Source organism: Telmatherina bonti (genome assembly GCF_933228915.1).
Source record: "Telmatherina bonti genome assembly, chromosome: 13".
In the NCBI taxonomy this organism is placed as follows: Eukaryota; Metazoa; Chordata; class Actinopteri; order Atheriniformes; family Telmatherinidae; genus Telmatherina; species Telmatherina bonti.
In genome coordinates this window covers 10,245,352-10,317,083 of record NC_136611.1, presented here as the reverse complement: position 1 = coordinate 10,317,083, position 71,732 = coordinate 10,245,352, and the positions used below count along the sequence as shown (strand labels likewise).

At 40.2% G+C, this 71,732-nt stretch overlaps 3 protein-coding genes and 1 pseudogene across 6 annotated transcripts in view; 3 read left to right on the top strand and 1 right to left on the bottom strand.

Moving 5' to 3' along the window:
- notch1b (notch receptor 1b) overlaps window positions 1-5,551 on the top strand; it is a 45,632-nt gene extending 40,081 nt beyond the window's left edge. The window contains exons 29-34 of the mRNA XM_079251079.1: window positions 83-173; window positions 414-579; window positions 1,751-2,049; window positions 2,283-2,430; window positions 2,525-2,622; window positions 2,716-5,551. Of these exons, the coding sequence (XP_079107205.1) occupies window positions 83-173; window positions 414-579; window positions 1,751-2,049; window positions 2,283-2,430; window positions 2,525-2,622; window positions 2,716-4,092 (2,179 nt within the window). The 3' untranslated portion in view covers window positions 4,093-5,551. The remainder of the gene's footprint in view (window positions 1-82; window positions 174-413; window positions 580-1,750; window positions 2,050-2,282; window positions 2,431-2,524; window positions 2,623-2,715) is intronic.
- A 13,241-nt stretch (window positions 5,552-18,792) lies between these two features.
- LOC306764183 (cilia- and flagella-associated protein 161-like) lies at window positions 18,793-21,518 on the bottom strand (annotated as a pseudogene). Its single transcript has 2 exons — window positions 20,751-21,518; window positions 18,793-18,865 (listed from the first exon to the last, which is right to left on the bottom strand). The product of its transcript is annotated as a cilia- and flagella-associated protein 161-like (transcript).
- Window positions 21,519-26,850: 5,332 nt separating this feature from the next.
- ubac1 (UBA domain containing 1) lies at window positions 26,851-35,680 on the top strand. Its single transcript, XM_079251380.1, has 10 exons — window positions 26,851-27,271; window positions 30,014-30,134; window positions 30,220-30,293; window positions 30,387-30,494; window positions 30,634-30,736; window positions 31,606-31,714; window positions 31,839-32,115; window positions 32,269-32,355; window positions 32,895-33,033; window positions 33,519-35,680. The coding sequence occupies exons 1-10, from the start codon at window positions 27,134-27,136 to the stop codon at window positions 33,632-33,634; spliced, it is 1,272 nt and encodes a 423-aa protein (XP_079107506.1). The 5' UTR covers window positions 26,851-27,133; the 3' UTR covers window positions 33,635-35,680.
- A 2,947-nt stretch (window positions 35,681-38,627) lies between these two features.
- On the top strand, window positions 38,628-67,525 carry camsap1b (calmodulin regulated spectrin-associated protein 1b). Of its 3 annotated transcripts, none has more exons than XM_079252059.1 (19): window positions 38,628-38,993; window positions 40,789-40,955; window positions 46,078-46,340; window positions 51,502-51,663; window positions 53,135-53,215; window positions 53,501-53,533; window positions 55,995-56,136; window positions 56,381-56,520; window positions 56,657-56,753; window positions 58,171-58,294; window positions 58,672-58,757; window positions 58,840-58,924; window positions 59,023-61,267; window positions 62,331-62,467; window positions 62,555-62,769; window positions 62,900-63,002; window positions 63,141-63,253; window positions 64,173-64,291; window positions 65,623-67,525. In XM_079252059.1, exons 2-19 carry the CDS (start codon window positions 40,790-40,792, stop codon window positions 65,917-65,919), a joined length of 4,608 nt encoding a protein of 1,535 aa, XP_079108185.1. In that variant the 5' UTR covers window positions 38,628-38,993; window position 40,789; the 3' UTR covers window positions 65,920-67,525. The 3 variants fall into 3 exon arrangements, with proteins under 3 accessions (XP_079108185.1, XP_079108184.1, XP_079108186.1); XM_079252058.1 differs by having other exon boundaries at window positions 58,171-58,327; XM_079252060.1 differs by lacking the exon at window positions 53,501-53,533 and having other exon boundaries at window positions 58,171-58,327.
- The last annotated feature ends 4,207 nt before the right edge of the window (window positions 67,526-71,732 follow it).

The window sequence follows — 71,732 nt, the reverse complement described above, 5'->3', positions numbered from 1 at the left end:
GCAGCATTAACGGTGAGTTGTTGGGAGGAGATGGAAGCAGTAGAGAAGACGGATTTTCACTGAGTTCTCTGCTTTATCGCAGGCCACTGAAAAACACCTCAGACATTTCACTCATGGACGACGCCCCGAACGAATGGGGAGAGGACGAACCTACGGATGCAAAACGCTTTAGGGTGAGAAAATACATTTAATCTGCTTTAATTCAGTTTTAATTCAAGATTAAAGTTGTATTTTCAATTAACATTTTTAACTTCCTAATAGATAGAAAAGCTGCCAATATGAAGCTTTTCTTCTTTCTTTTTTTTTTTTGCAAATTCTTTTTATAAGAGTTTAAATGTTTTTCTTGAAATTTTTTTTAAAAGGATTTGAATGGAAGTTTCTTCTTGCATAACCATTCGCTGTCTGTGTTTTAGCAGTATGATGAGCAGGCTGTGTTGGACATGGACGACCAGACAGACCACCGCCAGTGGACCCAGCAGCACCTCGATGCCGCTGACTTGCGCATCCCCTCCATCGCTCCCACACCCCCTCAGGGCGAGATTGAGAATGACTGCATGGATGTCAACGTGCGGGGGCCAGGTGAGGGACCCGTTTATATGAAGGAAATTAAAGGGATTTTATGTACATCTTCACCTAATTGCTGTTAATATTTATTCTAGATTATTTACATGTCTGTTGATCTTACTAAATGTATGTCAGGGAGAAAATAAGAGAAAATAAATTAGGACCAAATCAAAATAATTGAAGTCAGATTAAATTAACTTTATTTTTTGCTGTTAAATATAGACCTCAGGTATGAGGCCAGATTTTCTAAGTCAGTCGGCACAAAGGAGAAAAGATTATATATATATTTAGCATAACCTGAGAAAAGAATTGAAGCAGATATTGATTTTTTTTGACGTGTCACCAACTAAAATGGTACCTTTTTGAGTGAACATCTCTTGAGCAAGCTTTCAGTTTCCAGCGTGTGCATGTGTGTAGTCAAGTACGTGTATGTCTATGTGTGTGTGAATGTGCTTTTGTGCATGTAGGAGTTACTAAAGCCCCATGTCCTTAGGGTAAAGGATCTTCTTTAAAGCAGCTGGCTGGAAGCCAGGCGCCTGGGGGAAAACACTGATTCCTGATCAGATTAATCATTTGACCAGAAATGGGTCTCTGTGGTTTTTTTTTTCTTTTCTTTTTTTCTATCTTCATTACAAAACTCAATGAGAGCATGAAATGCAAAAACCCAGTTTTGTACTAAGTGCTGAAATCCCTGAAGAAACGCTATGAAAAATCAAAGTAACAGATTTAACAACTTGAGAGCACACTTTTTCCCTCCTCACAGATCAATGCACTCCAATCGACCAAATCTGTGAGATCTGGGCTTTGCCATCCTTTTGAAGAGGAGAAAACCTATCCAAGTCAACTGCCTGAGCTGCCTCTCTTAGTTAGATATTAATGCTTCGTTTTTTGCAGCAGTCTAGCTTTAGCAAACCTTGGCCTCTATCCCCCCAGCTTCGCTTTCCTTCTGAAGCCTCTCCTGTGCTGCTGCCTTGATCAGAATCCATTATGGAAAGAAAAAGCAGCCATGATTCCACCCAGGCAAAAGAGTCAAATCCACATTCGATTTATTTGTTGCTGTGTTTTGATCTGCTGGATCCTTTGAAGAGCAACCTCCTGCTATTTTTTGTTGCAGTTACTCAGCACTGTGCTGACCACGCATGTATAAGCGCCCTCTTTCATGTTACCCTGCTTCTTCTCCCTTCAGATGGATTCACACCCCTGATGATCGCATCCTGCAGTGGAGGAGGTTTGGAAACGGGCAACAGCGAGGAAGAGGAGGATGCCTCTGCTAACGTGATCAACGACTTTATCTACCAAGGTGCTAACCTTCACAACCAGACCGATCGTACAGGTGAAACGGCTCTTCACCTGGCTGCCCGTTACGCCCGCTCTGACGCTGCCAAACGGTTGCTGGAGGCCAGCGCCGACGCCAACATCCAGGACAACATGGGCAGGACGCCTCTGCATGCTGCCGTGGCAGCTGATGCCCAGGGGGTGTTCCAGGTGGGTATCAATACTAAAACTTTAAATTAATTGGATGTTTGGAGTGTATTTGTTGTTTGTTTTCTGATTTATCTGTGTATTAAAACTGGTAGTGGGACAAAACTAAATAATTTGATCACTTAATTTTTTTTCTGTTTGGTGTTTTAGATGCTGTCATAAGTCACAAAGATAGCCGGATAAAATGAGTTAAAATGGTAAAACAAGGTAAAAATAAAAGATGTGTGTTTTTATAGATCCTGATAAGGAACCGTGCCACGGATTTAGACGCCCGCATGCACGACGGTACTACACCCCTGATCTTGGCTGCCAGGCTGGCAGTGGAGGGCATGGTGGAGGAGCTCATTAACTGCCATGCGGATGTGAATGCCATCGATGACTTTGGTAAAGCTTCTCTTTGCAGTTTTGTGCTAACTGTCGTCAAAAAGTGCATCATAATGGCATTTAAGCCCTAATAACTCTGTTTTTGTCTCTTCAGGTAAATCAGCCCTACACTGGGCTGCAGCGGTAAATAACGTGGAAGCTGCCATTGTGTTACTAAAGAATGGCGCCAACAAAGACATGCAGAATAACAAGGTGCAGAAACGATTTCTCTTTTTAAAGTATGGGCTATAAAACAACATTCCTTCTGTGAGAATGTTTAACACGTTTCTCTTCTGTTCACCTCAGGAGGAAACCCCACTGTTCCTGGCTGCCAGGGAAGGAAGCTATGAGACTGCCAAGGTCTTATTGGACCACTATGCCAACAGAGAGATAACTGACCACATGGACCGGCTGCCAAGAGACATCGCACAGGAGAGAATGCATCATGACATTGTGCGGCTGATGGACGAGTACAACCTGGTACGAAGTCCTCCGATGCACACAGGATCTCTTAGTACCACATTGTCACCCCCTCTTTGCTCGCCCAACGGCTTCCTGGGCAGCATGAAACAGCCTCAGCCACAGAGTCAAGGTCAGGGCAAGAAGGCCCGCAAGCCCAGCAGTAAGGGTATCGGCTGCAAAGATGGCAAAGACATGAAGGTGAAGAAGAAGAATTCCCAGGATGGGAAGCCTGGGAACCTCCTGGATAGCTCAGCTGTTCTGTCACCTGTTGATTCATTAGAGTCTCCACATGGTTATGTCTCTGATGTGGCTTCACCACCTATGATGACCTCACCTTTCCAGCAGTCGCCATCTGTCTCCCTGAACCATCTGCAGGGTATGTCCGACCCACACCTGGCTGTCAACCACATAGTGATGCCAAACAAGCAGGAGCTAGCTCGAATGCAGTTTGACCCGCTGCCCCCTCGTCTTACCCATCTACCAGTGTCTGGTTCTGGTGGTCAGGGGGCCGTGAATGGCCCATGTGATTGGCTGTCCAGAATGCACAGCAACATGAGCCAAACAGGTCAGTTCAATCCCATGAGAGGCACTCCTGGTGGTCAAGGAGGTTTGCACCAGGGTGGGCAGCACGGGATGATGACGACTTCCCTCCACAACGGCCACCCAAACACCAGCTTGTCTCAGATGATGACCTACCAGGGGATCCAGGGGGCCAGGCTGGGCCCTCAGACCCACATGATGCAGCAGGCTCAGCAGATGCAGCAGATGCAAAACCTCCAGCAGCTTCAGCAACAACAGCAGCAACAGCAGAGCATCCAGCTGCAGCACCAGAACTCCAACGCAGCCAACAGCCAGAACTTCATCGGCGGGGAGCTCAGCTCCCCAGAACTCCAGCAGGGCACAGGCAGCTCCAGCATGCCCATCCACACCATCCTGCCACAGGAGACCCAGATCATGCCCTCCTCAATCAACCAGTCTATGCCCAGCACCCAGTTCCTTACGCCACCCTCCCAACACAGCTATATAGGCCCAATGGACAACACCCCAAACCATCAGGTCCAGGTGCCTGACCACCCGTTTCTGACCCCGTCCCCTGGCTCCCCTGACCAGTGGTCCAGCTCATCCCCTCATTCTAACATGTCCGACTGGTCAGAGGGGATTTCAAGTCCACCAACAAGCATGCAGTCTCAGATTGGACATATACCTGAACAGTTCAAATAGAAAGCTCTTATCTATACACCCAGATCGGCTGCTGTATATATTATTTTTTTACTAAGGGAAAAAAAAGGCACTCTGAGGGGGAAAAAAAGAAAACGGGCAAAGCTGTCAACCAGATTTAATAGAAGTTTTATAAACTTTTATACTAACAGCAACATCAGTGCTTTATCCTTTCTTTTTATTTATTATAGTCTTATTTATGCGCATTACCTTTTTATTGGCATTTAAAGGGTCCATGGTGTTGGATCATACGCAGACCAGACAAAGTCCTTTGGAAAAACATTTTTCTTGTAGTACTTATTTCCTGCAATGAAGTAAGCAGCAAACACACTGGGTATTTATTTCCTCAAAGACTTCTAGTCTTTGCCTTAAAAAAATAAAAAAGATTTCTGTTTTTGTTTATATTTTTGTATAATCTTGTTTATAATGAAAATCAGTCAGATAGAGCACATCTTAAGTTTCAGTGTTATTTCTCTTTGTTGTAAGTGTGGGGAATTATCGGTCGACAAACATGCTGTGAATGTTAACGGGACGTGTTTTGTTCGCAGGTTCTGTGTGACATAAGAGCTTTTTTCTTCTTTTTGAGTATCAAGTTCTTAGTTTTACCTTTTAGAGTTATGTACATTTCTTCAATCAATGGAGCAGCACTATGTTGTGCCTCTAAACTTGATTGCATTCACGTGTATAGGGATGTGGTGGGGATGTGATGTGTTGTACAGAGTATGGCCATCTTGGAGATTGGCAGTAAAGGCAGGCTTGATTATATTTTAGTCCTGTGGTGTTGGAGAACTGGCCTATTGGCCACAGTGTTTGTTTTTTTGTCCAGGAGGAACAGGAAACTTCATTTCCCTCTCTCTCCGAATAGTTTGAGCCTATGGCTGTGTTCTTCCTTTTGTAAATATGCTCTGCATTTCCCTTGTAAACAAGATTTTGTTTAAGAAATCTTCAGCATGTGTTGGAAAGGCCTTGCGCCAGTCAGCAGCCTCTCAAATGTAAAACAGAACAGATTATATATTTTGTATCTTACTATCTGAGAATTAAAAAAATTGGAGCTATAAAACAGATACAGTATATTGTTAAGTAGCATTTTCAAATAAAAGATAGAACAATTAATGTCGAGGTCTTATAAATTCCTATTTATTTACTGTTCTGAAATGAAAATTCACTGAGGCAACTATTTGTTTATGTTAAGAAAGGCTTTTGTTACAAAATTAATTAAAAGAATGTTGGATATGTTCTCAGTTGTGTCCTTTTGAATATTTTACAAGATGCACTCTGGTTTTGTTTTTAAGTGGTTATAATTAGACAATTAAAAAGCTGTTTAGGCTGTAGTTACAATTTTGCCAAATGTTTCCTTCCTCTGTAAAGTTATTATTTTCAATAAATGTATTTTTCTTTTTCTTTTTCATTCTGTAAAAATGTTTCTTGGCATAATAAAGGGCACTTGTGTGTCTTGAACTTATGGGAACTGTTTTTATTTTCTCTGCTCTTGCAAGACATTCATCCTTTATGGTCATTTGTCGTACTGTGTCCCCATCTAGTGGTCTAAATGCAAACATGTAACATCAAAATTATTGCAGTGCAACATGATGTCCAGCTGCGCTGTTTTAATGAGATATAGTTTTTCTTTCATAGCATTTGTTTTGTGTCCCACTATGGGAACACTCTCGGTGTCACCTCATCAGAATCACGTATTACAGTCTTCCTGCCAGGGAAGACTGTAATACGTGATTGGCTGGGGCGTGTCTGTCAGTGCCAAGGGCAGCAGAGAGCCTTCTATGGCAAGCCGTTTGAGTATTTTTTTACATATCCTGGATATTGGGTCTTACTTTTATTCACTAGTTTCTACGATGCACAACAAAGTTAAAAAACAAGTTGTAATTGACTAGTGGATTCCAATTATTTATAGTAACTGTTATTAGTAACTAGTGACACTTTAGTACAACTACTTTGAACAGACATTGTGCTAGTGAGGCCACTTGCCACAATGATAGGGGAAGATTCATAAATAGTCATATTTTTAATGCACTAGTAAGCCTTTGGACCAAACTAGTTGACCAGTATTTAGTACAAGTCAACTAGCAAGATGCATGATATCTGACATGTTAACAAGTCAGTGTGGGTTCTTCTCCTTTAGTTACTAGTGACAAGCAATTATGTGCACTAAATTACCAGTAGGAGCATGTATGTTTAGCTAATGACTTAGTAAAGACCATAAAACTTTACTATTTAATTAGAAAACCCAATTGTGATCTTACTTGTGAACGACTGTGACTAAAGATTGGTTACTTGTTAACTACTGAAGACCCAATAGCCTCTAGTAACACTAGTGAGAGCCATTTTTTCTCAGCTTTAGTCAACATTATCACTAGTAGACCTGTAAAAAAAAAAACATAATGCTCCCTAGTTAAACTAGTTGCATGAAATGCAAATAAATGGGTGGAAGGGAAATGGGCTTTGAGGTATCCCATTGGCTCCCCAGCTCAAAATTTAAAATGCCAACCAATCTGATCTGTAGGATTTTATAAAAGCCCACCCAATCTCTTAACATAGCCTATTATAAAACTAGCTAGTATCCAGGAACTCCAATTAGTTAACTAGTAATAGCAATAGGTGCTAACTTGTTAACTTTTATAGTGCTTACTAATTGACAAGCTAGAGTATACTTTTATATAACAAGTTCTCTAGTGAGACTAAAAACATTAACTCATTGAAAAGTGAGGATCTAAAAAGTCTAGTTATTCAAGTTGAGTTCTCGTTTCACAATACTTGTTATCAAGTGACACACATACTGACTAACTCATGAATAAGTTCAGTGGTAAACTATACTTCACGAGCGAAATTAATGTGCAACTTACTTGCTAACTAGTATGGGACATGTTCTTTCATTCAAGGCTGGATTATCCGATGGGTATAATGGGCATGGGCCCAGGGACCCATTGAGGGCCATGTGGGGCCCACGTAGGGCATACACCAGCAGATTGGACATGAAATAAAATGTATATCAAATCCAGATGGTAACACCACAGTGTCTACTGTATTGATATTGGTAACACTGGCTGTTAGAAATGTCATTTCACAGTGTATCATTCACAATTTTTACAAGGTTATGTTGTGAAACGGGGCCCCGGGAACACTCTGGGCCAGGGGCCTGTGCACTTTTAATCCGACCTTGCTTTCATTAGTTGACTACTTACAAAACATGTATGACATTGAGTGAAACATGTTGTACATTTTTCTGACATGTTAGAATTTTACTTCAACTTATTACACTTCACTTAGCACAATTACACAACTATAGACTACTAATGAGATATTTTTTCAAGTTGTATGTTTTTTGTCATTCTCCTTAATGTTATAGATGAACTGGTTAACATAAAAACCTTACTAGTTCAACAGAACTGCTCACTAGTCAGCATATTCACATAGCTGGCTAACTAGCAATGGATTGTACATGTTTTTACATGTAAACAAGTGAAATGTTATTACCTTAACTTGTTAACTAGTTCCAGTACATGTTGACTTGTGTGCACTTTTCTTTAAATGAAATGAGTTTAATATAAACTAGTCTAATAGAAATGTTAACAAGAGTGGAAAAAATGCTTAGACATGAATAAATATTTTACTAGTAGCACAAACTTATTTACAAGAAGAATAGGACTGATTGGCGGCTGTAGCTCAGGAGGAAGAGCAGTTGTCCTTCAACGGGTAAGTTGAGGGATCGATTCCAAGCTTCCCCTGAAATGCTGAAGTGTCCTAGGGCAAGACACTGAACCCCAAACTGCCCCCCGATGTGCCTATCGGGGTATGAGTGTGTAGAATGAGTGTGTGTGTGAATGGGTGAATGTGACAAGTAGTGTAAAGCGCTTTGAGTGGTCCGCATGACTAGAAAAGTGCTATAGAAGTACAAGTCCATTTACCATTGTCATGATTTGCTCCTGGGTTTTAGGTGGGGCTGAGCAGGCTTATGGAGGCTCAGGGCAGCATCTGGAGTGCTGATGGACACACCTGCAGCTCATCTGGAACTGGTTATTTAAGGACCTGAAGAACTCCAGTCTCTGCCAGATTATCTCATAGTATCTGTGGTAAATCCAGCTCCTTTGAGAATCCTGTGTTCTCCAATAGATTGAGCTAAACCATTGTCTTTTTACTCCTTCCAGCGACACCTGGATCCACTCAACCAGTTAAAGAGCAATCACCAGCTGATCCACCTGCCTGCTCGCCCGGCTATCTTGTTCACCACTCCTGGAAACTTGACTACCCTCTCCAGGGGTGTCCAGGGGTGGTTGATAGGCTTATCAACCACCCCTGGACACAGTAAGCCACACTTCCACAAACCATTTTCTTAGTCAATGACTTCATTTACTTGGGACTCTTCAAATCTGAGAGGTACCTCCTGGTCAGAACAACTAATCAACTCAAGCAATAAATTGTGATTGTTTCTCACACTGTCTGCATTTTGGGTCCCACCTTGTGTGGCCTGCCGTGACACTGATATCTGGGACAAATGTCCAACATGTCATGTCAAGGGCTCTACATCCTTGACAAACAGTCTGCATTTGTCCACTTTTGGGAAACAGATATCACTATTTTATTAGTCACTATTTTTTAGTAATAACAAAAGTGTAACTTGTGAACAGTGTGTGTCACTGGGTAACTAGTAAATCTTTGTCTTACTAGTTAACTAATAAAATTGAAACTGAGCTCGAGCTAGTTATCTAGTTGACATTTTGCCTGAATAAGTTGGCGTAGAACCTCACCATATTACTAGATCAGTCTAAAAAGACCTTAACTAGTGTAACAAGTGAGAATTTGGCCATCCATAATTAACATGGATGGCCAAACTGCAATAAGCTGCCACTAATAAGCTTGTGCAAACTTAAGGTTTGCATTGTTTACTTGTAAATTGGATGTAAATGAAAGATAAGAGAGTAGGACTCTGATTGGTCAGTGAACAAACCTTGTGCTTGAATGCCTTAAAGGCCCCTTCTCTGATTTAATTTTTTTCATTACAACAAAATGATAGCAAATTGAATGGAAATTGACAGATTAAATATAAGATGATCAGTGCAGACTTATAAACTAAAATATATAGAAATAAATATAATAAGTCATCTTGTGAAAAGTACAATATTTTGTTGTTCTATGTAGCTCTTTGTTTTTGGTCTTAGTAAACATATTGATGTCATAGTTCAAGTCATTTTAAACAATGATTACAACCATTTGCTCGCCATCAAATAAACATGTACGGTCTTAGAAAATGTTATTCATTTAATATGTATAACTCTAGAAAAATTATGCAATTTGTCAATCTTCCATGTAAAAACTAAACATAATTACCTGTTATTTTCTGATGCAGGTTTTATTTAAATGTCATTATTCTTTTAGACTTGCTTGACACAACAAAGACATACTTCACAAGACTGAAGTAAGTTTCTGATTCGCCATATTTTTAAAGGGTTATTCCACTGAATTTTTGGGAAACTAGACTACATTAGACCAGGTCTTGGGAAAAATTTTTTTAAACATTTGTGGCCTGCTGGAGCTCATTTTGTTGGGGTCTGACAGGGGTCATCCTGTTCTTCCTTGCACAAAGATGGAGGTAGCGTTGTTATGGACTGGCCCGCCCGTTCCACAGACCTGAATCCAATTGAGCACATCTGGGACATCATGTCTTGCTCCATCCACCAATGCCAAGTTGCACCACAGACTGTCCAGGAGTTGGTGGATGCTTTAGTCCAAGTCATTTTGACTTGTTTAAAGGACATTACATCAAAGTTGGATCTGCCTGTACTGTGTTTTTCCACTTTAATTTTGAGTATAACTCCAAATCCAGACCTCCATGGGTTGATACATTTGATTTTCATTGATGATTTTTGTGTGATTTTGTTGTGCAACATGGTTGGATATAAAGTTTTGCTAATTACGCAACATAAAGCTGTGATTACATGGATCTCTACTAACATGAAGAAATTACTTTATATCATATAGTTCCATATGCACAATACTTAGCTATTGTGTAATTAATTAACCTTAAAGAAGATTTCTGTGTATAGAGTGCGCAACATTGAACTTTAGAAATAATAACACCTGTGTCACTTCACCTGCATGCAGTAAGAGGGGAGGTGTGTGATGACAAATTCATATCATTTATACCGTAGTCAGTAATAGTTGGGCAAGTTAAATTACTGTCTTATCCTTCCGTTACAGGCGTCGCCATAGCAACACGTTAAACAGCTGGTTCAGACTTGGTCCTTTTTCTCATTTCAACCAGATTTGAATTCTGTAACCTTCTGATCAATCGTTTAAAGTGTTTGCATTTTTAAACATTACAGATTTAAGAGAAAGGAATGACAACAATGAACAGAAATTTGCAAAAAGAGAACCCGCTATCTGCGGTGGAAGCGGTCAAGAGATACCAGAACATTTCACACCGAATGCTACGCTGGACCACCACCGCAATTGGTGATTAGCGAAACGGCAGTGACCATCTATCAGCTCCAGTAGGAAGCGTTGTCTATCTCCGGCGGACTGAATAGTCTCTGGACGTTAATGGAATGAGCGCTCGATGGGGTATGTCTTCAAGTATGAAATGGGCAGGGTCTGATTGCAATCGGATGGCAGTGACACTTTACCGAAGGTTGCTTCGTTGACCTCAGGAGACTGGAGAGTCCTGAGAATGGTAGTCCTAAGCTACTGGTCTGATGTGTGTTTCACTACTACTCCATTCAAACATCTGAAAAGCGTATTATCCCATCAGGCTGCTGAAAGACAAAGAAAGTTACGTTTCACCCCAGTCTGACGGTCAAAAACCAGCGTCTCAGGTCAAAGGATCTTCCGAGCCAGCCTATAAGACTCTGGGGAGAGACCATGCCAAGAAGACTTTGTTTTGGAGTCTTTTAATTCAAAATGTGGCATTTTCCAGCCGGTATTAGCTCTACCACATACGGCCTGGGATGACAAGATGCAAGGACAGAGCGACAAAATCAGATCCCTCTTCTGCGACTGATAATTAGGGGGAAAAGCTTTGAAAAACCAAAGCAAATTCTCCACAGCAAGTGGCTACCTTGCATAAGCCACAATTTTTGGAAAATCTTGCGAGAGTAACAAGATTTTACAAGACTTGAGGCTAATGCACTGTTTTTTGTCTAAACTTAAAAATATTACTTTTATTTTGGAAAAAAAAAAAAGTAATGGAAACGCTGCTATAGTCTATAGGCTGATAGACGTTTTGGAGCAGGTCATTGAAAACAAAGTTTTAAGTGAAAGAGGTGGTTGAAAGTTTTAACAGCACTTTGAAAACTTGTATGTGGAGATATTTTACCACGAACAACACCAGATGTTATGTGGACATCTTATCAGATTTGGTGAAAAGCTACAATCATAGCTACTAAAAAGGACCCTCATGCAGGTGTCTGATGAAAATGTCTCTTAAGGGTTTCAAAAACTGTATGGGGCACACGCAGCTTGGTTGCGGAAATGCACATGATGAAATTCAACAAGGGAGATTTGGTTAGAATAAGTTGAGAGGATTTTTTGATCATAAAATATGAGCTGAGTTTTACAGACGAGGTGTTTTCAGTAGCCGATTGAATTCCATGCATCCCCCCTGTATAAAAACTCCAAGATTATGATGGAAAGCCCATTCAGTGTCCTTTTATGAAGCATAGTTGCAAAAAATTATTTATTTATTTTTTGTCTTGTCCAGCATTTAGGCAAGCAGAATGATGGTCTGGATGCTGTGTTCTGCTGAGCAAATTTTCTCTGCCAAGGGAAGCTTTATAGCTATAATGATCCCCTTGACTTTCTGAATTTTTATTTTATTTCTATATTTATTTTGTATTGTTGTTTGAATTGTAGAGTTTGTACTGCTGGACCAGAGAGGACAGACGAAAGACAGAAAGAGAAAGGAGAAAAAACACCTCATAAGAAAATTGAAAGAGATAAAGGGAGAGAAAAAAAAAACTAAAAAATAACCCAAAAACAAAAAGAAAGAAAACAACCTACAGATGTATACATACACACACATACAGGCACACACATACATATACACACACATACACACACATACATACACATACATATACACACACGTATACACACATAATTTATATATATACACATATATATACATATGTACACATATACATATACCCATACATACATATACACACACACCTCTATGCACACACATACATACGTACAAACATATACGCACTCGCCAGTATTAACACATATACATACACATACAAGCCAACTTTAGATCATAGTAACTAAACTATGAATCTAAAAAGTTAAATATAAATGAGAAACAAACAGAAATGAGAAAACTAGCTGCTGTTAGTGAATAAACCTGCAGACAACTCGGTGACTGTGTCACATGCAGAGTGGAACGTGTTCCGGAAAAGGTGATCATGCCAGTGTGACCCCTCCCACACAAAGGCAAGAGGCACGCCAGGAGTACCCCCGAGACCCGGGCCATCGGCAGCCACCCCCAGGCGCAGACCCCAACCGCCCCACCCCGGAGCCAGCCATGCACCGACCCAGGAGGCGGCAGAGGGGGGTCCCAGCCAGAGTCCCCTGCAGTCAAGGGGAACAGGCCCCAGCAGGCCCGGACCAGCGAGGACCGGCCCAGCCGGGCACCGGCCACCCAGGGCAGACAGAGCGCGGGCCCCACGGCCCCAAGAGCCCGGAAGCAACCCCCCACCCCCGCAGGCAGAGGGCCCAGCCCACACCGAAGGAGGGCCGGGATCCCCAGACCACCACCGAGCGGCAGGCCGCACCCCAGCGCACCAGCAGCGCTCCCCGAGCACCAAGACCCTCCACTCACCCACGCACACACACACATGTGCACACACACACACACACACATGCACCCACCCACCTACCCCCACCCACACGCATCCACACTTCCACCTTAAACACACCCTATCCACCCATTCTCTTACACACGCTCAAACTCACACTCTCCTACCCCCGTTCTTTATACTCACACACCCCCTCACACACACATCCCTGCTCCCTCTATAATCACCCATTCTTCCATACACGCATACCCCACTCTACACACACACACACCTCCCTACACCCCTCTATCCACATTCACACTCCTCATTGTACACTCACCCCATCACTTCCCCGTACCACCAACATAACCCCACATACACACCCCCACCCATCCGCATACACCCCCCCTCCCTCCTATCCCAGCGGCCACCAACTTTCCTAAATTCTTTCACCCTAACCCCCCACCCTAACATTCATTCACCACTTCATCCATTGGCTCATGCACGCCCTCACCTTTCTTTCCCAACGTGTCCCCTGTGAGATACCCCCGGGGGAGCAGGGGATAGGAGGGCCCCGATCAGGGCCCCACAACTACCCCCGAACCCCTGTCAACGCCCCCCCACCACTTCACACATGCAGCCGATCCAGCACCACCCAGGGCCAGCAGCAGTCCCACCCCTGCCAGGCCAGCCCAGACCCAGGCCCCCTGAACAGCACCACTCCCCCGCCCAAACTCCTCCGGCACAGCCCCGGAAATAGGGGTGTGGCAGGACCCCATTGTCACCCCCTCCCTCCCAGCTTATGAATGATTGTGAAGTGTGTGTTGTTTGCAATTAAAATTGGGAAGAAGTAACCACATCATGTTGGGAGTGGGACCACCAAAGCAGCCCCGCCCACCGCACACTGCATAACCTGCCCCCCAAAATATGTCCATGTGTTGTCAGTGTGTGTTTTTTGTGTTATGTTGACTAAGTGTAATTAAAATTGGGAGGTGAACAGATGCTGGGTGCAGCGATCGAGACCACCTTGATGGCCTCTCTCACCATCCAGATCAACGTGTCCACCTCCCAACGCCCTGCCTGTGTGTGGTGGAAGAAGGGAAGGAGGGGGTCTGGGGATTTAGGTCCCGAGGGAAGCGCGCCTCCCTCAAGAAGATGAGCCACCTGCGGCACGAGGCACGTCCCCCATTCCCGGGGCCCCCGAAGGCCAGGATAGGCCAAGGGCAGCTGCCCCAACATGGTTGCAAAAATTAAGATGACAAAAGACAGAATATATCAAGTAGAGGAGATTTTGAAACTGCGTACCGTCAAGGGTGAAAAACAGGTTTTGGTACGATGGAAAAACTAGCCTGAGAAATTCAACAGCTGGGTCAATGCCACAGACCTGACAAATGTCTAAAAAGCAGCGTGCATTGCAGTTTTGGCATTCATTCATGGAACTATTAAATCACCATGGATTTGATGTTACATTACCATCCAACGTTTCTAAGGACGGATTTAAAAACATCAGTTCCAACTCTACAGTTGATCTCGCAAAACCCATTGAGCTCACTGAGAATGGTTTGAGAGTCCGTGCGAAATTGTTTACCCTCGTACCTGGTATAATCTTCGTCCAGATGCAGCATTTTTCGAGCTCATGAAAGAGGCTGAGGAAGATCGGAAAAGGTTCCCAAAAGTCGTGAACACTCATAAGTGTAAAATTTAATCGAGTGGGATATTATGCTCGTCAGAAAGACCTCTTGGATCAAATTGTCCCTGCACTCAGAAAATATGTCCCTTCTGCAAATGCATCATACAACAAGGTAACCAAATGTATCAATTTCGAAGGTGATGGTCTGTATAAAATTCGTGCACTGACACCCCTGGTTTACATACATAGAGGTGAATGAGTGGTAGACTTTCTTTGATTGCTCTTCTCCTTACCCCAGAGATCTCAGAACTGGGGAATATAACCTTTTTTTCTATTTGGATCTTATATCAAGCGGTGGGAGACAGTTACTCACCACTGCTGGCTGTGGTGAACATTAGAGGAAAATATGGGGACGTGGTGAGCCTCAGCTATAATGCAGTTCGTTACACCTGCATGTCAAAAAGCTACATTAAAAGTATCCGCATCGAGATTAAAACAGATCGTGACGGACCCGTGAACTTTGTGTACAGATAGAGCATTGTGAAACTGCACTTTAAACCAAGCATGTCCTTTGTCAAATAAATCGACATGAGTCTCTTAAGACTGAGACAGGATCTGCATTGTTTCTTGAATTATTATGGAGGTCACTACCTGGCTTTTATGGAGCGCCTGTGATGTACGGTAGAGGCGTATGCTCTATATTTTCCAAATTTTTCCATTTTGTTAACCCTCTGCTGAGAAAAGGTTTTTCCATAGTCAAGCTTCATCTGAAATCGGCCGCAAAGAACATCACGATAGATCTTGTGGACTAGACCATGGGAAAAATTATGAATACCCAGAGTCAGGAGGGGTCAGGCGGTATCATGGTCCTCTCACGGCGATTGAACAAATGCACTCTGTCCTCTAAAAAAAAACTCCTGCCAAGAGAAAATCATTCGGCGCAAGCAGAGCCCAGGGCAGGAGGGCCACCCCAAGCGCTGACATATTTTAATCCCGTTTACTTTTTTTAAAATTTCTTTTTACTTTGAAAGACCATTCTTTGATTTATTTTATCATGGCTCTTTTATAACAGAAATCTTCAGAGTGCACCCCTGCTGAAATAAATTTATTCTCTGCCCTGATGACGCAGCTGTCTATAGAAGAAATGTAGGAAATTTCACCTCTTTCAGCCATTACTAATGGTGGTGGATCTATTGAGTTGTTTTTGTTGTTTTTTTTTATCCCCGGAAGAAATATCTGGATCTGAACGACACCTTATTGCATCTTTAGGTCAGGATTACCAATGCTGACCACACCAATCTAGCCTACGGCGCTCAGGTGGGGCTTGTGACAAAGTGGGTGAGACTGCAATTGTTAACCACTTGTCCGTAACATTTACCTTTTGTCATATTTGTCCCTTTAACTTTATTCTGTTATTTCTGATGCCAGGTAACCATGCTGCACTTGCTATCCTGGGTTGTCAGTGTTTGCATTGTGTTGCATTTTTCATTGTATTACCATTTAACATTATTCTTTGTTTAACTCCACCTTGCAGGATAGGTGTTGGGTTGGCCACTTCCTCATTGCAGGTGTGAGTGACTTCTTAGATTAGTTGATTGGGGGAAACCAAGTGGAGGATTTCCTCTTCTGTAGTATCTTTAAGTGTGGGCTTATTTTGAAATAGTGTTTTAGAACTGGTATTCCTTTTGTGTATTTTTGTTTGTTTAGGAATTTGGTTTGTTTATTAATGTTGGTGTAGAATAAGGTTGCTGGGCATAGTGAAATGGGGAAATGGTTTAGGCTAAATTAAATCAGGTGTGTGTCTAATGAGGTATATCAGTAGTCAGTTCAACTGTAAGGAAATCCCAGGACTGCTGATTCTGTCTATGTCTCATCTTCAACCTTGGACACACTACCTCACAGGGCTCATAAATTATGCTCTGAGTACAATATTTGGCCAATGCGATTTGATTCTGGGGGATAATTGCAACTCTGTTAAACTTCTCCGAGGACACGCTCAAGAGTCAGTATACAGCGTGTCTTTTTTTCCCCCCTTGTTTTTTAAATCAAAGATACAGCTGGAGCTATAGACTCCATAGTCACTAATAACAGCCCAAACGGGATTCAATTAGAGAGCCGCCTTTACAGCTAATTCAAGAGAGCTGCATCTGCTGGTGCCTCTTCATGGGGACATTTTTTTTTCTGCGAATGACTGTTTCTGAACTCGGTGGATTTGAGGACAAAATTGACCAGAGCCAGCGATCATTTCTGCCTCACCACAGCAAGGGACTCCACTTTCCATCTGAAAATTTTGGGAGCTTCTCTATATGTCAAAAATGTCACAATCCTCCCCTTATGAATAACCCCCCCCCCAAAGTCCAACCTCCATCACCTTTGGTTAATTTTTTCATAATGCACTCGGCATTTTTGCGATCATGTGGGCACAGACTCTGAATGACCCCTGAAATCAAGTTTTATGACAAAGTATCCACAAATTCATTTGTTAAATGTTTTAAAATCATAAAGTAAGAGAGAATTGATCCGAATGTGCACTTATATTGGAAAACTACCTAGCTAACTAGCTTAAAAACAAAAGTTCGGTAGGCACCCAGTTTACATTAAATCACATCCTAAAAAGCAGAGTATAGGTAGAGACCTTGTTGATATTGCATTATCATTTTTATGGCCACTTACCTGCATGTTTTCCATGAAGCTCCTATGGATTTTTCTTGGCTCGTTAACGTCGTTATGTAGAACAGCAAAAATATCCAACAAGTCCGCGAGTTCTTCGCACCCAGTAATTGAATGTGTCATCACATTGTACTTAAACAAGTTGTAGCTGTATATAATAAAGTTGAAAAATTTATAATTTTCTGTCATTATACTGATAAATATAGATACCAGTTTTTCAAACATTTTAATTTATTTTAAACTAAAACAAAGTAAATTTTTAAAATATATTTTCTGATTATACTGATTTTTTCTTTTAAATTGACATAAATAAAGTCTTACTGTATGTAAAAACCACTGTTAAAACTTTTTAAAGAGATATTGTTGAAATTGTCTAACTTTTAATTATAGTAATATTTACTAAGCGGCTGAATTGTTTTTGTAAGAGAGGGAAGTCTGTCATCTTGTCGCATTCCTCTTTTTAAGAACTGTAATGGTTTGTATTTATTAAAAATTTTGGAGTCTATTCTTCAGAAGGCAGATGAAAAGACACAAGTCAGAAGATAGTGATTTATTGTGCCAAAAAGCATAGGCTCAAAGAAACCTTAAAATTATTTCAAAGGTGATGTGGGAATCGGGGTTAAATGACTGTTTAATTCAGTTGCGAGAAAACCCGACCAACCATCTTTCCATCAACCCGGACGAAACTCCTGCTCAAAGTGCATGACTGAATACTGTAAACATTTTGATTTATTTCAAACTAAAATATTAAGTACATTTTAAAATTATATACTGTGATTATACTGAATCCTGTAAATTATTTTACTTTTCCTTCAAGAAATGTGAATGTAGTGTGGAATGATGAAAAACACTTCTTTAGTTTAACTTTGGGCACTTGTTAGATATTCCTAAAATTAAACTGGAAAAGCTTTTGACAGTTTATTTCAAAAGTGGAACACAATACCTTATCATAAGATAATATGGCAGGTCACAAAGTGCCACAACCTTTTTACAACCCAGACAACTTTCCAATACAGCGGGAGCCTGAAATTTAAGAGTTGATTTCAAGTTTGTCACACTAAATTTAAGAATTTGATAACACAACATGTGACAATAAACTCAAAACATTTAGTCTACCTCCACCAATGTTGTAGTCAAGGTCAGTTGTCGTTGCAAAGGAATGATATATTAGGGATCCCTTTTGATGTCCACATGTTTCCTTAAATATAAGAGGGAGTATCCTGATGGTGGAATTGGGATTTTATGTAATTTTTTACTTCAATCACTTTTAGCAAGCCTGAAGCTCCCAGCTTGCCTTAGAGCGGGATAAGTGTTATATAAGTGTTGCTCCCCTTGCTATTATTGAAATGGATGGTCTTATTCCCAATTCTACAGGCTTCAAAGAAACTTGCTTCTGCTGGGTTTGGCACAGTAGAAAAATTGGGCTCTGGCAAGCACGGAAATGTATGTGTCCAGGGAAGTTCCTTCTTTTTTAACCTCCCCTTCCATCCATCCTGTAAGGCAATAAAGGGTCTTAAGTGTGGTGAGATTGGCTTGCACAGAAAGCTCTCTGCTGGTATGAGGAGAAGAAACTGTATGGGAAAGAAGCTGATTCCAGAATTTAAAGGATATGATGCACTATTCTGTGATGACGGGGTGGAGGGGATAACAGAAGATGAACGATATGAGGAGGAAGATGATGATGGTGGTGCTAGGATTGAGATGGACTGTGATAATAAAGGTAATCCTTGGATAGGTTTAGTTTCATGTGAACCAAGGGTCCAGCATGTGCAGTAGCTGATAGTGTGCTCTCCAGTTTGCTGCATTTGATGCAGCAACTCCTACATTTCATTGGAGCTGTTGAGATATTTTTTTAAAATGACAAAGGTTTACAATGTGTTATACATACATGGGTAAAAAAAACTCGTATCACAAATTAGGATAGTGCATTACACAGTTCTCTGTTGCTAATTAGTACCTGTCCATAAAAAAAAAAAAGGACGGGTGCTGAGTATTGGAAGGATCCCAATGTGTACATAGTTGGCAGACATAAGTAAAAATAAACCTCAACTCTAATAAAAATGACTGAAATTAAGACGGTTTAAAAAAAAACAAAACAAAAAAAAAACAGTCTTGGTACACCTCATTGAAAGGACAATGTCGTGTGGTAGTAAGTAATTCCATTTCTCAGTCCAGGGCTTTCACTTTTATAAATAGGCTACTGATTAATTGATCCATCTAATTTACCAATCCGCATCCTTGTAGAAATCCATCCGCGCCCAGCCTCCCCCGTCCGCGTTCTTTCCAGAGGCAAGATAATTAGAAAACCGTCAATTATTTCATTTCCACTTATTTTTTTAAGCTTTTAAGTCTTGTATGTCTACAAGAAAAAAAAAAGTGATTGCAGAAAATCTGGAAAATGTCCAACTTACCCAAGGAGACCTCGGTACGTGGCTTATCCACTTTTGTTTAAAAAAAACAATGATGTGATAAGCTCCCAGAATCAGAGGATCTGACCACCCAGGAAAATCTTCTTTGTGTAAGAAATATCCATCCTGCTGTGATCCGAAACAACATTACTATCACGCTGCAAAGTCTTAAACTAGAACTGATTGATACAGCAGAGGACTAGGACGCTAGCCACTCTGCTAGCCAGGACGCTAGCAAGCTAAGTCTTCGTAAACGTCCAGCCAACGCGGCCTCCTCCTCCTCCACTTCTGCTGCTGCAGTTCAGCCTAACAGGCTACTCGCGCAACAGGGTACAATAGAGCAAATGTCTTTCTGTCTTTTTAAAAAAGGTTTTTATGTAGGCCTATTTTCAGACTTGCACAGCTACATTTGCCCTGAAAGCTTCCAGAAACATTTGCTTCAGGTCACATTACTTTCTGCTTATGCATTTTACGCATGTGCATGTAAGCGCTCTGTTGCTTTTACGCATGTTTAGCGGGGTACAGAGAGAAGCTGTCCTCCACTGCACATTTAGTTTTTAGAATATTTTTAATATTTTAATCTCCAAATAGCAAAAATATATATTTAATGCCACAGTTTGCCACACATATACCATGGCTTTACTCTTAGGTGTTCTTATTCTGAACATCTGATATTCTAATACAGAAAAATGATGAGCTACTAAATATAGATCTAAACAGATATTATGTTGTATCACTATTCAAAACCAGTTTCATTGTATTTTCAGTCCTAAACTTGCCTCTAAAATACACAGTCATGTCACAGTCATGTCCCAACACTGTCAAATTAATCAAATCAACCATCTATCTATTTGCAGGTTTCTTAACTACTCCTGAACAGTGCAGGCTCATAGTTTTTACTCTTTAGTCTTCCACTCGCTTGAAGTTGCGAGGCAACCAGGCTTGCTACTAACCAGCCCTTTTTTTTAGCATGTACCATTGACTGAAAAAGTTACATGTTTACACAATAACACATAAAACCTGAATTACATATTCACCAATCATCTACATGGTTCCAACTTTCTCTTCTTACGTGCAGTGAGCAAAAATATATATTTTAATGCCGCGTTTTGCCACACACATAGAATTGCTTTACACTTGTGTGTTCTTATTCTCTGAACATCACACCAGAATCCAGAGTCCAGGAATGTATGAACTGTCACCTCATACATACCTTTGCCATAAGTGGTCCAAAAAACTCGATCTCCCAGAACAGCAAGAGCCCGGTTTGTCTTGCAGTGAACAATTAACACCTTCATATCAGCAGGAACTGACCCTCATATTTAAGTCTCTCCAGAGGGTCGAAGAGTACTATCTTCCAGAAAGACCGAAAGCAATCATTTTCATCGATAGACTTATTGGAGGTGAGACTTTTTAGCACACTTTTGTAAACTTTGTAGATCACTTTTCAAGCTAAAGACCACTGGCAAAACCACTTGTAGTTTTCAAGCCAAACCTTTGATCAAAACATCGTTGATTCTTCAGGACTGTCATCAACACTGGTAATGATGAACACAGTTTATGTGCGAGGTTAAACATCTGTTCTTGCACTGACGCCGCATGGAGCCTGTATATGATGGCAACTTTGGTCAATGTTTTAATGTCAGCATTTATGTCAACAGCACTGTGCTCCCTGTTTTCTCCTCCTATGTTCATCAACATTACAACATCCCCAAAGTGCAACTCTCCATCTTTTGTCCCAGAGAGCTTTACCTGCTGCAGAATGTTCTGTTTGAGGAGGGCTCTCTTCTGGAGAATGAGTTCAACACTCTCCTTTTTCTCCAGCATTCCGGCTTCCTCTTCCATCTGTTGCTGTAACTTCTGGTACTGCAGTCTTAATTTCTCTAACTCACTTGTTTCCTGAACCTCAGCCTCAGCTTTCCCCAGTGCTAGCATTCTTCCTGTATCCTAGAAGGGGAAAACAACATGATTCAATGAGAAAGCAGCGTGTGATGGAGCAGTTTTAAAAGTAATAACCAATGGGAGAAGGTAGAGGTGTGGTCTATAAAAATAAGGTTTTTTTTTCACTGCTTATGTGTCTTTCCAATTTTGACACTTGCATCTTGTCATCCCAGGCCACATGTGGCAGAGCTAACACAAACTGGAAAATGCTGCATTCTGAGTTAAAAGACTCTGAAGCGTAATGTATATTATGATTCTCTTATATGAACTTCAGCCATATAAAGTTAATTATTTGTTTTATTAAGCAATGTATGAGCTGTGATCACTTTTTGGCAGTCAAAAACTCAATTTCTGAGGTCCAATTCCACCTTTAAAGGGCATGGGGGTGGATGTACCGTAAGTAAATATTTGGCCCAAAAACTGTATGCGATTCTCTTATATGAACTGCAGTCATGCAAAGTAAAACAGTTAGGTTTTTTTTTTTTTAGCAATATTTGAGCTGTATATATATCAATCACCCCCGTCTGCAGCCTGGAGAATGGGGATATTGGGCAGGGTTGGACATCCAATGGGCGTGGTTATTTAATAGGCAGAGTCAGACATCAATAAATGGCAAACATCACCACCTTCTTATGGGAGAACCACAATGGATTTGGCATCCAAGTCAAATTGAAACATGAACTAATCAGTAATTAAATAAAAAAATTAATTATATATACATATATAATTACTTAGTGCATGTATGCAAATAAAAGAAATTTTAAAAAAGGAAACAAAGGCTTTGGGATTTTTCTTCAGTGACATTTGTGTTTAGATCAGTCAAAACATGTGCAAACTTTCTTAAAGGAGTCATAACCTGGTCTTTTCATGTCTCCACTGTCCTCTTAAGTGTTTGTAAATAATTGTTGAAAACTCATTAAACCAAAAAAAATTTAAAAAGTGCTTTTTGTGACCCTTTATTCATAATAAAACTTTTCTCATTAAATTTCATGTGAGATTTTGAAAAACATAGATGTTAGTTTAAATAATGTTAATGTGGTGCACACTGATTGATCGCTGGAAGTTCAGCGATAGCAAACTAACCTGACAGCAGCAGCTTTCTGAATTCAACCATTGATGAACCCGACTGAGCCTCAGAGAGAAGATACCGAGATGGTAGGAGCACGTTTTCAACATACTCTCTGAATGGGAAAGTCGTCATTTTAATGTCTGCTCACCTTGCCTTTTTCTCAGATAGCATGTTGACTACGAGGCATGTTGTTCATGTTAATATGTCTCAGTTTTATTCTGTGTTGGACCATTTTTTTAAACTATGAATGTACTTTTTAAAAAATCCGGAGTTAGAGATGTAAAAAAAATGAAGTTTAGTCAACCACTGCATTATATTTCCCTACCAAACTTACACACACACCACACGGAACTTACCGGCAGCCAGATAAGCACACATATATTTTAATGACACGGAACTGCACAAAGCAGCGTGTCTACTTTAGGTTTTATTTACCGTCAAGTGTTTATCTTAATTAATTAGCGTATTTAGTTGTGTTGTTTTTCGCCACGAGTCTGGAAAATGTCGTGATGTCCACATGACAGACCTCTGGTTGATTTAGCCACTGTGCGGCTGTGTTACTGTACAGATAAATAACAAGAAGTTAAATACCTTGTATAAATTAAAGCGTCACGGTTTGGCTGCAACATCCTGATAAGGCTTCCTGCTGACCAGTGTAGACCCGTGTTTTATATATGCAGCATCACCTTCCATCTTTTATGTTTTTGTAATTATCGTCTCTATCATGCTGCACATGTGGAAATTTTGCTAATAAAAAGAGAACAGGGACACAGCAAGATGTTACTTATTACTGTGCTTAGAAAATAAAATGTCTCTTTTTCTTTTCTAAGGTGCTCAGAATGAAGGATGAAGCTCCAAACTCCCCCGTGTCTGATCCAACATCCTGGTGTGGAACCTGTCTGTTTAAATGCTTTTTCATTACAAAATGCAAGAAACATTTATAAGCAGGATTGTATACATTTATCTATGAGAGGGAAGTTTCTCTTCTATACCCAAAAATTCAGAAATAAAGCAAATCAAATGGAAAATAAATTGGTCCACTGATAAAGGGAGAGCATAAACATTTTGGTGTTGGTTTTGGCAACAGACAACCAAGCAGTGGACATGGAACCACAGTTTCCACATCTTCTCACTGCTTGTTAACTGCGACTGAGGCAGGCCCAGCAGGTGTATTTAGGCGTAGAAGAGGGGTGTGTTTCAGCCTAGAACAGGGGTGGGTTTATGCAATTAGCTCCCCGGGGCAAACAAAAAAAAAAAAACGCATTTGCGAGACTTCAACCTTGTGGTAAGTTTTGCTGCAAACAAAGCGCCCAGATGTAAAAATTAGAAGAATTTTCTTCAAAAGAAAGGCTTTCTGGGATGTTACCACTTCCAGTCAACGCCAATACACACGTCTTAACTGGAAAAAGTGTAATTTCGGGGTGATGACCTCCTTTAACACGTTCCTGAACACATTCAAAAACCTGTTTTTTTTTGTTTTTTTTAGTTTAGCCAAAACATGAAGAAATGTTCAAGTTCTGTTTTTTCAACACATTCGATCATAAACTTTTTGTAATCAGTTTGAAATTTAAACATAAATGTGAATGGCTCAAAAACGCCTTCCCAGCATATCTCCATGTTCCAGTCAGTTTCCCTTTTTTGTTGGAAAGCCTCTGCTCTCTCCAGTGGGCCATGGAGAGAATTTTGGGCAAGATGACCTTTCCTTGAAGGCCGTTTGTGAGGCACCACTGAAGGGAATATTTGTATTCCCCTTAATTTCATTCAATTTTGCGTTTTTAGACTGATGATAAGTTGATTTCCTCACCCCCCCCCCTTCTGTTTTTTTTTGTTATTTCAGGGAACATTTGTAAGATCTAGACTTCTTCCTGAAATAAAGCTTATTAGCGTGTAAATTCCAATTATTAACGTGAATATCATTGGTACTGAGCTGCTTCCAGGGTCCATGTGATACCAGATGAGTACCATGTCTGAAAGACATATTATACAACTTTTGTACATAAGGATCTACAAAAGTTGGATCGAATCAAGAGTTCGATCTAAGTCTTGATTCAATGCAATCAGCTGGTTTTGTATTATAGGATATGTATGAATTGGCTCGAAATGTTGTGTATGTTGATTCTTGTATTTAAAGTGCCCTGTGACAACATTGTTGTGAAGTGGCGCTATACAAATAAAGTTGAATTGAATTGAATTTGAGGATATCCAGAAGAATTGAAATAAGATATTATTGAACTGGTTAAAGAGTAATGAAGTTGTGGGTCCACCAACTTTAACTGAACACAGAAGAAAAGGGCAATCCAAATCCCCATTGATCCAGCCCTATTCAAACATTTGAATAGGGCTGAACGGATTGGCCAAAAACTTGACTTTAGGAGTAAAAAAAAAAAGTTACAGGCCAGTACTTTGTAAATGTCTTTGGCTCAGTTCAATTCAATAATTTAATAAATAACACCCTAATGTCACCATGTGCATTAAAATTTAAATATTTAAAACACTGAGCAAACGACAAAAATCGAAGAACAAAAGTGTGTATATATATATATATATATATATATATATATATATATATATATATATATATATATATATATATATATATATATATATATATATATATATATATAAAATATTCGTTCTCCAGTCTGCAGCCAGGAGTCATGCATAATAGTATGATACAGACACTTTAATATAATAATGATGATAATAATAATAATAATAATAATAATAATAATAATAATGATTAAATAATAATAATATACTATATATAACTAATTGTAATGGAATTCTGCTTTATAGGCCACCGAACCTAACCTTGATCTACCTTTTCTGTCATTTTCAAATTTCACAGATCCAGCAATTCTGCACATGTCAAACCTCTAGAGTTACAGGGAGAGGAGACTCAGAATTAATGTAAACCGGAGGACTAATTCACTAAATCTTTGCCAATATTTATTTTAATACAACTGAACTCAAAGGTTCTTATATATACCCCATTGTGCAGTGTGATGTTTGTAATATCTTTATTAAAACATCATTATGCCATTAAATTTTAAATTAACATATTTATACTACAATTTTTCTGATTCAACTTTGTCTGAAATCTGTTACGAATAGCAAATCTTTGGGAAGATTTTTATGTAAAAATATACATTTTTATTATTTTCAAAAAATTTGATCACAAAACGTACTTGTTCCATAGTATTCTAACATAAATTTAATAATTAATTTGTAAAATAATGGCCGCATTAGGAAATGGGTTCAGCTAACATTTTGCCTGAGGAGCCTACTGCAATAATGCTGAGGTCTCTCTGTCACTGTAGGCAAGGCCGGATTATCCAATGGGCATTATGGGCACAGGCCCAGGGGTCCATGCTCACTCGGGGCCTACGTGAGGCTCACGTAGGGCAAACACCAGCAGTTTGGATGATAAAAGAAATGTACATAAAAGCCAGATAGTTACATCACAGTGCCTAGTGACCTATTAAACCTAAAATGGATTTTTGAACCAGGCTGTAAACATGTTTATGTCTGCTGTGAAGTTGGTCTTTTTAACATGGGAGTCTATTTGCTCTGTTTTGCAGCCAGCCGCTAGTGGAAGAGGGGGGAACTACAGTTTTACACAGGCTTCACTTTTAACCACCGAAGGCTCCGTCCATCTTTCATATACGATCCATGGTTGCTACTGGTACCACTGGCTGAGAGATGTTCGAAATGTCGTTTCACAGTGTATCATTCACAATTTTCACCATGTTGTGGTGTGTAAGGGGGGGCCCTGGAACACTCTGGGCCTAGGGGCCTCTGCACTTTTAATTCGGCCCTGACTGTAGGTCAGAGGTCAGAAGACGGCTCAAAAAGGAGTATTTTCCTTCCCACTGTCGCCAGTGTGTCGCCATCTCAGGATGGGAGATTGAGTTAGACCCTCCAACTCAATCTGTTGGTTTCCTTATATAGACTATTATGAATTGGCTTTCATTATGTTCTTTTTTTCCTGTCTGTAAAGCGTCTTAAGATGGCATTGCCGTGATTTGACATTATATAAAGGAAGTTGAATTGAAAGTTGAAGATCCAAATAAACAAAAACAATATCAGTTTTAGTTATTAAACGTGGCTGGTTTATAGTTAATAGTTACGGTATTGTTTTTAAATACCTTTGACCACTTCTTCCTTGTTTTATTAGAATGAATGGCTTCCAACTCAAAGAAAAACTCCAACTCCCATAATGCACCTGTACTAGTACAGTTGCGGTTCAGAGTTCAATCATTACAGTAAAAATAGTATATTCGCTGGTTGCAGCTTGTGTGCTTGACGGTTAAAAAAATAAACAACTTGGCGAGGACATAACACGTTACTCGGTTGGCACCACACCAACAGCTGGCACAAGAACCCCAAAATGCCCTTGTGCTAATCGAGCCCCGCTCTTTCTCTGTTGTCGGTGGATTTACAAGCGACGGCTAGCTGGGTGCTAACGTTAGCACGCTAGCCTGCCAGACGAGCACACAGCAGCTAACCTCATCGGACCGGGACTCTGAAGACTGCAGCAATGTTCGTGCAGGAGGAGAAAATATTTGCCGGGAAAGTGTTGAAAATACACATTTGCACCATGGACGGAACGGAATGGTTGGAAGAGGTCACGGAGGACACCACTGTGGAGAAACTGAAGGAGAAGTGCTTGAAACATGTAGGTTTTATGTTTGTTTGTGTCTAGCTCGTTTTTGTTTTTTTTCTTGTTTCATGTTTTTTTTTTTCTTCCTGTCACTCCTCTGCCTGAGGTGTTTGCAGCTTGCCCTGCCCTCTGTGTAAACTGTCAGTGTCAGTGTCACTAGCTTTGTATTTATAGTAACTGGGTAGACTTTGCTATTTATAATTTAGCAGGTTGGCTGCCCCTCTCTAGCATCAGCTTGCTAACAGTGTTTTTTCAGCTCCCAGTGGCTCGTCAGAAAGGCATGCTGATCCTTAGCCTTTCTATTATTACACACCTCACCTCTTTTCTCCTTCTATGGCATTTAGCATAAACTCTAAACATGTAATAGTTGAGTTTATGACTGTAGAGAATGTTCTTTAGATTCAGAGTTTTGTCTCAACCAGCAAAAAATAATTTACTACCAAATATATTCAGAGGATGTTCACAGAAAGAGAAGGAAATCATAATTTAAGGGTAAAGCTACAATTTAGAAAGCAAAAAGTAAGAACAACAATGAAAAGTGTGTGCATATCAAGCTGCGGGGTGACTTTGTGGAACAAGCTGGATGAAGATTTAAAGCAAAGCATAAACATAAATATATTCAAAAGGAGGTACAGAAATTTCATTTTGAGAAAGTACATGGATGAGGGATAAAAATATAAAAAATTATATAAGGAATAGTATAAGTAGATGGATATTTTTGTAATATTTTGTAGATATGGCTGTAAGTATATCTGTGTGGATGTGTTTATATGAATGGAGGTATATGGAAATGTGTGTGTAAGTGTAAATATGTGAATGTAAATATAGATAAATTGAATAAGTATGTTGTGACTTGCAGCAACAGAATGGAAATCTAGATAAGGAGAAAGGGGTGGGAATACCAAATAAGTGTACACTTCTTCCCACTCCTTTTTCAAACTCCTTTTATCGTCATAAATTGATTAGATTATCAAATTGATGAGGAATTATTATTGCTATTAATATTAACATTTGTGATTAATATTTTCTTAATTAGTATGTATATGTATGTATGTACGTGTGTGTACATACATATGTATGTATAGGTATGTACGTATACTTTTTCTTTTCTTATTTTCTTTAATTTGTTAAAAATAAATTAACTAACTAACTAACCCAGTCAATGGTTGTCATGTCAGGTTTTTAAGTTTAGTGATGCCTTGGACTAAAATTGTTAAAGATACAATTCCAAAAAATGTATCTGCTTCTCTTTTGATCATATAACCTTAGTTTAAGCCATTGGTAGTTTAAACTGCATTAATTTACTTATTCTCACATCTCTGAGATGTGAAAGTTATGCTATTTTTTCAAATATAATGCAACTCAGGTCCAAAAATGTTAAGACACCAGTGCAGTAATGCTGTTTAGGTCTTAATATATTCATCTTCCAGTTATGTTGTTAACAAGCCCCTGAAAGTGCAGGTATTAGTAATTGTTCCATTAGCCTATCTAATCCAAAAAGGGCCATCATTATGCTGCAGTAACAAAACATATATTTTAAGGATATGGAGGGAACTCCACAGTTGGCCAAAATAACATTTCAGCTCACTGTAAAAACATTGACAAACTTGTCATCATTTAAAAAAAAAAAAAAAAAAAATGCATACAATACTGTCTCCAACAGGAGATATTTACAGGAGACAGTAGTATAGGTGGTATAAAAAAAATCTATTCACAACATTGTCAGGCAAAGAGCACTCCAATAGAAATTTAATAACAAAAGTCGACTTTTAAAGAGAATCTACAACAAGAGCACATAGAGTTGATCCACAACCTTTTTTTTTTATAGTCATACAAGTAATTCTCAAGACTGTAGGAAAGGCTATATTTAATTTACTCACACACCTGAAAAAAAGTGTAAGCCAAGGATCCTCAATCCTGGTTCTCGAGGGCCGGTATCCTGCAGGTTTTCCCAAGTGTCCCTACTGCCCAGGATTGGGAATCCCGGGTCTAAGCTCTTCTCGCAAATATTTAGAGTAATCAACCTGCATCATAATGAATAAAAGAACAAAGTATGGTGAGAACTTGGAACAGATTCAGGGTATGTAACATTACCAGTAAATCATTTGGAAGCAGTGCAGTGGCATGGGTTTCAGTGGCTCGGGGTCAGTAATGTTTATTGATGATGTGACAGAAGATGAAAGCAGCTGGATGAAATCTCAAGCGTGCAGAGACATTTTCTCTGCTCATATTCAGCCAAGTGTCACAAATCTTACTGGATGGCACGTCACAGTACAGATACACGATGACACACAACATACTGTAAAAGCAAGGCTGTAGTTTTTACTAAATTATAAGTTAATATGTGGAATATTTTGCAGAATCAAAAATTGAAAGAGTCATATACCTTTATTATGTCTTTAACTTTTAGACTTTGATAAAACATTTAAATTTTTGAAACTGCTCACAAATCCCAAAAAAGAGCCCTAACATACTGGATACCAGTCATTTTAAACTCAATCCGCTCTTTAAACCCATACTTTTTATTAAGTAGTGCATAACATAAAAAATGTTTTGGAGCCATCTGAAAGCTTCCTGCTTTTAAACTGTTCAACAAGCAAGAAAGAAAAAAAAAATATTTTGAAGATTTCTAAGAAATCATGATAGATATTTGAAATGTCACATTTTCTAGTCATAATGACTTTTTAAATACTAATTATGCACAGCTTTGTTGTTCTTTTTGTGTCTCTTAGCTGCTGTTTTGTGCTCCTTTTGCAGTATGTACATGGAAGTCTAGAAGACCCCAAAACACTTACCCATCATAAACTTATACATGCTGCTACAGAAAGAGTCCTCACCGACACTAAAACAGTTGCTGATGAAAATCTCAAAGACAAAGGTATGTGTCGTGCTATTTGAGTTAGAATTTAATCCCAAATTATTTTAAAAAGATGTACATGTTGACAAGGTTTTGTGTCTCGTAGATGTTTTACTGCTTATAAAGAAAAGGCCGCCGCCAACTCCTCCAAAGATGGCAGATGTTAGTTCAGAAGAAAAGGTAAAAGCTTGATCATCTTTTGGGATGGAAGCAGAGTCAGAAAATATCTTTCTCATAACTGATGATATTTACCTGTTGTTCTGGATTTCCCAGAAAAAACAAGACAACAAAGCTCCAGACAAAGACGCTATCCTGAAAGCTACTGCCAACCTGTCTACGCGACACACTGATCGCACTGTTACGCAACACAACATCAGAGATGTAAGGAAATCTGAGGCCTGGCTTTAGTTCACAGTGTGTATTTCAGTGGAGAAAAATAATTAAATATGTAGTCAATAGTTTTGCAAAAGCATGTTTTTTAACTGTTTATAATTATTTATTCCTGCTTGTGTTGTTTCAGTTTCAAACCGAGCTTAGAAAAATCCTGGTTTCTCTTATTGAAGTCGCCCAGAAGCTTCTTGCCTTGAACCCCGATGCTGTTGAACTCTTCAAAAAGGCCAATGGTAAAATAGACAATTTCTTAAGTACTAATCTACATCACACTGCCAGTGTGGTTGTTTTCTGTTTAATATATTCTGTTTCCATCGGTTCTTCTGACCTCATCTTGTGTTGGATGGTTCAAATTAGTCAAGCTTTATAGGAGAAATGTGTTAATTTGATCTGTGGGTGCAGTCTGGAATACTAAGGCATAAGGAAAAGATGTATTAAAACAGAAGTTATAAAAATGACAGACTGGATTTTATTTAAAAAAAAGAAACCCAAATTACTGCAAATTGATTTAAATGCATTTTTGGAGTCATAGAATGACATGTTTTTTTTTCTTCTCATAGTTTAAGCATTTAAAACAAACAACCTACACAATCCCAGAACATCACACAACAACAACAACACACAATAAAAAGGGGTGGAAGGGTGGTGCATACTCATAGCTGACACTAAAATATTTAGCTGAGAAGCCTGTATCAGAAGGCCAGGTGATAAGCATGTCCATGCCTGCTTACATAAATATGTTCATATAGGTTCTATTATAAACCTATACATACATATATCTGCACACATACATATCTACATACACACACCAACTACATTTACATCTGCATACATAATATATACATACCCACGCAAAACTCTTTCATTTTAGTTACTAAATATAATTTATTTGCTTCATATCAAAAGCCCAGACACACACTCCCTCTATGTCAAACTGGAAACTGTCTCCCTGGTATGAAAAAAAAACTCACTTGACATCAAACCCTTTTAGTATCATTTAGCATATAATATTCCCACATGTTACTCGTAGGATATTGTTGTAATGATTGTGTTCTTGTTGCCAAGCTGTGGTTCGGCCAGTTAATGGTTTTGTGTGTCATAGCAATGTTGGATGAAGATGAGGAAGACCGGGTGGATGAGACAGCCCTGCAGCAGCTTACTGAGATGGGTTTCCCTGAGAGCAGAGCAATCAAAGCTCTTAGACTGAGCCAGTAAGGATTTTTTATAGACACCTTTCATTTTTATTTTCTTGATTTATTATTGTCACAATCTGTATCATTCAAAATTATCCCGAATAACTGGCTTTTTTTCTCTCATCATCCTATCTTCTAAAAGCATGTCAGTAACGCAGGCTATGGAGTGGCTGATCGAGCACGTGGACGACCCCTCTGTAGACTCACCACTTCCAGGACAGGACTCTTCTGGGGCGGCAGGAGCCACGGCAGCTGCCTCACCCGGCCCTTCAGCTTCAGCCTCAGTTTCAGCCTGTGGCTCTAACCTCCACCGCAGCCTCTCCAGCCAGTCAAACACAGACGAGAGCAGCAGGCAAGATGAACTCACAGAGATCTTCAAGAGGATCCGCAGGAAAAGGGAGTTCAGACCAGATTCAAGGGTGGGTGGTTTTATCTACTCTTTATTTGTTCAAATGAATCTCAGAGCACATACATTTATCTTTTCATTACTGTTTTTTTCCCCCATGATTCTTGCATGGCTCCACAGAAGCTGTTTATGTTACTGCAACCATATTGAATGTGTATGCCTGCAGGCTGTCATTGCATTGATGGAGATGGGCTTTGATGAAAAGGAGGTGATTGATGCTCTAAGGGTCAATAACAACCAACAAGATGCTGCGGTATGTAAACACATTTCCAGTAGTTTTAGTACAATCAGTGCCTGTTGTTAGGGATGCCCAGTAAAATAGCCTGATAGGATCATTCTAGAGGAAGTCTTCATTGGGATTTTTACTGTGTTTTCACGTAAAACGAGAAAAAAATGAGTTCTTTCCAGTGTTTCTTTCCCTCACTCTGTTTACAACCATGTGATTACCAAACCACAATGACAACAGTGTTTGTTTTAAATGAAACTTACCTCACATGTTTGTCTGGAGTCTGTCTGAGGGGGACATGAGCAAAACAAATGTAAACATGCAAATAAACACCAGTGTTACTGAAGAAAACACACTTTCCTTGACCTCTATGGTTTTACATATCAGGATATAATAATTAAAAAAAAAAAAAAAAAGGATGTGAAAACAGCTCTGATGAAGGGCAGAAACTAAATGCTTGACAGAAGGAATTTACTTTTACATGTTTAGATTCCTTGAGTATGTATTGTCAAAAACAACAATATGTTAAATTGGTTTCTGCTTTTGGTTTTTTTTCTGGTTTTTAGTGTGAATGGTTGCTAGGAGACAGGAAACCTTCTCCAGAAGATCTGGACAAAGGCATAGACACCAACAGCCCTTTGTTCCAAGCCATCCTGGAAAACCCAGTGGTCCAGCTGGGTCTAACCAATCCCAAGACTCTACTAGGTACACTTTCAACAAATTCAGTTGAAAACTCAGCATGAATAACCTTAAGAATGGTTGAACATGTGAGCTAAAAGGGTATTGATGAGAAAACAAAACGCATATCCAAGCTGAGTTTACATGCTGCTCTACAAATACATTTTTCCTTTTTATAGAAATGCATTTCCCAGCTGTAGTGAATTTTGAATCAGTGGATGAATTGAATCAACTGAGAAATTACACGTTTTAGTGAGCCCAGGCTTTCAGTAGAATAGCAAGAATGTCTGATTTAAACAACCTAAACAAAAAAAAAATCTGAAATAGTTGTTAGAGAATCTTGCTGCTATTTTATATACACATTTACAAACATCACCATATAACACCATCGTAGTGTATTTAATAGACCCTCCATCACACCCAGGCTCTGTTTGGGTGGCGGCTTCATATGGTTTGGCTGCGAGGAAAGAAATAGGATACATCTCATGAGTATGTTGTGTGTTTCTGTGCAGCATTTGAAGACATGTTGGAGAATCCACTCAACAGCACACAGTGGATGAACGACCCTGAGACTGGCCCAGTCATGCTCCAAATATCCAGAATCTTCCAGACCCTCAATCGCACATAGAGCCCTCTGGTGACCCCCTCCCCGCCCCCCCCTTGCGTGACTGTGACAGTCTGTATGTATGTGAATGGTTATACTGGGATATGCGTGTGTCGCTTTTGCTTTTTATCTCCTCCTTAAGACGACGCCAGATAAGTCAAAGTATGAATTCAGATGTTACGCTATTTATAGGAGTCCAGTAAAAACACTTATACAAAACAAATGTTAACATTATGATTACAGTAATAATATAAATTGACATTTAATATGTTTTTACATTTAAATGACAACAATTTATAAGTATGACAGATGTGATTTATTTTATATAATTTCTCTGAGCAGAAATGACATTAGACATCGATTTAATGTTTACACTTTGAAGAGAACGATTTTTGTATGATTTACAATATTTAATTACAATTTAGTCTGTCTCTTTAAGTTGTTACACTTCATCAATAGTGAATGTGTGGAAGCTTTCTGTCACATCTTTTGGGTTTCTTCTTTCCTTGTTTCCATCAAAGGAGCGACTTGTTGCCAGAATTGAGTATTGCTCTTTGAAAACAAGCTTTTAGACATGTTACCTCTCTCCGTTCACGCTCGTGAGGTCACTGTAAGTCACCCACCTCCCACTTCAAAGAGGAGAACACCCATCTTGTCCGGACATTTTCTTGCCTTTTTAGAGGAACTTTAAACTCTTAAGCTGTTTGTCTCCGTCATGATTTTACGAGAACATGTTTTATTAGGCTTGTGTGTGTATCGTCAATGTGCTCTTGAATGTCATATTATCATTGCGCCCATTAAGCACTTGTTCACCTCTATGAATACTGCTCACTGCAGCACCGAGGGAGGAGAAAGAAGGGTCTGTTTTCTGTCGGAAAAGACGATTGCAGGGCGGTAAAAGAAACTGAGCCTAATATAAGGGGTTTGCCTTTTTTAAAAAAAAAAAAAAAAATTGAATGATCAAGATGTTTGCTCACTTCACGTTGCTGAGGTGCAAGCATCTTTACACACACAAAGAAATAACAAGCTGAAATACAAGTATAACCAAACCAAAATGTCACTGTATTACCTGCCTTGTCATTATATACCCAGTTAAAAAGAAAAAAAAGTATTTCTGTGCAATAGCAAGGACTTCTGTTGACCTGTAGAGACATATATCTGATCTGAGTGTTAGAGATGTTTGAACTAAAATGGGTAGTTTACTATACAATATTAGCCTTTTGCATTGAGTCTCTGACTGCAAGATGGGAAACTTTGCCTCTACTAGTTGTACCAAGAGTTTTAAAAACAACATGGAGGGTGGTGTGTTTTGCCAAGCTTTTGAGTGTTTTTATTCAATATTTAAAATGTAGTATTATTGTGACTTTCTGCTCAGGGAGGCTGAGATTGTTTTTTCTTAACCTGTCATTACGGCAAACCCCTGTTCAACTCCTTGTAGTTTGACATTTGAAAATGGCTTTAACTAAACTGTGTAGAACTTTGCTTATGAAGAAGAGCACCACAAGAAGACATGGTTTCGTAAATGCAATATTTGAAAATATTTAAATGTTTTTAGAGAGAAGTGTCTTATTGCATTATTTATATTGAAAGCCAAACTAGCAACTTGATCTTATTTATAACATTTTTTAGCAAACCTTGAAGCTAATCTTCAAATGTGAAAAAAAGTAAACGCTTCAAATGTTGTTTTTACAAACCATTTTAAAGATTTGCTTATCAAATCAATGGACTCGGTGGATCACAGTGTGATTTTAAACGGTGCGACGTGTTTGAACAAGGGAGGAGTTTGAAACATCTCTGGAAGCCTCTCTGCACTTCGGTGGACCTTCATCGTAATATTGTGAAACAGACTTTGGGAGGTTGTACACTCAAGGGAAAACATCCACGGGAAATGCGGAATTCTTTCACAGCAGCCAGCAGGAACTGAAAGTCACAGATTTATTTTCACTCTGCTGTCATGCAGGAGTGTCCCAGATCAGCAACCTATGCAATACACTCACTGTTTGTTCAAACGGCCTCATGGGCGACTGGCATAAAAATCACTCTCACATTAAAGTTTTTTTTGTCGTTGTAGTCTTTGGATTCTGTTTGAACTCAGAGCTGATGCGGTAAAGGCTTTTTGGGAGCTGCAGACTAGTATATAGAAGCACATTAAGTCAATGAATTATGTGTACAGGATGCAATACAAAAATAATCTTTATATTTTTTTGTGCCTGGTAATCTGTTCTTAACCCCTATTTAGATTTCATGTCTTTGGCCTTTTAATTTTCTAAACATTTACTAAAATTACTGTGATGTACGGCACATATGCTAAAAAAGTGTTTTTTATCCATCACACTGTTTCACATTCACACCTGTGCTGTTTAGGACCAGAGGTTGATTTAAAACAAGTGAAGATGTTCGAAAGTAGTAAACGTTTTGCTTCGTACCTCAACTCTACCCTCTCATTATGGGGATTTATGATCTGATTTATGAGGATTTAATGAACTGAACAACCCTGTCTACTGTTTGATGGATGTCCACACCAACCCCGTCCAGTATGTGGGAACATTTGAACAGCAAACTACGTGAGGTATAAGAAGTTTGTACGTTTGTTAACTTTATATATATAGACATTTTCTCTTTTTCATGAAATACTATTAAATCTGATGCACAGATTCATTTAAATATTTTTAATACTTCTAGCACCATAAGTTGGCAATTGCTTTCATTAAGCTGGGGTCAGTTCACAGCTGGACTGCTTAAAGAAAGGTAATTTCACCATATAAACCATACAATGCAGGAGTATAGTGTCTGATGAGCTAAAAGTAACAGCAGTTTAAAAAAAAAAAAATGCATCATTGAGAGAAATGGGTAAATATTATTTGATAGTCTAAAATGTTGTGACAACTGGGCAAACAATGCTCTGTGACACCACTCGCTCAGGTTTCTTGCCCTTCTAGTCAAACTTGCACATCTTCTGTATTCTATTGCTGCTTTTTTTTTAAATAAGACAAAATGTTTTGTAATTTTAATGGTTGTAAGCATTAATATTTTTACCAAATAGTTTTACAAAGTTGATCTGAATAGGATGTGTACACAAATATTCCTGTTTATCCCCCTGGCTTCTGTTTTTTTTTTTTTTTGTTTATATTTTAAGGCAGGTTGCCAGAGCCTCAGGTGTTTTCTAGGAAGGTTTTTTTTTTTTTATATCACACCTTTCTGCTGCTCTGACAGGTGACTACCTTCTCTCCATGATGCCTTGATCTTAGGCTCTAACTTTTTTTTTTTTTTTATATAGTAAATGCCAACTTGTGTTGTTTATCATCTACCAAACCAACCCTGGATCCCTGTTGCTTTAGTGCACATCATCGTCTTTGTCTCTCGCTATAATATGCAATTCATATCTCCTAGCACATTTTTAGAAGGTAATTTGTCTCTTCGCATTGGAAAAGGGCCTCACAGGCTCCAAGTATTGAAGTTTTTTTGTGTTTTGTATACATACATGTATGTAGCAGTTATAATGAGCATTTGTGCACAAAAGAAGGATGCAGCCTGTGACTTAGAGAAGACTGGTACATTTTAATTTGATTTCCCAGTTTGTGTTTAAGGATGATGAGCTGAGAACATTTAGAGTATATTTGAATGTGTAGATTTCCTATCTGACACCGGCATAATTTTGTACTTTACAGTATTATACATAAATATTACATTCAAGGCCGGATTATCCAATGGGCATTATGGACACAGGCCCAGGGGGCCATATGGGGCCCACATATGGAAAACACCAGCAGTTTGGACATAAAACAAAATGTACATAAAAGCCAGATAGTTACACCACAGTTTCCAGTGTGTTGCTACCATAGACTGTATATAGAGATGGACGTAGCCTCCGTGACGTCACCCATAGGTTTCTGAAGAGCTGAATTGAAGCTCGGTGGGCGGTTCCTACTATCGCCATATTGGCAGGGGCATGCGCATTGTCTTGCCCGAAAAATACATATATGGGCAAAGAGGTGGAGCTGAGAGGGGGGCTGTGAGCGTCATGGTGGATGATTGACATCGAGCGAACTCCGAGCTTTCTGTAGCTAAGACCTTATCAAGCTAACCCGGAGATAACAGAAGCTAACCAGTTAACAGAGGTAAGCGGGCTAAAGCTAAGTCACGTTGTTAACCAGCTAAAAACCGTGGTTTTTCTACGTTCTTCTTACTTGAAGTGGAAGATCGGTACCTGTCAATCAAAAGGACACGCCCCTAAATATGCTGAATTTTGAGATTAAATTTTTTTTAAATAGGCGGGTTAGAAAAAAACTCACTCCCCCACAGTTGTCATGAAAGTAAACCTGACCTATTAAACCAAAAATGTATTTTTTAACCAGGCTGTAAACATGTTTATGTCTGCTGTAAAGTTGGTCTTTTCAACATTGGAGTCCTTGGGGATTTGCTCTGTTTTGAAGCCCCTAGTGGAAGAGGGGGGAACTACAGTTTAACATACTTTCACATAGGCTTCACTTTTAACCGCCGAAGGCTCCATCCATCTTTCATATACAATCTATGGTTGCTACTGGTACCACTGGCTGAGAGATGTTCGAAATGTCGTTTCACAGTGTATCATTCACAAGTTTCACAATGTTGCGGTGCGGAAGGGGGGCCCACTGGAACACTCTGGGCCCAGGGGCCTCTGCACTTTTAATCCGGCCCTGATTACATTGATTGCACATCATGAATACTGCATCACATCAAGTTTATACCGCATCTCACCACTAGATGTCGTCATCGTTGAATGAAAAAGGCGTGACATTCCTGTGTGGACCATTCACAAGAAATAATTCAGTTGTTTCCTTGACGGTTTCTGGAAGAAAAATATTAGTGTACAAAATGTATGACTTAACTTATAATTACCCCTTTTTAAAAAAAGAAAAAAAAAGAATAATAATGTAAATATTGGCAGAAAGTTGATCTGCCGCTGTTACTATTACCAGATTGGAAGGTAATCACGCCTGCGCAGTAGGCTCATTTAGGAAGACTGGGATGAAAATTACGTTTCCACGAGCAGAGCGCGAGCACAGCGGAGTCGCAAAAAGAAATGTGTCTATCTTATTTAACATGAACTGTCTCATACAAAGATAGACTTTTGAACAGAGGAGCAGCTGTACGTCGTCCTTTTTCATTGGAGAGCTCACATCATTTTTTGCCTGGATATTCTTCCGCTGTTTAGCGGTTGCCACAGGCCGCAAATCGGGTTCTGTTGCTGGGAGGAGACCTCAGACTAGCCTCCTTGTTAGCATGATTAGCTGGCTATGATGCATCGCTTTGGCTGGTGTATTTTGGACACAACGAGGCTGGTCCTTGGTTAAGTGTTTACCCTGAAGGGACAAAAGGGTGACTTGGAGAAACACCATTCAAGGTAATGTCTTGCTGAGTGGCTAGCGTCATCCGTGGGTGCAGTGAATGCAGTGTACTTGCTGAGCTAATGCTTAGCTTGCCTTAGTCATTTGCATGCATGGCCGCATTGCTAAAACAATTTTAGGGAAAATTTCCGTGTCAGATAACGGAAAACATGAGGTTAAGTCACACAAAAACGCAATGGCTAAGTTGTATTTAGTGTAGGAATTACCCAGCTTGTGTAGCAAGCCAGTATTAGGCCATTTACAGTGATATGATGGGAGAATGATGTTGTTCAGGTGATGCTACAGGTTTGTTTTACAATTATTAAAGCAAATGATGGAAAACATGGATTTACTGTTTTCTGGGTTTTTAAGAGCAACAGCTTTAAGGGATTGTAGGATCGTAGCCTTTTTTTTTTTTTTATAAGCAGTTATCTGCACTTTCTCTTCATCATTCTTGTTGTATGGAGACATTTTGCTCTAGACATGATAACACTGTTAACAAATAGATTTAACTAAAAACCTGTCTAAAGCTAAAAACCAGAAATCAGCCTGACTGGAAAATGAATACTTAAAGTCTGAACTTAATTTCATATATTAAAAAACCCCCACCAGACTAATGTTAGACACTGTCTACGTATTGAAAACAGATTATATGTTTAATAGTTACCTATAGGGCTGTGATGATATGCTTTTGTCCCAATTTCGATTTAAATTGCGATTCTCACAATTCTTCAATATTGCTGATTTCTGTAGATTAAAAACAAAATAGATGTATAAAACTTTATTTTGCTCGTCATTTTTCTTGATTTCAATGAGGAAAATAAACAACCTAATAGCCAGACCATCATTATGCTGCTGTAATGCCCAAGAAGACCAGTTAAAGGATCAATAAAAATAAAAAAATGACAAAATTTAATAATGGATTATTTTTATTTAGTTAGAGAAAAAAAATCGATTTTAAAATTGTGAAGCAAAAAAATCCCAATTTTTGATTTTTCAATTCGATTTTCCCACCCCTAGTTACCTAGCTCATAAATACATTGAATCTCCCAAGACAAACTCATAACATTTATGATTTGTCAGTCAAAAAAAGCTGCAGCAAGAGCTAGAAGTGACAGGACACAATGGTTTATCATTTTAAAAGAGGTCACTGAAATTACAAATGACTGTCTCCGAGTTGTTCTGACCCAGTTTTGCTGAATGGTTTTAAATAGTCTTGCAGCTTTGAATAGTTTGTTTTATTAACTATAATTACAGTTCATCAGATTTCATTTCTTCCACATGTAACAAAACAGTTTTAGTTCTCAAATGTTAAAGATTAGACCAACACCAGATCGTATATTTAATTTGTGAACTAGTACTGCATATTATCTGCTTTCAACAATACATATAATTACTAGAAGCATCCTCCAGGAGGGGTTTTCTTAACAATAGCTTCACTGTTGGTTTATTTAAATAGCAGGTACTGCAGAGACATTGTCTCCATAATGACACACGTCTGCAAAGATGCCAGTTGTATTAAACACCACATTCAAACCCATGTGACCAATAACATAACATTTAGGAGCATCACTGAAGACACTGTTTTTTACAGAAATTGAACAAACATCTGATTCAGTGGAACTCTAATTTAGTCATTTATTGAGTTGCTTTAATAAAACATTCAGACAATCACAAGCTATATTAATGGTTATTGCAGCTCAGCAGATTATAGATTGCTCATAATCAGTTGTTTGGCTGTGTTTCTCAGTTTGCAACACCTTCTGTATAATTTTGACTTTAACAGTATTTTTACTTTCATTATTTTTGAAGGATGGATGTTGATTTGTGTGTTGGTGGGGACAGTACCAGAAGAAAAGTGGATTTGGCTGCAGCTTCAGAAGGCACAATGGATGTTGTACCTTTGGAGATGTATGACTCTGCCCGAGCAAAAATAGCTGCCAACCTGCGGTGGTTGTTTGCCAAAGCCTATGGCATTGGTAAGTAATCTAATTTGCATTTGTCCTACAGAAACTGAGACAATTTTCAGATTTTGAGAATTTTTTCTCTGTTTTTTTGTTGTTTTGTTCTTGTTGGAGCGACCATTCTTTACACAGTGACAGTCAGCAGATTGTACAGTGTTTCTGCTGACAAACTTCGACAGCAAACACCCAAGAGAAAGAAAAATATTTCTGAATGTGTGCACTTTAGCCTACTGTAAGACCCCCTTGACACTTGGCAAGTCACGCCTCTCTCACAGACTTGCCAGATTTTTCCATTTATGTTGGATGGCCAGTAAGATTGAGCCCAGTTTAGGGTGAGTGACAGGCACTGAGGATTAGGCTATATTTGTTAGACTGCTCTCAGAGCATGGAAAACACTGATGTACACTGCCAACGACTCCCACTCCTTGATAAGATTGTATCCGCATTAGTAAGTGGGCCTTTAGACCATATTTCTCCATGTTGTTTGTGTAATAGTTGAGTGGAATAAAACTCTGGGTTGAGAAGCATTGTATGAAACTTAAGACAACCTCTGTAGAGGCTGTAGAAAACTTGGCACCATGACTACAAAAGCTCTGTAATTATCTTTAATTCATTGAGTTTATTGCTCTTAATAATAAAGAACTATAGAAAATGAAACTTTTTAACTCTTAATTACTACCTGTTTTCTGTGCCTAACTATGCATATTCCCCACGAGGAACATATGTGGAAATCTTTTCTATAATTTTTCTATTTTTTAACCAAATTCCTGACCTTGTTTTTTAAACAGGACATTTTGAAGGTTTGGCAGGTGATTAACCCTCAGCTGCTAAAATCTGAAAGATTACATCACAGAAAAGAGGATAATTTTGACTGAAAGGCTGCTAGTTTACCGTGCACTGCAAGGTGTCCTGTTAAATGGATTGAGCTGAGTCAGCTGTCTGACGCCTAAGTCCTGGTATTCAGTACTTTGCATGTCTGTTGCATCAGTGTGGTCTTTGGTTAAATCTGTCGTTATCACGAAACCTCATTCAAGCCTTCTTTTGTAACCCTGTGGTTTCATTCATGTCTGTGGTCATTACACTGATTTCCTAATGCCACTGAAGCATTCACTGTAAAGCAGGAGTTTTAATGGTAATCCAGTTTATGGATAGACAGCTGCTGCCTCCTTTGCATTTGTTTTGTGTCCAGTCTTTTCCCCAGGAGCTCGTTATTAGGTCTTCTTTTTTTTTTTCTTTCTCTGAGCCCATTCGGAGGAATTTGCTTGCTCTTGTAGCTGTCTTATCAGCGTGGACCCTCACTAATGATGCAGGCTGAGAGACGGAGAAGACTTTTTAGTACAGACAAAATGATACACATGAATTTGGCTGGATATGTTATTTCAGTAGAAATGAGCACCAAAGCTTCAGTGGTCCAGGGGGAGGAAACTCTCAGGTGCAGCTATGGTTATCTTCCTCCCGAAGGGACATAATAAATTAGGCTGATTTTATCCCCCACCCTCCCACTGCACTTTATGGTGTCTGCTACAATGCTGTTATTGTTTTCGTATGGATTGTGTATTGTCACAGTGACTTGAACACAGCTGATCGTCTGCATCTCTAGTGGAAATTAATTATATTGTGTTGTTGTCAGGATTCATCTGTGTGGATTTTTTTTGGGGTCTTTTTGATTTTATATGTTAGTATTTATATGCATGCTCTCCATGTGCCAGATCTACTCCCAACCTTAGCGACAGACTCAACACTACAACCTTTGCTCCACCCTACCTGTGCTGCACATGGCATGAAGCTGGTCCTGGTTGGCTGACTTTGCTGTATGACATCCTGGCTCTTGTTCTCAGACCCTATTCTAGTGCTCCACCCTATCCCAGTTAGTAAATTTTTCAGTCTGACTGGGTTGCAGGAAGGCGGGGCAGCTGCCACATGACATCAGTGTCTGTGGAATGAAGTCAAACGTGAAGACGCGCTTCGCTGAGACCCCTTTTGTTTTCATACACAAATACACCTACTGTCCCAGTGTGTGTATATACTCAGACACAGGATTCCAGAAGTGACCCAGACGGATGGATGTTTGGCTTGTAATGCAGTGATGTTTGTGGATTGCAGAAAATAGAGCACCTGAGCAGCAACAGGTTCTGTTCTAAGCGATGCATCACTAATTGTTTTATGTTTGCCAGTTCATGTACATTATTCTGACAACAGACTTCTTCTGTGCATTAGCAGGATGATTTAATGCACCAATCCAAAGGCCTTTAAGAGCTTTCTAATTTGCATCAACACATGACATGCTTTATGATAAACTGAACTAAGCGGGCTGCACTGTGGCCTAACATCAAGAAGGTTTGCATGCTCTACCTGTGTATCTGTGGGTTGTTTCCAGGTACTACGGCTTCCTCTCGCTGTCCAAAGACATGCATGTTAGGTTATTTTGTCACTATTTTTTTCCTGTGAGGGAGTGTGAATGGTTGTTTTTCTCTCTGTGTTTTCCTGGTGATGGACTTCTCGACTAGTCCTAGTCCTGCCTCTCACCCAATGATTACTGGGATAGGTTCCAGCTTCCCCACAACCTTTAATTGGAACAAGTGGTTAAGAGAATGGATGGATGTGAGCTATGCACAGAGAAATGCAGTCTTCAAACAACTCTTCTATCAGGACAGAGAAGGTCAAGTCCTGACTTTAGATGTAGAGCAAAGGAGCTTCAGTTTAGCAAATCCAACCTGTGAAAGTAAATATCTGGTTGTTGTTCTGCTGAAAATATTCTCACAGAAAAAAGCATCAAACAAAACAGAAAACATAATATTTCTCAACCCATGAGTTCTTTCCTTTCATTTTAGTTGTTATTATAACTCACCAACCAGCTGGAGGACTCTTCCTTCCTGTTCTCTAGCATTTCCAAACGCTTGCTGGCAAGAGGCTCCCTTCATCCCTTTAGACACTAAGAGCACATCGCATACACATCATTTAGTGATACTGAAACCCAGGCAGCGTTGTAAACAGATTTATACAAAAAGGATTTTTGTATCATCACACCATTTGGCGCTGTTTGTTGGAGAGGCTTTGTGGTTGACTGCAGACCTCTTTGTGTGGTTTACGTTGTAATATAAACTCAGTTGAGCTTGCTTCAGCTCAGCTGCTTTGTTCCATGCCTTTATTTGGTTGTGGTTTCTTGTTTTAAGAATGACTTCATCCAAAGCAAGAGAATCACCTCTGTAGGTCGCTGTTTTTCTTTTAGGGTTTTTTTTTTTTTTGCTCTAACATTGTTCAGCTAATGCTGGCAAAGTTCATACTGTCACCTGAAGAGTTTGCTCTGATTAAGGACTTGGATTAGCCTAGTTTACTGTTGAGGGAGTGTGCCGTGACTTGTAATTACAAGCCTATGTTTACCTAAAGTAAACTCAAACTGATGCATGTATGTATTCGTACTGCAGAAATGTAGAATGAGGCAGGTGGTGAAAATAAAGGTATTTTTGCAGGCACCAACATTTTCCTCCTTCCTTTTGCAGTTTTTTTTTTGTTTTTTATGGTAAATGGACTGTACTTATGTAGCGTTTTTATGTTGGCCACTCAAAGTACTTAAACTGCATGCCACATTCACCCATTCACACACACACTCATACACATTATGGGGCAAAAATATGGGGAAACCTAAAATCAATCCACCGACCTTCTGGTTGGAAGAAAACCTTACTTCCTCCTGAGCTACAGCTGTCTCAGTTGTCATACTGGAGCTAATCAGTGTATAACTTTTACAGTATCGGGTTCATGATTATAGATTTACTGATAGAAGTGTTGTTGTAAAAATACGTCCTGGTTGGTTGGGTTTTGTCGATTAAATACAATGTAGAAATGGTTTATTTTAAAATTTCTTTGAATCCTGAGCTGATCATTTTAAAACAGAGGAAAAAAACCTCTCGCTAACTTGGATTTCCAGCTGCCTTTAGCAGTCTGCCATTTAAAACATAAATAATACAGGAACAGTGAAAATAAAGAAATAAACAGTGTCATATATATTTGAAATTAAAAGCAGACCATTTCATACTGATCACTAAAAAAATACGAACGTCAACAAATCAGTCATAATTGAATAACGACACTATCTGTCAAAAAGTGGGTTTTTCATTGGGCTTTGCACTGTAAGCTAAATGTTTCTGTTAGGCAAATGTTTTAAATGTTTGTTAGGCAAATGTTCATGTCATTTAGCCAAGTTGCTGCACTGTCACCCTAATTTAAAAGTAAAATGGTAAATGGTCTTGTACTTACATAGCACTTTTCTAGTCATGCAGACCACTCAAAGCGCTTTACACAACTTGTCACATTCACCCATTCACAAACACACTCATACAACAATAGGCACATCGGGGGGCAGCTTGGGATTCAGTGTCTTGCCCCAGGACACTTCGGCATTTTTTTAGTCAGGGGAAGCCTGGAATTGACCTCCCAACTTTCCAATTGAAGGACGACTGCTCTACCTCCTTAGCTACAGCCACCCAAGAATACAAAGCTGATATTTTCCCTGCAGATGAGGAAGCTTGCATCCATTTTTTTTCCTGTATAAACTTATTCCAATACAGGGTTGTGGGGGACTGAAGCGTATCCCAGCAGCTCTTAGGCAAGATGCAGGATACGTTCTGGACATGCCGCCTGTCTTTTAGAGGGCTCCGGTGAAACATATTTTATGTATTTCCTCCTTTGACTACAACCTTTTTATGGCTGCTTTACAGGTTGAAGAGCCGTCACCAACATTGACGCTTCAGTTTTGTTTTGTTTTTTTAAACCAAAAGAAATCAATGAAGGATGGCTTCATGTGTTTGTTTGAAGGGAAACATTCTTCCACTTCCTGCCATACTTTCCCACTATGCCACTCCTTACCCACAACTCGCTTAGGGCAAAAGCAAACCAAACACGACATGCAAATATTGTGTAACTGTTTTCAGTCTGTGCTCAAGCTGCAGTCTTTATAAAACAGAAAATATTGAAGGATTTTTACTTCACTTAATTGTGGTGCTTGATAGTAACATTAATTGTGGAATCACGTAATCCCTATTTAGAAGTTAGGTTGAGTATGGGCCAACGCATACAAAACGGTGCATACTTCTTTTAGAACAACTCATGGTTTATTTAATCAATCTCCTCCTTACAGATCATATTCCAGAGGATTTAAGGGACCCGTTCTACACAGACCAGTATGACCAAGAACACATCAAGCCACCCGTCATTCGCCTGCTGCTGTCCTGTGAACTTTACTGCCGAGTGTGTGCCCTCATCCTCAAGACGGAGCAGGCAGCCTCTCTTCAGTCCCACCTGTCAGTCATCCAGGCTTTGTCCAGGAAGGGTATTTACGTTGTGGAGAGTGATGATACGCCTGTGACAGAAGAGGACCTGGCTTGCATGCCCATCAAAATGGTGAGTGGTTGTGTTTGAGGTTGCATTCACTTCAGGCTACTCTGCTAAACTAGGGGGGTGTTTCCATGCAGACTGAGATGATGTTCATGCTGACCTTTGGTCGAATGAGCCAAACCTTTAGAATAATATATCGACTCATGCACTGCACTAGTATTTACCAAAAGAGAGGACAAGTTCTGCGTGAAGAAGAAAAACGTTTCCTAAGCATGGAGCACAAAGCTATAGCTGTTTTGGGTTTTTTATTTTGTCTTATGCAGGTATACTGCAGAAATGCACTGCAACAATGTACGCAGTATGAACAACAGATGAGGCAGAGGACCCTTAACACCATCGTTATGTGTTTACCCATTATGCCAAATGCAGGAAGTGACTTATTGTAGTCCTAAATCTAGCTTTAAGCACAAGTTGCCACAACATTATTGTTCATTGCGTGTAACATCAGTAGCTCTGCCCTCCTCTGACGTTATCTTGCTGTTGTGAAATCAGTGGAACTAGGTGATGGGTTTTATCTTTATCTGGCAGCGCCATCAGTCTCTTCCTAAGGCTTTTAGACATTTAGAACGTGCTACTATGTTAGCTATGGGTAAGCTTTAGATTGTCATGAAATTTAATTTTTCTTTTTATCACAATGTTTTTACTATTCTAAAGTTTGCATAGCACAGATTTGAACGTACTTTACCGCTTTAAATTGTGGAGGAGGCCTCAGATCATTTGGCTGCACCCTTATCATTTCCATTCAAATGACAAAGCTGGAATTTGACTGTCATGCAACTTGAATGAGGACTCATATTGCAGCGGGGCTGTGATTTGAGTGTGGATATGAATGGTATTTTACAGTGGCAGTGTTGTATGTAGCTTGTCTCTCAGGGTTTTGGCTACATTTAACCTTATGTACTTTGTAAACATGACACCACTAATTTGTTAAGAAATCTCTGAATGAAATGAATAATTCCAGAAAACACTGTTGAAAATATTTTTTCTTGCCATGCTCATAGCCAAACATTAGAGCTAATGCATGTTTTTACAGGTCGCTTTTACGGTAACACTGAGCCGTAGTAATGTTTTTTACAGTACTTTTAATTCAGTTTCAATTAGTGCCACTTCACAACAATGTTGTCACAGGGCACTTTACAGACACATAATTTTAAACCAATTCATACAAAGCCTATGATAGAAACCAACTGATTGCATCGAATCATGACTTTGATCCAATCCCCCATCCTGAGCTGCACGCGGCGACAGTGGGAAGGAAAAAACTCCCTTTTAACAGGAAGAAAATCTCTGGCAGAACCCGGCTCAGGGAGGGCAGCCATCTGCCTCGACTGGTTGGGGTGGAGAAGACAGGAAAGACAGATCAACATGTACAACTGCACTTATTCAGGAAGACCTGCAGAAAAAAGGAGAAATAAGTTAGAGATGACAATATTGGCATATATTTATACATTAATACATTAGAGAAATAGAGCGAGGTACTTCTCAGTGCATCAGGTAACATCCCCATTGCTACATAAGTAATGGATGGCTAGACTACCCATAAGTATAAGAGCAATGAGCATAACCTGGACAGTTGGGTCCCGTACATGCACTCAGGAGATGCTCATATCCTAACTATAAGAATCATGGAAAAGGAAGGTTTTCAGCTCGATCTTAAAGGTGTGGGAACACACTGTGGGAGCTGGTTCCATAATAGAGGAGCCTGATGGCTAAAGGCCCTTCCTCCCATAGTACTCTTTGAGACTCTGGGAACCACCAGTCAACCTGCAGTCTGAGAGCCAAGTGCTCTGTTTGGAATATAAAAGACGATGCTGTCAGACATGTATACATTTCATTGTGTAAACATTTGGCAGGTGAGAGAAATTCGTTTTCATTACTAATAACTAACTTTGATTTTATTTGTGGTTTCAGATGACTATTGAATTGATTGAATCTGTAGGTATTTAGGTATTGGTAAACTGTGAAAAAATAGAAAACTTTATTTTTTTACATCTATCCCGAGTTTATTGTTCATACGAGATTTCTGAGCTCCAAATATTTCCAGTCACCAGTCTATTTATGTCTGCACGTCTAAACTTCCAGGATCGATACTCTGGGGAGTGATCTCCACCTAGTACATGTTGGCAGTGCTTAGCAGCTTTAGCTTAGTAGTAGGTGTTAGCCTGTATAGCTGGACCGACACGCTATAATGTTGTGTGATGAGTTCCTTTTAGTGTTTAGTTCATTTGCCACTGTGTGGTGCTCATACTGAATCCAAACACAAAGCTGCCCCCCATTACTTCATACCCTGACAATTTTAATTAAGGCTGCTGGAAAAACATTACTTCATTGTCAGTGTTTGCTAAATGAGGGAACGGGAACGTTGCTTTGTGCATGTCTGAAACTGTTATTCCACAGCTAGTATTAATATTTGTGTAGTTTGGGTTTATTATTTTATTATTATTATAGTATGAAAAGCTTTATATTTTTCACTTGGATATCATTATTTTTGCTCAGAAAGACCTTGGTTTTAATGTATCTCCTAAGACCATCTTCTTAGCTGCTATTTTAAAATGTACAACTAACTCATAGTTGAATAGATAGTTTATTAGTTATCAGCTCAGTCAAAATCTTTTACTTTAATCCTCCATTTTAACTGTTAAGTGATATTGACCGTGCTTGTCCAACACTGCTTTTAATTCAGCTTAAAAATACAAAGATAAGACTTTAGGTAGTGGTCCCACATGATGCCCATTAAGTGCATGACCTCTTTATGTAGCAATGCGGTCCTGTAGCTCCCAGTTTCACTTGGAGCACTTCACACAGTATGGGATGAACACTGTCACCTACCGGCTTTCTTGTCTCCCCCATCTTTCTTCCTTTCGTAACCTTAGTAACCGGCGGTATTGTCGATCAGGCCTTCCCTACTGCAGGCTGGCTAGTAAATTATGTGCGTCTGCTTTTCCTGCTCGCAGCCTGACAAAATAATCCACGCGGGCCTGTGTAAGCAGCCAGACACAAAGCACTGTGAGAGGAGCGAAAATCCTGTGCAGGACACCGCTTATCTCTGATAATCTGTTGGAACCCCCTTCTTCATTTGCTGACTCCACATAGTGTTTCCATAGAAACATGCATTTTTCCTATTTTGAACGTGTATCTGTATGTATAAATTAAGGAGATCCTCTACTTGCAGACAGACCCTCTGCACCTTGTCTGACTTGTATTGGGGCATCAGCTGGAGCTTGTAAAACCTGGAAGCTAGCATCTCTCCTGGGTCAGCTGTAACTGTTTTATTGTATGTGTGTGCATGGTCCCAGTGTGCACACAGCGCTGGGGGCAACCTGCTCCCCCATGAGGTTGCTTGCTACGCTGATGAAGAGCAGATTGAGAACAAGTGCAACATTCTTTTATAGAAACCCATTTGGGTTACTTGAGCACCACTGACACTGAAATATTAAATAGTGTGTAAATGCTAGAAGTTTTATTTATCTGTAACACTAAGTTTCAGTGTTTGGTGATGCTTCTCTTCCATACAGTTATGGCAAACTTTAGCATTTGTTTCTGTGTTATCAGGTTAAAAATGTTGCTTTTTCTGCTCATTTGTCAAGACTAATTCTGGCTTCACACCACAGTTTTGTTATATTTTGGTAATATTTGACCAATAAGTTATTTACAACTTGCTGTTCTTTCATTTTTGCCTTTGTGTTGTTTTAGTTGGACTTTAAATTTTTTGTCTGAAAATTTAAAAAGCTTGTTTTTATAGTTACATTACATCACAAAATATTTTAAAGCCAGTCCTGATCCAGTGTTGAAAGTGTTATGTGGAAGCTTGGCACCTGCAGAGTATGCTGCTGGATTAGTGTTTATTTATTCTTTTTTTTTTTTTTTAAATAAAAAAACACATCATGTTTATCTCTTTTTTGGGGGGGGGGGCAAACGATGCTTTCATTTTCTTAGATCTGCTTAATTAATTTAGTGAACACAGCATAACTTAAAGTGTTGTGACTGTACTGTAGGTTATGCTGTGTTCAATAAATAAGATTAATACCTGCATTTTGGTAAAGTGGGTTAATCCTGAAAAGAAATGGCTGAACATCCCATGGTGAGCAGAGATCAGCCAGGCTTAAATAAAAATCATTTGGCCCACATAAATATTCTCCCCTAGAAACAAAATATCTCTGTATACCAGTAGCCTTCCTTTGTGCAGATCAGCTGAGTTTGATCAGTCTGTATTGTCTGCATCTTCTACAGGATAAGAATAATCTTCTAAGATTAGTTTGCATTTATTTGGGAATATATGTTCTGCTTGTGTCATGTTGCAGAGGAAGCTCTAAGTAGCTCTCATTCATTATGTTAAAGAGGCTAATTGTCGTGCACTTCCATCACCGATTGGATTAGGCCGCATGTTATAGAGAACACAACAAAGCCACGTCTATTCTGCATCTATCTGAGTTCAGTTACTGGCATCGAAATTGCAGAATTAGATTGACCGTAGGTGTCTTTAACATACAATGAATGTCAGATTTCTTTGTTTCTGTTTGGTTTAGGTTTGGTTGATATCGGACTGGTGTTAAATCTGCCCTGGGTATCACGGATCAGTGGTTTGACTGCTCGGCATCAGGTGTCAGGCCACTCGGAGCAGTCATGCCTCATGCTGAGCTTTATGATTACATAATGATTTAGAAAGCTGGTTTAACGCTGGACACCCGCTGAGCTGGATGAGGGGTTTCGGCTCTGATTAAGCCATTGTAGTTATTTAAAGCTACGCAATTGTTTGTGAGTCTCCGGATTGTCTCACTGGAGCTCTCAATGGAGCTCTGGTCTTATCCCATAATTCTCAACTGTTAATCCACACGCCGCAGTGTGTGTTAAATACCAGAATCCACTCGTCACTAATTAGGAATTGTGGGTTACAAATACTTATTAGTGTATTTGTATTGTCTGCGATGGTTGGTGCTGAACACTAGAAGCTTTTGTTAGGACAACATTTATGCTGGTTATCATATATGATGCACATTAGATAGATAATGTTAATATGTTATATCTTTGTTGAATTAACAGAGTAAACTTGTAAAACAATGTTTTTCACTAATAAGCTCTCTGATTTTTTTAAAATTTTGTTTTGGTAAATCTGTATCTGCATTTGCTCGAAAAGTTTGTCACCTGTTTCTCTTTGTGTCTCACCCAGAGCGCTCACATGTCCATGATCGATGCCCTGATGATGGCCTACACAGTGGAGATGATAAGCATTGAAAAAGTGGTGGCTTCTGTCAAGCGTTTCTCTACCTTCAGTGCCTCTAAGGAGCTGCCCTTTGACCTGGAGGACGCTATGGTCTTCTGGATCAACAAGGTTCAGAAAAGCACACAAACATAAAGCTTACAGTACACCGAAGATTAATACTATTCTTCAAAAGTTTTTCTTTGCATTTCGTCATTTAATTCTCTAAAATGTATTGCATTGGGTGCTGAGCACCATGAGGTTATTTAAGCTGGTCCACACTGACCGTATTGGTGACAGTGGTCCTCTTGAATCCTGTAACTGGAGCACTGGAGACAGTCACACCGATAGGAGTCCACGCACAAGTGGCTCAGGCTCATGTTGCACTTGAATATCTTGAAGGCCTGAGGCAGCGAAAGCCATGCGTGAATGAGCCATGCTGTGTCTGTGAATCATCATCATGTTCCACACCATCTTTGTGAAGGAAAGGAGAATTATCTGTTGCTAGCAGACGGATTATATTTATATGATCTAATTTGTCTTCAGAAATCTATTTAATTTTTTTTTTTTTTTTTTTTTTTTTACCTGATTATTTTGTTGATTTTGTGTGTGTTTGTTGTAATTTTCAGTCATCTTACTAATCAATAACTGATTTGATACTAATAAAACAAAAAAAAACCCCACAGAAGTACGCTTTTAATTGTGTAGTGTGTGCTTTAGGAATCACATTAACTTGAAAAACTGGAGAAACTTGACATTTCCCTGGAAGATTTTCTTTAGAACAGTTTTTTATGTATCTGGGTGCAAGTTTCTAATTGGACTAAAGCGAAAAGAAGCAGTGTGGGCTCACAAGAGTAAAATTATTACTAATGATAACAGCTTAAATGACATTAAATATCCCGTTTGATTGTATGTTACGATTATCTTTAGACAACTCTCTTCTGTCATCATTGCAGAAATCTTTTTTTCTGCATAGTGCTGAATCTTTTTTTCCCCACACATCTAACCGTGAATTCTACGTTAACGTCTGAATTTCCTTGTCAGTACATTTCTCTCTGTTTTATTTCCTTTCATTTTCTTTTAACAGCTAACACTCTAGTTAATATAACAGGTATTTTTATGTTTTGGGTGCTGTTCATGCAGGTACATGCACTTTGAAGTTGCACATCTATAAAGCTTGGTTTGAAAAACAGTGTTTACTTAAGGTGGTCTTTGTCTCTTTCAAAAGGGGTTTACATGCATAAAGCAGGGGTGGAAACTTTTTACAATATTTTTTCAAAAGGATAAACTTGCCCACACTTGCTTACATGAAGGAATTATCATGAAATACCATCAAGAAAAGAGTTCTCGGACTTCTCTGTTTTCCTCCTGTATTCTGTCGAGTCCTCTGGTTATGTTTCTTCTTCCTTAGAGACTAATGTGTTTATTCAATCCACAATGCTACACAGACCAGTTTAATAGGTTTAATGCAAACCAGGAAGTACAAACACGTCAGATGAGCCTTTTCATGAATTCAGATTGAGCATTTAACAGTCCATTATATGCATAAAGCTGGGGTTTTCAGCAAATAAAGAACATTAAATAGAATAAATTTCTCCTGCAGGTGAACATGAAAATGAAGGAGATTACAGAAAGGGAGCACAAAGTCAAGCACCACCCCCTGGAGTCCCCCAGCCACCAAAAGGTAAAGCCAATAAGTCGGACGGAAGTGCAAAATTATCATTTAGATTCTTTTCCATGTCTGTATCTAACTGGATCAGAGAAATATTCTTTCTAAACAACAGCTTCCTTCAAAGTTAACATGAGAAGTCTACCTGAAAGCATTTTGCAGATCTGACCCTCCTCTCTTTCTCTGTTTACTCCGGAAGCAGATCTGATCCTTTCTCTTTGTGACCTCTGACCTGTTAATCTTTCTGCTCCTATTCCTCATCTGTCCCTCCCACCCTTCTTATCCCTGCAAACTGGATAGTCTCCCTCCAAATGGTATTGGAAGCTAGTCCCTGTAAGTTGGCTGCCAGCTCCCAAACACCCATTCCCTCCTTCTTATCCCCCTTGCACGCATAGTTTTGTGTTGATGTGTGCGCAAACACTCCACCATGGCTCATTCAAGCTCATTCTGTGCCGCTTGTAGCCCATGTATCGGTAAGGGGGGAGAAAGCGGACACATTTTTTTCCCCTTGCGATGAATGTATCACGCAGGTGTCAGGTTATTCCAGCCCTTGTGAAGTTTTCAGAACATATTTCTTCAGCTATGCTTTGTGTGCTTCCTCATTTCAAGCTCGGTTAGGCCATGTGAACTTTCTGTGATTTAGTGTATGTGGTATTTGCTTGCCCAGTGAGAATAAAGAGCAAATCCCTGCCTACACCTCTCCTTTGCTTTGCAGACCACCTCTTGTCACTAATCTGCTTTGTCATTGTACTTCCAGTCTTTTGCTCTGACACACTCTCTCCTATGTGCCCACGGCTTCCTCTGACACTATTTCTGCTCTGTGTATCAGCCTGATGTCATGGCAGAGCTAGCCCACTGCATGCTGGAGTCGCAGGATCTTTCAGAAGTGGTACAGTGTGTTGTAACCTGGGAATAGACGTCCTCATGTAGATCCTGATGTGTAGTTGAGCTCATTGTCCTTAGTAGGGCTGTGACGATATGCTTTTGTCCCGATTTGATTCCAATTGTTTGGGTGCCAATTCAATTTAAATTGCGATTCTCAAAATTCTTCAATATTGCTGATTTTTGTAGATTAAAAACACACAAAAAAAATTATAAAACTTCTTTTTGCTAGTAATTTTTCTTGATTTTGGTTAGGAAAAAACACAGTAGCCAGACCATCATTCTGCTGCTATAATGCTCAAGAAGACAAGTCAAAAAATCAATAAAAACAATAAAAATGGTATTTTATTGAAAAAAAAATTATTTTTTTAAATTCAAAATTGTGAAACAAAAAAAATCCCGATATTCGATTTTTCGATTTGATTTTTCAGCCCCCTAGTCCTTAGCCTCTCCTGGGATTCGTCTCGAAAGCTGCCTCAGTGGATCTGGTGTAGTTTTGTGAAATAGCAATGTCAAAAAAAAAGTTGAAGTATTGTTTTTATTATGCAAATATACATTAACAATGTGGCTTTTGGTAAAAAAGATGCCCAGTGTTTGCAGGTTGCAGATTTTAACCTCGTGTGGCGTTTTAAAATTATCTACATTGTTCCTCTTTTGTATTTCAGGAAAGGTTTTAACTATTAATAGAAATCTTTTCATTTATTAGCGAAGAAATCTGATGCAGCCCAGTAAAACCGCATTAATCTTACTTACTTGTTAGTTTTCTGTCAATATATAGATGACGTCATAACATGGATGCCTACAATAATAATACAGTAAAAACCTGATATTGCAGTAGCTATAATTATTCTAGCAACTTACTAGCTTTGCAAACTGAAACCTCCGCAATGAGCATGCAGTTAAATGATCACGTTACTGGAAACTGAGTGATGTTGTCTCAGTAATGGCAGAATTTAAGGTCGAACTCCATGTGGTTTTAATAAAATGACCCCAGCTGATTTTTTGTCTTTTTTGGAGATATTTCCTGTTTTTATCACAATAATCTATCTTGTCCTGGTGCAGAAATGATTTTCAGATTGACTGCTCATCAAGAGGGTTTGTCCCAGCATAATTAAAACATCAGGAAGTCATGCAGAAACAGTCAAAGTAAAATGCAGTAGTACTAGTTAGTAAAGTCTTCTCAAACCTCTTGTGAGGTTTGTACTCCAAATTTAATAAAGATTTTAATGTGATTAGCATTTATATTCTTCATGGAGGAGATGCAACTGCACAAGTCTGCTGCATTTACTTTAACTACTGAATGAGCCCATTTACTACTGGGTTACTTGGCTTAACATACACTTCTTTCCCATACAGTAAGTGGGCCAGTGATTACCCCAGTTTCCATCTCAGCCAACTGGTGTAACTGGGTTTTATCACTGACCACCTTTTCATTAAAACCAGAGGGAGGTTGACCTCCCTTCCTCTCTGTTTCTGTCACGTCACAGCTCTAACACCTTCACCTCCATCTCCTCACAGTTAACCAGGTCTTCTGGGTTTTCCCTAACTTGGCTGATCATTAGGCCTTTTTTTTTCAACATTGGCGTGTTTTAAACAATTTGGTGAGGAAGGTTGAAATAAAACGCCACCTCCAGTAAAATACTTCTTGCTGTGAATCTCCAGGGGAGAACCCTGACCTGACCTGACGCCTACATTAATAGGCAACAGCTTTAACTGAAGGAGAGACATTCATGGTGAATAGACAGATTCACTCATACAGATGTGACACAACAGGTTGATGGTTGTGTACTAGTCATAGCTTTTAGCTTGATTTTTTGTATGTGACGTACTGACAGCACCTTTGTGATGCTCTCTGTTGTTGTCATGGGTTTTTCTTCTTATAAATCACTGATCATCTCCCCCTGCTGGTTAGGTTCGGTACCGTCGGGAGCACGCTTCAGGTCGCCAGCTGCCCTTCTTCCCACTGCTGGAAGACCTGATGAGGAATATTTGTGATGGAGCTCCATTGCTTACCGTGGTTCATTACTACTGCCCGGACATCATGAAGCTGGAAGGTGTGGTGTTCTTTATGCAAATCCTTCCACACGCTCCATACTTGGTTGTTAAACATTGAGAGGTGTTTTCTGTATCAGTGCATCAGTGTATCTGTATCTGTGTATCAGACTTCCTGTGATTTCACTCCATATGTCATGCAATTTTTGTTGCTTGCACATGGCTTTCAGATCCAGGCCTCTCAGTGTGACCTTTATAACTGTCTGGTCTGTATCCTGATCTAACCGTCTCTGCCTGTCTGATCAGATATTTGCCTGAAGGAAGTCCCCTCTATCGCTGATAGTCTGTACAACGTCCAGCTCCTCAGAGAGTTTGCCAACGAGTACCTGAATAAAAGCTGCTATCTGACAGCGGAGGACATGCTCTACTCACCACTAGTGCTTAAGGTGCAAAGACTGATAGATGTTTGACTTGCAAAAGTAATCTCTAATTATCTTAAATGTTCATCATCCATCAGTTCTTTCATGTCACCATGTATTTGCATAAATACCTTTTGTGACAGTGTGTGTGTGTTTTGTGTAGCACAATGTGATGGTGTTCATCGCTGAACTTTTCTGGTGGTTTGAAACGGTCAAGCCGGAGTTCGTCCAGCCCAGAGATCTCCAGGAGTTTAAAGATGGTAAGCTTGTAAAACAAGTTGTGGGGTTTAAAGGACAACACAAACACTGAGGTCAGTTAAAAAAATGCCCACAAGTGCATCGGCACGAAGCTGTTAGGGAGAAACTGGTGAGTGTAGTGACAGCGAATCTGTGTGTGTACAGCAACATCTCATGTTGCGTGTTTGAATAAACTGATCAGTGAGTTTTTGTTTTTTTTTTACCCGAGATGTGCAAAGACAGGAGTCACAATGAAGATTAATCCACAGTATCATGGTGGAGTTTCAGTTTGCTGCTGAAGTGGTGTGAAAGCTGTCGGGAATCACAAGCGTACAGTGAGAGATACGAGACAAATCTCTTCATCTCGTCAGCTTTGATGTGCCATAGATTGTTGTTACTGTTGATTTAATTGGATATGATGTCTGTAAATATTGTTTTATAGCAAGCATGCCATAAATTCCACAGACCACGAGTTTAAAGGCCATTTTCTTTAAAAAAAAAAAAAAAAAAAAAAATTGGTAAAAAATCTCCACTTGAGCAGTACTTAGACTTACCAGACTTTACATTTAAGCTCTGCATGTTTTTAGTTTCAGTTTTTACTAAAGGGTTTTAATTAGGGGTGGGATAAATTACAGTGGATTAATATTATTTACTTAAAAAAAAAAAAAAAGATTTTGTAACAAAAAAATCGATTTTTTAATTTAATTTAATTTTAGTCATTTTTATTGTTTTCATTGATCTTTTTACTTGTTTTCTTGGGTATTATAGCAGCAAAATGATGGTCTGGCTACTGTGTTGTTTTTTTTCTAATTGAAATCAAGAAAAAAGGTTTTATACATTTTTACTTGTTTTTAATCTACAAAAATATTGTATCAGCAATATTGAACAATTGTGAGGATCACAATTTAAATCGAATCGGAATCGAATTGGGACGAAAGCACATTGTCACAATAATAATTTATTCACAGTTTGATTTAAATTTTTGACTCTTAATATGTGTTCAGATTTGTTTTTCTTAGATTTTTTTTCTTAAAAATGCACGAAAACTAGGGCGGTTTTGTCTTTACAATACCTGATTTCCTTATTTTGTTGCTAAATTTCAGGAAACTTAAAACACAAACAACTAGGGTTTCAGTAGGCCACATCGCCTTTGTTGCTTGGGTCTAAGAATTTCTATGCAAATAATAACGCAAGAAAAAATGTCATAAGGATGACTGTTGCACCTCAGGATCCCCCGGAAGAGCTGGAAAATGTGTCTGGGAAGAGAGAGTCTGGGCTTCCCTGCTGAGGTTGCTGCCCCCGCCACCCTGCTGGTTATAAATTTAGCCCGATTCTCCTGCAGTGTCCCGTCTTATTGAGGATTAAATAAAATCTGATGCAAGACTACAGTTAGAAAAGTCATTTTAAAGTTTGATTGTCTGTGTCCCTTTTTTTCTTCAGCTCGAGCCATCGCTCATCCCAAGAGTGCCCGGCCGTCTGTGCCCATCTCCAACGCCACCAAGCGCAGCTTCCTGCCTAGTCCAGGCGTGGCTGATAACCAGAGCAGCCCTGAAGCTTGTAACAGGTACTTCCTGCACCATGAAGACCCTGACCCCCTGTAAGTCTCCGCTCACTTTCCTTTACATTCTCCTCCGTCACGATAACAGCTAACAATAGCTCTACCAGGGTGGGTGGATATGCAGCGTTTACATCCTCATGTCTCCTTCACCTCTAACTCTCTGTTTGCTCTGTGTTAAGATGGTTTGATGTGAGTCTTTGTGCTGTTTTTCATGCAACCTGCTTGCTTGTTGTGTGTTTCTTCTGGTTCATAAACAACAAACATAACAAGAAGCATTTCATGGGCTTAAAATATGTTTTATGTTTGCTGTAACTTGAATTCCAGCCAATTTCCTCTGCTAACAGAGCTTCAAGTAAGTTGGGATTGTTTTTGTTTGCTTTTAGTAAGGGGGGTCCAACCTTTAGTCCTTCCCACCCACTCTTGCCCCTGAGACAGAGACAACAGAAGCAGCAAGGAGAGGACAGTGCAGGTAAAGACTAGTCTTCGTGTGTTTCAGGAACGACTGTTCTGTTTCTAGTCCGAGTCATGCTTTGCGTCTTCTTTCGCGGTAGGTCTGAGAAACCGTTCAAACTCTCTGACTCAAATGGATGGAAAGCAATTGAGAAGCTCTGTAACGTTACCAGAGAAGAGACAAAGGTACCTTAAAATAAATAACCACTGCTGTCATTCTGCTTCATTATGGTTTTGATCTGAGTATCTAAGCAGAGCTTTTTGCGCGTGCTGTGTTTCTGCAGACCACTCTCCACGCTGAGCCCCTTCATGTTGCATTCAACCACAGACAGCGATGCAGACATGGCATCCGTCGACAGTGTGAGTCTGGCTCGCTCCATCAGTAAGGACAGCCTGGCATCTAACGTCATCAACGTCACTCCCAAACACCAGACGTCTGTCCACCAACCTCCACACGCTGCCATACGCCGAGTCAACGGCCACAGCCTGCTGAGCAACGTCAACATCGAAGATGAGGAAGAAACTCTGGTGGCGGTCGCCAGGACCGGTTCCAAAGCAGCTGCCGCAGTTGGAGACAGAGCTTCCTCAGACCCCAATCCTGCCTCGGACGGCTTTTACTTGGAGCCACTCATGCCTGCCACGTTGAAAACGGCCAAAGAGAAGTCTGTATGCCTGAACAAGGAGGAGGAGAGTGGTGAGGTGAACCGATCTGCAGGTAGAGGCTCCTTACGCTTGGATGGATCGACGGCAGCTGTTCGTAGGAAAGCTCCTTCCACTCTGAACCAAACATTTACCCCTACCAGCGAGGAAGAAGATGCGTCGGGTAAGCTGCCGCGACAGCGGGCTGGTCTCAGATCTGCACTCACCAGCAGTGTGGACTCCTCCAAGGAGCCGGCCGACGGCTTCTACCTTCATTCAGATACAGAGGAACCAAAGTGCGGCCAGGGCCGGGATGCTGAACTGGAGGACCTGGATGAGGAGGAGGAAGATTTGGATGAAGCTCTTACTACTAAAGATGCAAACTATCCCAGGAAAGCATACAACGAAGAAGAAGAATCGGCCAAGCTCCAAGAGGACATGAATGTGAAAGAGCACGAGGACAAAGACTTTAACGGGGGCAGCGGTCGGTCCAGCCCTTGCCTCAGCACACATTCACAGAGCAGCAGCATGGCCAGCGGCAGCGTGCGCATGACCTCCTTCGCCGAGCGAAAAGCCCAGCAGCAGCGCTTCGGCAGCAACCATGACCTTCGCTCCAGCGCCTCCAGCTCCCAAAGGACCACTCCCGATGGATCAGAGTGCAGCGGGCCTCTGGCTTCGTCCTGGAGAGTGAAAAGAGACCAGAGCCCCTCATCTCCTTTGGGAGGATGCACGCGCGCAGGAGACGGCAGCAGTGGCGTGAATGTACTGGCTTCTGAAATTGTTCAGCTCCGCATGCAGCTGGAGGAGAAACGCCGCGCCATCGAGCACCAGAAGAAGAAGATGGAGGTGCTGTCGGCGAAGCAGAGGCAGAAGCTGGGCAAAGCCGCCTTTTTGCACATTGTAAAGAAAGGTGGAGGAAAAAGCGACACGTTGCCCAACCCGCTTAAAGCTGACATATCAAAAGATGATCTCAACGGCGAGAAAGGACCGCCGAGTAAAGACGACATGTGTGTCGATAAGCTGAGAGGAGAGAAGGAGATGGAGGGAGGTGTCCCTCCCGGTGCCTTAGAAGCAGAGAAGAAAGGAAGCAGCTTTTATCTAGACGAAGAGTTGGACCTGAACGAGTGCAGCCGCTCCATCGAGCTGCTGAACGAAGCCATCGGCAGCATCCAGCAGCAGATGATGCAGCTGTCGCTGCAGCAGGAGATGATGATGAAACAGAATGTACAGTCTCCACCCGGTGCTCCTCCTCCTCCTCCTCCTCCTCCTCCTCCTCCTCACACCCTTGATAAAAACGGCGAATCTAAGACCGGGTCGGGTTTCCACTTTGTGGAGCACCTCTCTGGCACCGCTCCGACCAGAAAACCCCCCAAGCTAAGCTCAGGGCGTAGCTCTAGGTCCAAACCGTCAGAGCTGAAGATCGCTAAAGAGCAGAGCCGGCAGGCCTTCAGGACCCCCACTCAGAGTGGGTTAGAGACGTTACCGAACCCGAGGCAGCTGACTGGGGGCAGGTCCCCCAGGGTTGAACAAGCCAGACACCCCACAGCCGGAGAGACAATCGACAGGCCGGCATCTGGCCACGTCCGAAGCACCACCTTCCGCCTTCACGATGAAGCAAACATGCGGCTGCCGACCCGAGTGGATCTGACATCTGTGATTGCCTCTGAGGTGACCTCTGAGCGCCTGTCCAGCTCCCCCAGGGAGTCTGAGCTCAGTTCCTCAGATGCTTTGGGGAGGGAAAACTCAGAGGAGATGCAGCGCATCAAAGCCCACCTGATAGAGGTGGACCTGTCAGACCTGAAGCCCCCTGAGGAAGAGGAGGGTGATGAAGAGGAAACAACTGAGGGGGAAGAAGGAGACCAGAAAGCAGTCATGGGCTTCTTCTTTAAGGTAACGGCATTTTTTTTATTTTATTTTTTTAAAAAAAAATTTTATGATGAAGAAGATTTTTAGACACTGTCAAACTGCTTTATGTTGATCTGTAATGGAGGTGTTCTCTCACACACACACACACACACACACACACACACACATACACACACACACACACGTAATCATGAACAATAAGAAATATAGTTAGACCCCTCAGTTTACTGTAAATCTGTAAAAACTCAGACCAACCCAAATGTTCGGATCCAAATAAAGTTGTTCAGTTCTTATATTTGGTAAGTTTCTTCTCCCGGCTCCCCTCCTCCCCCTCCAGCAGCGCATACCTGATAGCCACACCCTGCATATAAACAGCATGTTGGGATGAAAATACAAAATAATGAAGAAGAAACTCTGAAGGTAAACATGGCTGAGAAAATGCAGGAAGGATTTCCCAACCCGGCTCGGTTAATTTGCCGCCTCCCACTAAACATCCAAGAAAGAGAAAATTGTTAGGGGAAAAATCTGCGAATAAAAAAACGTTGGATCTCGCAAGGAACAAAACCAGAGGGGGAGGAGCCACTCTTACATCTTGCTAGCTCCCCAGCATGACCTACCCCAGATTTAAACAAAGCCCTGAGTTCACCAAAGATTAAGTGATCACTAATCACAACATTAGCCGAGTCTTGATAGTTTCTATAATCTCCTTAGATGTTTTCTGTACTTGATGAAAACAGATGAAGTATTTTGAGATGACCGCAGGACGTCTTCCAGCTTGGCTGTTTAAGAAACGAGAAGCTACTGAGTCAGTTTGGCTTCAGGAACTTGTTCCCGACAGAAACATAATCATCCTGGTTGTAATTATCCAATGAGAGGCTCTTTATTTGCTTTGTTCAATCCAGGTGAGATCTATCTTTGTAAACAAGTAAGGTTTTTTAAAGATTTTTTTTTTGTTTTAAGTAGAATTTATTTCTGCAGGTTTTTTCTTCTTTCTTGGCCAAAAGTTGAAACAAGCAGTATTTCCTGGAGACTGGGCGACCTTATCGTCACAGTTGTATGGAATAAAAACGGTGTTTTCATGCTGCAGGATGAGCAGAAAGCAGAGGATGAGCTTGCTAAGAAGAGGGCAGCATTCCTTCTGAAGCAGCAGAAGAAAGCTGAGGAGGCTCGACTTCGCAAACAGCAACTAGAAGCAGAATCTGAACTCAAACGAGACGAAGCCAGGTAAAAGATTGTCTCACCATCCACAGAAAACTCAGGTCTCATCGTACTGGAAAAGTCTGGTATTCAGGTGTTTGGTTTCAACGGCAGGCGGAAAGCCGAGGAGGATCGTTTGCGTAAGGAAGAGGAGAAGACGCGGCGGGAGCTGATAAAACAGGAGTATCTGCGGAGGAAGCAGCAGGAGATGTTCGAGGAGCAAGGCCTCGAGAAGCCTAAAACCCCCAAACCGAAGCAAAAACACAAACCCAAGTCTGTCTTCAGAGAGGAATCCTCTGGTGATAACTTCTCCAAGTGCTCTTCTACACGTGAGACATCAATACTTTTAATAAAAAGTTTGGCACGTTGTTCTACTTTTCATGCATCTTGTTTGGAGTAATTTAAGTCCAGCTGATATGAAGCTGTAATAAAATGGCCGAGTGTCTCCTGTCCACGTAGCTGACAACCTGAGCAACGCCCAGTCCGGCTCCAATCTGTCTCTGGCCTCCGCGGCTACAAACGAGGCCGACAGCGTCAACTCTGGCGGCGCCGGCTCTCAGCGGTAATATTGTTTCTGATCGTCTTCATACTTATAAACGTTGATGAGTGAGAATATTCTGTCCATTGTGAAAGTACTGTGTGGTGATTATTTATCTGTTTTTTTCCCATCGGTTAATCCCGTTTGTTTCTCTGCGTTTAGCTGCGACTCGGTGGAGTCGTTTCCAGGCAGCCGGAACAACAGCCGAGCGGCAGAAAGAGACTGGGACAACGGTTCCACTGCATCCTCCATCACTTCTATGGCTGAATACACAGGTAACCACGCAGATGTTTGGTTGTGTTTTCAGCTTTATTGGACACCACTACTTTTTACCCTTTTGTGTTATTTATTGGTCAGTTATTTAAGATCATTTATGCCAGATTGCATGATCACAAGTCTCATCCCAGGTTTGCAAATCCTGTTGAAAATTGAAGAAAATATTGAATAAAATTTTTTTTTATTTATATATGTATTTTTTTTGCTTCACAATTTTAAAATAGATTTTTTTTTGTTTTTTAAAAAATATTTTTTTTAAAAATAAATAATAATCCATTATGAAATTTTGATTATTTTTATCTTTATTGCTCTTTTTACTCGTCTTCTTGGGCATTATAGCAGCAGAATGATGATCTGGCTACCGTGTTGTTGTTTCGTAACTGAAATCAAGAAAAATCACGAACAAAAAAAGCTTTGTATTTTCTTTATTTATTTTTAATTTACAAAAACCAGCATTATCATAGAATCATGAGAATCGCAATTTAAATCGAATCGGGTCCCAAATAACTGGAATCGAATCAGGACAAAAGCATTTCGTCACAGCCCTACTAAATACTGTTTCCAGTTTGGAGTTCCTGAACAAATTACAAGACAAGTCTGACTAAATGTGTCAGTGGAACCTCCTGAAGTGGATCTGACCTCATTCTCATGTAAAAATGAGAAGTTTTATGTCCCTTTGATTTCTGCGATGCAGAAAACCTGAATGAGATTGAACAAGAAATGCTGGATAAAAGCTGAATTTATTTTGACCACTCACAGGTGACCCCCCCCCCCCCCCCCCCCCCCCCCCCCCCGCATGTCGCCAGTGGAAAAAAAGAAACACTGGTGTCTTCAAAAATGCAACCGAATCATGGGGGGAAAAAAAGGTGAAACAAATTTGAGAAGTCTCCAACATCTGACTGACTTTTTCCTCTTCAGGCCCCAAACTCTTCAAGGAGCCCAGCGCCAAGTCAAACAAGCCGATCATCCATAACGCGATCTCTCACTGCTGCCTGGCTGGCAAAGTCAACGAACCGCAAAAGAACCAGATCTTAGAGGTGAGTCTTCGGCCTGCCGTTCAGAGACTCTAAAGAGTTTATTTCAGTGTCTGAAACAGATTAAAACTGTTTGATAACATAAACTTTCAAGCTTTGTTTATATTTAAAATAGGGGCAGGACTTCACGTGGAAATTATGACTAATTAATTACAGAAACATTAACATTAAAAAATAACCCATTTAATCGCAGGGAACCTTTGTCAGAGCAAAATTTCCTGGTATGCCGATTACACTGCTGCACACAGTACCTCTGCTACTAACTTAGCCTTATTGGTGCTGTATTTAGAGATGTTTCAGACCGTTCAGTGGGTTCACTGAAGAGCTAGCGTCTTTTTCTGGTGGCATCGGCGACTCTCGGTAAGCAACAATAAAATATCGTGTAGTTTTCTTCTCTGTTATCTGCAGCTGCGAAGCCCCCAGCCGCTGCGTATTTCAGCCCTCATGCAGCTCCACGCTGCAGTCCGAGCAGGAGGTGATCACCTCTGCTGCCTGATCAGAGTGAAGTAGACTCGTCCTGGTTTACTGTCAGATATTCATGTCTAATAATATGGATGAAACATTTCTAAAGTTAAAATGACTCTTAACAGGTTGTAGACTCTTAATTAGAGTAACTGGAGCCGCAGCTCTTAGTTACAGTATTTAAAATGACACTTTGGCCAGGAATGTTTTCTATTTCTATTTTACCCTTTCCAAGGTTAAGTTAACTTATCCAGAGATTAGTAATTAGTTTGAGTTTACTAAATTATTCTCTTTTACTGTTATTTGATTTAACAATGAATTAAAATCCATTTAAGTCAAAAAATCTTTTCTTTTTTGGGGCAAATTTCATTATGAGATTAAAATGCGATTAATCGAGATTAATTAATTAGAAACCCTTTATTCATTCATTTATTATCCAAACGGCTTAGTCTGATGAAGAGTTGCTGGGAAGCTGGAGTCTATCCCAGCAGGCGTTGGGCGAGAGGCGGCGTTCACCGTGGACAGCTCGCCAGTCCATCGCAGGGCCTAATTACAAATTCTGTAATTAATTAGATTTTTTTTTTTTTTATTACTTTGAGTCCCACCCAAAGTAATGATTCACACAAATTTTAATAAGAATAAAAAGAAAAAAATCATCACTTTAAATCAGTTTGTATTGGTCTCATGAAGGTGGCGCCCAGGCCGATGGCGGTGGATCTCATCATGTTGCTTTAGGGTGTTTTTCATTTTCGATTCATCGTCTTTTTCTCTGTTCTATTTATCTGCAACAGATGGAAACCATTTAAATTTCATATCTTAGTGTCTAATTATTTCATAAAATTTTATTTCCTGCCTGTGCCTACCCCACCCAGGAGTTGGATAAGTGCGAGTCCAACCACCTGATGATCCTGTTCCGCGACGGCGGCTGCCAGTTCCGTGCGCTCTACTCGTACTTCCCCGACACCGAGGAGATCCTGAAGGTGACGGGCACCGGACCCAAGAGCATCAGCAGGAAGATGATCGACAAGCTGTACAAGTACAGCTCGGACCGCAAGCAGTTCACCGTCATTCCTGCCAAGACCGTGTCGGTCAGCGTGGACGCCCTGACCATCCACAACCACCTGTGGCAGGCCAAGAGAAGCGCCGTGCCAAAGAAAAGTGCGAAGTAACTTTTACTGGAAGTAAGTTACTGGAATCATCGTGTCTTCATGTTGCTTGTTTCCCTGAATCTGGGAGAGTCCACACGTGGGACGTGGACGTCTGTAGACGGGACCTGGGCAGAAACAAGGGAAGGTGTGTGTGTGTGTGTGTGTGTGTGTGTGTGTGTGTGTGTGTGTGTGTGTGTGTGTGTGTGTGTGTGTGTGTGTGTGATCTGAGGAAGGACTGGTGCTTGCAACCCTGTGATGTCACTGCAGTGGGTTCGGCGACCATAAACCAAGCATGTGGCGTTGATTTTTTTCCTTCCATGTAGTGAATGTTCATTTTTACATGAAGTATTTATTAGTTCAGCACTGTCACGGTGAGAGCGCCGCTGCAGCACTATAAAACGCTCCCCCTCCACTTTAGATCAATGGAAACTTGAGAGTCTCGACATGGACGAGGATGGGGAGGGGGTTCCTGTCTCTCTTTTCTGTAAATCTGAAACTGGGGGCTTTTATACAAACCCTTTAGGACCGCTGGACTTCTCTTCCCCTCCACAGACGGTCCAACCAGGCTGGCATTGCCGATTTCTGCCTCACCAGGGATCTCCAAAAAAAAACAAAAACCCGCTGCTCTTAAATGTCTTCTTCTTTTGTCAGAGGGGGGGGGGCACTCTGCAGCCTCCCTCAGACATCTGTTGGCCTTTCATGCATCATGGTACTAGCGTCTATCTATCCACCTGCTTTGTAAACCAGACGCTGATTGTGTAGCGCTGGATGTGTGTATGACCAAAAAAAAACCACAATGCTCATTTTAAATTTTCTGTAAACATCCTTTCTTTCAAGGGGTGATGGGAAATAACAGGCCTTGGTACAGAAATTATGTTGTTTTTTTGTTTTGTTTTTTTGTTTTAGCTTTTTTGTTATTCTAGCAGCGGTGTGTTGTAGAGCTGAAGCAGATGTTATGTGTTTTCATCATAACGGCAATTCTCTGATGTTTAGAGCTTAGTTGTGTTTCTTCACCGGGCACTCTTCTATTGTCCTGTGTACTTAAAACAAACAAAAAAAAACGAAGAAAAAAAAAATGCTGCACCCATGAACACTTGTCGACGGCTTCTTTCATGCAATGTACCCCCCCCCCCCCCGTCTCTTCTTCCGCCTCCACTGTGGCATGTCAGCCTGCTCTGTCTTTATTCATGCCAGCGGCACAACACACTCCTGCGCCGCTCTGTAAACCCGTTCAGATGACAGTATTCTGTTTATTCACAACAGGCTGGTGTAGTTGAGGCGGGGGGGGGGCTGTGGTTCAGTTGTGTATCAACATTAAAGAACATTCCTCCAAGGTGTTGACCAACACTGCCACATTGTCTCTTCTCTGTCTTCTCAGACATAAAAGTGCATTTCTTCCTCTTTTTATTCTCTTGTTGAAACCGTTCGCCTGGAGAACAACCAGAAGTGTTGCACAAGCACTTTACTTTCTCTTTGTTTGCATTTTTACTTCTTAAATCTCCAAACTAACCCATAACACTGCTTTTGTGCTCCCAGAACTAAAAGCAAACACTAAATGAAACAGAAGGGCCTCCACTGATATGAAACTACTGCTGTTTCCAAAAACACCGTACTTGATTCGTCGTTTTGCTGCATTTTTGACATTTTCTTTTGGGGGGGGGGTGCGGGGTGGTAGAGAGGGTCAACCTTTTCATTATATTTTTGTGTATTTTTATGTTTACTACAAGATTGTATTGGCATTTGGTCACCATTTTTTGTTACACTTGTGTAATTTTCATCCATGTCGGTTTTATCTTTGATCCCATGCCATTTATTTATTTTAAAAAAAATGGACGCACTGAAACAATAAATTTTCAAGTGAATAAAAGTCACGTTTTTCATTTCTATTTTCTCATGTCTTGGTTTGTACGTTTGTGTGAGCCATCGTTTTTTTCTTTTGCTGGTTGTGAGCGACACTTTTTCTATCTTCACACAACTAAATGTCACCTATTTTTTTTTTTTTTTTTTGCCGTTTCAAGCCGCATCTTTCTGCTGTAATATTTATTAAAGGGTGAAAACGCATCGCTGGGTGTTAAACACCACAGCGAAGGAAAAGGCGATGACACATCATGATGAGACGTTTCTAAATTGATCATGTGGAGTTTTGAAAACATCTCCATCTCCCTGGGAGCAGAACTGCCTCACACATCACCACCCAACCAGAACTGTTAACAACTAACCAGCGGCGCTCGTTTCCATGGCAAACTCCCATCTGCCATGGCGACTTTGTTTCTGTTCATACCTGCTTGTTCAGGTGAGCACAAAACTGAACAACTTGCCCAGTCCCTCCACTCGTAGACCTGCCACCCATCTGGTTAGTCGACATGAACGGTGAGTCTTCTTAGTGTTTGTGATTTTATACTGGAAATGAAAGTTTGAATAAAATGTTCCTTCCTCCTCGCAGGTGTAGCTGCTCTCGTTTTGTTGCTCGCTCATACGTGCCTCGGCCGTCCGTGTGACAAAGCGGACACAGTTTTAATCTGCTACAACCTCTCGGCAGGTAAGAACTTTGATTTCTAAACGGAAAAGTGGACGAATGCTTCAGAAGCGAAGCTCCGTATAAAGGTTTAGGTTACTGAAAGTCAATTATGAGAAACAGAAAATAAGTCTTTGGTTTGACCAAACTTGACCATCATAGGCTGCTTTCTGAACCAGAATCTTGTGCAAATGTCTTGAACTATTCCACATTTCTGTGTTTTCACATCCCAGGATTTGTTTAACCCATCGTATCGTCCCTTCCAAAAACCAGGAACCTGGAAGCTCCTTCTGTGTGTGTTGTCGCACACTTTATTATTTGGGTTTTGTGTTAAATGTTAAAGTCCTTCTGCAGAAATCCTCAAATACACCATGAATGGTTTCTGGTAGTCAGGCCTGTCACGGTAACAAATTTTGCCATGAGATTAATTTTCTCAGAAATGATCGCGATAGACAATAATATTGCGTGATGCGATTATCGTTGTCATTTTGAGACCCTTTTCAAATAAAATAACAATAATGCCATAATAATGCAAGTACACCCTTTCTAAGATCAACATACTTTAACTTGTAAAGAAAATTTAGCTCAATGTGCAGACTAGTTTATGCTCTTTCAGTCCCCCGTCTGCTGAAACACATCAGGATCTGTCCTGGGGTTTTGGCAATGTGATTATCTGGAACATATAGTCTCTAAACACTATGTAACAGTTACATAGTGTATGGTGAAGCTCATATAAGGGGACATGTTTGGACTTGACCAGAGGTGGAATGGTAAAATTGAATGTCATTGTAAAATTGTGGAAATGCTGTTTGTAACATGAATGTTCATCCAGGCGATTCACACTGGCTGTAAAATGTTTGCAATATATTTTTCAAAAAGTCGCCTTTTTAACAATATTAAAGGGCAGCGCCGCTTTACCAACCACACTGAGTGCACAACATGTTGCAGCGTCCTGTTTGTGTTTAATCTGTCGGTTAAACACAACAGTGATTGTGGACTGTCGGGAAAATGGAGCTAGCCTGTTTTTAAGGTCTTTTTGTTTTCCAGCTGGGAAAACTGCAGTTGATGATTGTGTTTTAAGTGCAGATGGAAGCTTGTTGTGTTGCTGTTTAGTTAATATAGCCTTAAAACAAATGTGGCATTAGAGAGAGAAAAGAAATAAATAAAAATGATTGCGTCCGGCAAACTCATTGTGAGCATTTTTTCCTATCGTGCGATGAATTAACTTAATGCGACAGGTAGTGTAATATCAAGTTGCTATTTGCAGTTTGATATGACACTAAAATAAACATCATCCTGTGATATCACCTTTCAATTCAACCACAGTTTTATTAGAAAGGGGGGAAAAAAGAAGCAAAGTGATACTTGTCTGAAAAATGTTCATGCAAAATGTGCAGTAAGCAGTCTAACATGAAGGAAACCTGCATAACAGCGCGAGTGAAAACTCTCTTCTCTCTGCTTAGATTTCCTCCCTGGTTTCCAGACTCTCTTATTGTCTCTGAGTAACGTTGGAGAAGTCAACTCTGCCGTGCTACAAAGCAGCAACCTCGTCTCCGTCACCCGTCTCAGCATCAACTTCGCTGGCATCACAGGAATCGCTGAACGCGCCTTCGGCTCATTCATCAAACTGACTAATGTAAGTTTAGAAGGCAACATGCTGTCACAGATTAATGCCAACTGGTTTGCAAACCCTGCCGTCATCCGTGAGCTCAGGTTACAAAACAATCTGGTTGAAGTCGTAAACGAATCCACACTTCAGGGACTCCCAAACCTCACAAATCTCAGTCTGAGAAAGAACAGGATCCACCGCGTTCATCCACAAAGCTTCAGCTCTCAGAGCTCGTTGGCTGAGTTGGATCTGTCCCGGAACAACCTGACCAGCGTCCCACCCGAAGTCTTCAGGTCCCTCAGATCTCTCAGATCCATCAGCCTAGACGGGAACCCCTGGAACTGTTCCTGTGATCACAAGGACTTTGTGGCGTCCGTAAAAGGTTCGTAAAGTCAAACACGGACGGAAAAAAAAAAGAGTTGGTTGAAATAACATTTATAAATCTGAAGCTGCTTCTGTCCTCCAGCGCTGAAGAGAAAATCCCACCTGGAAAGACCGATGAATGTGACCTGTGAGACTCCTCTACCTCTGAAGGGTCAACCAGTGTGGAACGTGTCCGTGTGTCCAGTCCCACCGCCATCCGGGATTCCCACTCTCCCAACAACAGACCCCACATCCAACGGTACAACCGTTGCCTCTCACTTCTTGTTCAGTTGCTTTTCATTACCTCAGCCTCTCTAAACGTCTCTCTGCTCCTTGTCAGTCCAGTACAACCATCATCAGACGTACTGGTAGCTGTGGCTGCTGCTTCTCTAGTTTCTTTACATCTCCTCTCAGCAGCACTTTCATCACTGCAAACATCTGTCGACCTACAGAGGCACCAACAGCTCCAGCATCCTCTGCTGTGTCATCATGTTACTGTTTCGGCTTTTAATAGACATAATTCATAACTGTGTTTCGTGTTTTTGGGGCCAGATGCCTCTTTGGTTCCTGCAGCAGTGACAAGTCGTCCATCGCAGCAAACATCAAAGACCGAAACTTCTTTCCTTCTGAAACCTACTGATTCACTTCCAACAAGCCCTTCTCACACTGGTACATGTGATCCTTCTCCTGATTTCTACTGTTTTATTTCTATTTGATGTGCTTTAGATTTTACCTTTGTGCCAAATGTTTCTTTTCCTAAAATAAACATTTGTCCAAACCAAACCTGCTGATATCTACAGAACCAGTATGTTTGGTTCTCCTTGTTTCCAATTTGTTCTTATTTAAACTTCTTTTCCAACAAAAGTTTCAAGAGAAATTTTCATACTTTTTTGTTGGACACAAAAATTAATTTACTGACATATCCAATTGTAACAGTCAATTCCTGTCTCTTAAAATTGGTTAAACTAAATAGATATCTCAGAAAACCTACAATCAAAGCAAGTCTTATTTGTATATTGTTTTCATTTGTAAAATCTTTGGACAGTAAAAACTTATAGACATTATTTTCTGGTATACTAATATGACAAAAACAAAAAAAATTTTTTTTACTTCAATCTCCAATTTATAAATTGCTAAACAAATATTATTTTTAATTGGAAAATTTAAAAAACATTTATGAACCGGCAGAAGTCTTAGTGAATTAATCAATAACTACATTTATAATAATCATGAAATATATAGATAGATATATCTATATATCTATCTATATATCTATATATATCTATATATCTATATAGATATCTATATATCTATAGATATATATATATAACTATACTGTTTGTAGAA

Excerpts from the sequence above, each read along its gene's own strand:
- ubac1 (XM_079251380.1), top strand. The coding sequence starts at position 27,134 with ATGTTCGTGCAGGAGGAGAAAATATTTGCCGGGAAAGTGTTGAAAATA. Across the intron at positions 30,294-30,386 it reads ATGTTAGTTCAGAAGAAAAG|AAAAAACAAGACAACAAAGC; the intron begins GTAAAAGCTTGA and ends TGGATTTCCCAG. Across the intron at positions 32,356-32,894 it reads ACAACCAACAAGATGCTGCG|TGTGAATGGTTGCTAGGAGA; the intron begins GTATGTAAACAC and ends TCTGGTTTTTAG.
- camsap1b (XM_079252058.1), top strand. The coding sequence starts at position 40,790 with ATGGATGTTGATTTGTGTGTTGGTGGGGACAGTACCAGAAGAAAAGTG. Across the intron at positions 46,341-51,501 it reads CTTGCATGCCCATCAAAATG|AGCGCTCACATGTCCATGAT; the intron begins GTGAGTGGTTGT and ends TGTCTCACCCAG. Across the intron at positions 61,268-62,330 it reads TCATGGGCTTCTTCTTTAAG|GATGAGCAGAAAGCAGAGGA; the intron begins GTAACGGCATTT and ends TTCATGCTGCAG.